Source organism: Nicotiana tomentosiformis, chromosome 1 (genome assembly GCF_000390325.3).
Source record: "Nicotiana tomentosiformis chromosome 1, ASM39032v3, whole genome shotgun sequence".
NCBI lineage: Eukaryota > Viridiplantae > Streptophyta > Magnoliopsida > Solanales > Solanaceae > Nicotiana > Nicotiana tomentosiformis.
In genome coordinates this window covers 109,310,703-109,382,791 of record NC_090812.1, presented here as the reverse complement: position 1 = coordinate 109,382,791, position 72,089 = coordinate 109,310,703, and the positions used below count along the sequence as shown (strand labels likewise).

The 72,089-nt window shown below is 39.5% G+C and overlaps 3 protein-coding genes and 2 long non-coding RNA genes across 7 annotated transcripts; 4 read left to right on the top strand and 1 right to left on the bottom strand.

The window, feature by feature from the left end:
• The first annotated feature begins 24,111 nt into the window (after positions 1 to 24,111).
• Positions 24,112 to 26,028, top strand: LOC104115169 (11S globulin seed storage protein 2-like). Its single transcript, XM_018777313.3, has 3 exons — positions 24,112 to 24,833; positions 24,916 to 25,395; positions 25,483 to 26,028. Exons 1-3 carry the CDS (start codon positions 24,222 to 24,224, stop codon positions 25,861 to 25,863), a joined length of 1,473 nt encoding a protein of 490 aa, XP_018632829.2. The 5' UTR covers positions 24,112 to 24,221; the 3' UTR covers positions 25,864 to 26,028.
• Positions 26,029 to 41,627: 15,599 nt separating this feature from the next.
• On the top strand, positions 41,628 to 43,610 carry LOC104115167 (11S globulin seed storage protein Jug r 4-like). Its single transcript, XM_009625748.4, has 4 exons — positions 41,628 to 41,969; positions 42,067 to 42,326; positions 42,393 to 42,869; positions 43,002 to 43,610. Exons 1-4 carry the CDS (start codon positions 41,681 to 41,683, stop codon positions 43,401 to 43,403), a joined length of 1,428 nt encoding a protein of 475 aa, XP_009624043.1. The 5' UTR covers positions 41,628 to 41,680; the 3' UTR covers positions 43,404 to 43,610.
• A 4,222-nt stretch (positions 43,611 to 47,832) lies between these two features.
• On the top strand, positions 47,833 to 48,935 carry LOC138908544 (uncharacterized mitochondrial protein AtMg00810-like). Its single transcript, XM_070199222.1, has 2 exons — positions 47,833 to 48,073; positions 48,871 to 48,935. The coding sequence occupies exons 1-2, from the start codon at positions 47,833 to 47,835 to the stop codon at positions 48,933 to 48,935; spliced, it is 306 nt and encodes a 101-aa protein (XP_070055323.1).
• A 279-nt stretch (positions 48,936 to 49,214) lies between these two features.
• LOC104115166 (uncharacterized) lies at positions 49,215 to 52,831 on the top strand. Of its 3 annotated transcripts, none has more exons than XR_011412457.1 (4): positions 49,215 to 49,693; positions 50,086 to 50,943; positions 51,056 to 51,151; positions 51,231 to 52,831. It is a non-coding gene; the product is annotated as an uncharacterized lncRNA (long non-coding RNA). The 3 variants fall into 3 exon arrangements; XR_690547.4 differs by having other exon boundaries at positions 49,215 to 49,934; XR_690545.4 differs by having other exon boundaries at positions 49,229 to 50,943.
• A 16,106-nt stretch (positions 52,832 to 68,937) lies between these two features.
• Positions 68,938 to 69,782, bottom strand: LOC138892052 (uncharacterized). The gene is made up of 2 exons (XR_011408193.1): positions 69,683 to 69,782; positions 68,938 to 69,037 (listed from the first exon to the last, which is right to left on the bottom strand). It is a non-coding gene; the product is annotated as an uncharacterized lncRNA (long non-coding RNA).
• Positions 69,783 to 72,089: the final 2,307 nt, after the last annotated feature.

Here is a 72,089-nt window from a genome sequence, read left to right as displayed (position 1 = left end):
GGTACATATTTAGGTAGTTGTTGAACAACATGACTCATGACGTATGTGAGTAATCAATATGAAGGGTTTAAAGGTGAGATTAGGAATAACAAAACCTTGGTGCGATCTTAGTGAGCGGTAAACTAGTGCCAGGTAGCGTAGTTCGGAAGAATATGTCTAGTAAATTTTGGTAGTTGCTCGGAAGAGAATTATGACATCCGAAGTACTCACGATCGGTAGAATATACTTAGGCAAAATTATAGAAGGCATAGCGGGAGGGATTCCAATAATTGAGGAAATCATAACTCTAGACCTCCTTAGTCTTGTCTCAAATTTCATCTTTGTTAGTTGATAATTTTACTGCTTTATAATAGTTGTTAGTTAATTAGTTAAAAATAAATATTATAATCTCTATAATTAGAAAATTATTTGGACTTGTGTTTCTTAGTAATATTGAATAGTTGTAGCTAAGCCTTAGTACTCTGTGGGGTTCGACTCCGGACTTGTAAACCGGATTATATTTGGAACGACCGCTTAGTCCTTTTTATAAGGCATAGTTAGGCGTGATCAGTACTGCCACTTAGTAGTAATTGATTCTAATTGCTAATCACTTCTATCATTTAACTTCCGCTATTATTTTCAGTATTCCATGAAGTTTTGAAACTAAGACATATTTGAAAAGTCAACAGCCTTCTCTTTTTTAAAACAAGAAGAAACCAAAAACCAGAAATGATTTCCAAAAGGCGGGCTTTCCAACCAAACATTGTTGCAATTAAGGATCATTCAAAAGATTTGAATTCTAATATGAGATTTGAAATCAAGTTCCCAAGGTATATCTAAACCCTATTTTTCTCAAGTGGTTCTTACTTTAGCCGTTTAATTTCAAAGTCAAATGTTTTTTCAAAACTTGACCTCATTTATTAGCGAAGTAAGTGTCACGATCCCAATATCCCTCCATAGGATGTGGTGATGACACCTAATTTCTATGACTAGGTAATCCTAACATACATGCGAAATATAAATGAAATAACAAATAAACTCTCAAATACTCAACAACTATTATAAAGAAAATTCCGCAACTCAGCATATACAACTTCCCAAAACCTGGTGATAACAAGTCACAAGTTCTACAAATAAGTACTGATCACCCCTATATAATAATGTGTCTATAAAGGGAAAGAAAATGAAGTACACTCGATAGTGGGGGACTCCGAGGCCTGCAGACACCTGCAGATATACCTTGAAGTCTATGAAGCTGAGCTCGTCTCACTAGTGCTTGGACTGGTAGGAGGTACATTGATCTTACAAAAATATGTGCAGAAGCGTAGCATGAGTACACCACAATAGTACCCAGTAAGTGCCAAGCCTAACCTCGGTAGAGTAGTGACGGTGTCAGGTCAAGGCCCTACTGTCATAAATAAGAAACTGAACGAGTAATTAATAGTGTAATAATAATAACAATGGAAATGAAGCAAGTAAGAAATATACCAAGATTGGCTACACTGAACTAAGGCAAATAATGCATCACAAAAGAAAACAAGGAATGTTATAACAAGGAAACAAAGTAACCAAAACACAAGTGAATTAATAGAAAAGTATCAACAAGAGTCACTTCCGAGGTACCACCTCATAGTCTCAAATCACAAAACAATTCACAAGAGTCTTGCTCAAGTGCCTCTCAAATCACAAAACAAATCACACCTCAAGTGCCCAATTTCACAACTTGCCAAGAAACCAACAACAATAGTATTTTCACAACAAATAGCCCATGGCTTAACCATAATATGCACAAGAGTCTGAACAATAACAACTGAAGGTGAATAACTCAACAAGAATAGTATTTCACAACTTTGCCTCAATGTGAATCACGGACTTCATAACTCAATATCAATTTCAACAACAAGATATCCCAATAATAACAACTTCAAGTAAAGAATTCAACGGTTAAATAATGAATAAGGAATAGAGGAACAATACTTCAACTAAACATGTAAAGACAATTAACAAGTGAGAGATAAGACAAGTAGAGCACGCGAAGATAGACTAATAATGATGAATATAATATGTAAAGGTAACTCAATTAAGGCACGAAAGGAATCTACATAGCTAAAACCGGTCAATTTCTACATTTAGCCTATGTACACACTTGTCACCTTGTGTACACGGCTTTCACACATCACAATTAACACAAACCAATACCAATCCTAAGGGGTAATTCCCCCACACAAAGTTAGGCAAGACACTTACCTCAAAACACGCTAACTCAATCCACTAGTAAGCATTTCCCTCGATTATCCAAATCTGCAAGACTCGAATCTAGCCAAAACAACTTCATACCATAAATATAAACTATAGGAAACTATTACGAACAATAAAGTTACGATCTATAAAAAAGAAACAAAAAGTCAACTAAAAAAGTCAACCCAAGACTGCTCCTCGGAACTCGACCAAAATTAAAAAATCCAAACATCCATTTGATAACGAGTCTAACCATACAAGAATTACTCAAATCTGACCTCAAATCGCCTTTCAAATCCCCAAAATTTAGCCTATGAAGTTTTCACAATTTCCCCCCATATTTCCCACTCAAATCACTAATTCAATGATGAAAATAATAATGGATTCGTGTAATATAACCAAAGCCGAGTTAGAATCTCTTACCCCGATGAATTTCTTGCAAATCTATCAAAACATCACCACAAACCGAGCTCTCTAGGTCCAAATATGAATAATGAAATCAAAGCCTCGAACTTAGCCCTTTTCTGCCCAGTGATTCCGCATCTGCGATCACTCAGTCGCATCTGCGATGCCACACATGCGCAAAAGCATCGCAGGTGCGGTTCCAGCTTAAGCCATGACTTTCTGCTTTTGCTGACCAAACACGCATCTGCGCTTCTCCTTCTACAGATAAAATGCGCTTCTGCAGACGATGTCCGCTTTTGCGATCCCAAGCCTTCCTCGCCATGTTCGCATCTGCGACCAAAATCCTCGCACCTGCGAGTTCGCAGATACAGAAAGAACCTCGCACCTGCGATTCTTGCCTGGACCAAAGCCTCTCGCTTCTACGATCAGCCTCACGTATCTGTGTGTCCGCACCTGCGGCCAAATCCTCCGCAGGTGCGATGACACCAGAACAACAGTGGTTCAGAAAAGTGCACAAGTCCAAAATTGTTTCGGATTCAATCCGAATCACACCCAAAGCCCCCGGGACCCTGTCCGAATATACCAACAAGTTCCAAAACACATAACGGACCTACTCGAGGCCAAAAATCATATCAAACAACATCGATTCTACGAATCACAATCCAATTCAGGTCTATTGAAACTATGAACTTTCGAATTTCAAAACTAATGCCGATTCATACCAAAACAACTCTGATTGACTTCAAATTTTGCACACAAGTAATAAATGATATGACATACTTATTCCAACTTTTGGAATCGGAATCCGACCCTAATATTAATAAAGTCAACTCCCGGTCAAACTTCTCAACTTTCCAAACCTTCAACTTTCTAACTTTTTCCAATTCAAGCCGAAATGACCTACGGGCCTCCAAATCAACATCTGAACACGCTCCAAAGTCCAAAATCACCATATAGAGCCATTGGAACCGCCAAAACTCCATTCCGGAGTTGTCTACACAAAAGTCAAACTACGCTTAACTCTTTCAACTTAAGCCTCAAACTTAGGGACTATGTATGCTATTTCACTCAAAAACTCACCCGAAAACAAAACCAAACACCCCCGGTAAATCACATAACCATAATTCAACATAAAGGAGGAAATAAATAGGGGATCAGAGCTAAAATACTCAAAATGACCGGCCGGGTCGTTACATCCTCCCCCTCTTAAAATAAACGTTCATCCTCGAACGAGTATAGAGACATACCTTAAGTGGTGAAAAGATGAGGATAATGGCTGCGCATATCATGCTCGGTCTCCCAAGTAGCCTCCTTGACTGGTTCACCCCTCCACTGAACCTTCACTGAAGCAATGCTCTTCGACCTCAACTTTCGGACCTGCCTATCCAAAATGGCCACCGACTCCTCAACATAAGACAAATCCTTGTCCAATTGGATTGAGCTGAAGTCTAACGCATGAGACAGATCACCGTGATACTTCCGGAGCATAGAGACATGGAACACTAGATGAACTACAAGTAGACTAGGTGCCAGTGCAAGCTTGTAGGCCACTTCTCCAATCCTCTCAAGAATCTCAAAAGGTCCGATATACCTAGGGCTCAACTTGCCCTTCTTCCCGAACCACATAACACCCTTCATGGGCAAAACCCGGAGCAAGACCCTCTCCCCAACCATTAATGCAACATCGCGAACCTTCCAATCAGCATAAATCTTCTGTCTAGATTGGGATGTACGAAGTCGATCTTGAATCAATTTAACCTTTTTCGAAGCATCCTAAACCCGGTCAGTACCAATAGCCTAGCCTCACTCGGCTCAAACTAACCCACCAGAGACCAACACCGCCTCCTATACAAGGCCTCATACGGAGCCATCTGAATGCTCGACTGGTAGCTCTTGTTGTAGGCAAACTCCACAAGCGGTAAGAACTGATCCCAAGAACCCCCAAACTCCATCACATATGCATGAATCATATCCTTCAATATTTGAATAGTGCGCTCGGACTGCCCGTCCGTTTGAGGGTAGAATGTTGTACTCAACTCAACCCGTGTGCCTAACTCTCACTGTACTGCCTTCTAGAATCGTGATGTAAGCTGCGCATATCGGTCAGAGATGATGGATACCGGCACGCCATGAAGTTAGACAATCTCGCGAATATAGACCTGAGCCAGTTGCTTTGAAGAATAAATAGTCACCACTAGAATGAAATGAGCCGACTTGGTCAACCTATCCACAATCACCCATACGGAATCAAACTTCTTCTGAGTTCGTGGGAGCCCAACAACAAATTCCATGGTAACCCGCTCCCATTTCCACTCGGGAATATTTAGCCTATGAGGCAATCCACTTGGCCGCTGATGCTCATACTTCACCTACTGACAATTTAGGCATCGAGCTATATACTCCACTATATCTTTCTTAATTATCCTCTACCTATAGTGCTGCCTCAAGTCTTGATACATCTTGGCGGCACCTAGATGAATAGAGTACCGCGAACTGTGGGCACCCTGAAGAATCAACTCGCACAAACCATCTACATTGGGTACACATAGCTGGCCCTACATCCATAACACACTGTCATCCCTAATTGTGACCTCCTTGGAATCGCCATGCTGAACCTTGTCATTGAGGATAAGAAAATGGGGGTTGTAATACTGACGCTCTCTGATACGATCATATAGAGAAGACCGAGAAACCACGCAAGACATAGCCCGACTCGGCTCCGAAATATCCAATCTAACAAATTGGTTATCCAAGGCCTGAACATCAAAGGCTAATGGCCTCTCTGCTGCCGGTAGATATGCTAAATTTCACAAGCTCTCTGCCTTACGACTCAAGGCATCGACTACCACGTTGGCCTTCCCGAAATTATATAGAATGGTGATATCATAGTCCATAAGCAACTCTAACCATGTCCGCTGCCTCAAGTTAGGATCCTTTTGTTTGAACAGATGTTGTAGACTCCGGTGATCGGTATAGACCTCACAAGGGATACCGTCCAAATAGTGTCGCCAAATCTTCAAGGCATGAAGAATAGTTGCTAACTCAAGGTCGTGGAAAGGATAATTCTTCTCATATACCTTCAGTTGTCTAGACGCATAGGCAATAAACCTACTGTCTTGCATCAACACCGCGCTGAAGCCAACATGCGACACATCACAATACACAGTGTAAGACCCCGAACCCGTAGGCAACACTAATACTGGGGCTGTAGTCAAAGCAGTCTTAAGCTTGTGAAAGCTCTCCCACACTCCTCGGTCCATGTGAACGGAGTACCTTACTGGGTTAATCTTGTCATATGTGCAACAATAGATGAGAAACCCTCCATGAATCGACGGTAATACCCTGCCAAACCAAGAAAACTTCGAATCTCAGTAGCTGAAGACGGTCTGGGCCAACTCTGCATTGCTTCAATATTCTTTGGATCTAGCTTGAACCTTACTTGACACTACATGCCCCAAAAATACCACTAAATCGAGCCAGAATTCACACTTTGAAAATTTTGCATACAACTTCTTTTCTCTCAAGGTCTGAAGCACAATCATCAGGTGCTGCTCATGATCCTCTCGGCTCTATGAGTACACCAAGATGTCATCAATAAACACAATGACGAATGAGTCAAGATAGGGCTGGAATACACTGTTCATCAAGTGAATGAATGTTGCTGGGGCATTGGTCAGCCCGAATGACATCACAAGAAACTCGTAATGACCACACCGAGTCCTGAAGGTAGTCTTCGGAATATTCGGATCCCGGATCTTCAACTAGTGAAAGCCTGACCACAAATCAATATTTGAGAACACTCTGGCACCCTGTATTTGATCAAATAGGGCATCAATGCGTGGCAATGGATACTTGTTCTTCAGTGTAACCTTGTTCAAGTGTAGATAATTAATACATATGCGCATAGACCCATCCTTCTTCTTTACAAACAAGACAGGAGCACCCCCAAGGTGATACACTATACCAAATGAAGCCCTTATCAAGTAACTCTTACAACTGCTTCTTTAAATCCTTCAACTCCACTGGGGCCATACGATATGGTGGAATTGATATGGGCTGAGTGCCCGACAATAAATCAATACCAAAATCGATATCCCTATCGGGCGAGATGCCTGGAAGATCTGCCGAAAATACAACCGGATAGTCTCTCACTACTATAACTAATTCAACTATAGGAGTATCAACACTGACATCGCTCACAAAGGCTAGATATTCATCATACCCCTTCCCGACCTTCCGCTGTGCCTTAAGGAAAGGTACCACCCTGCTAGGAACATAATCAAAAGTACCCCTCCTCTCCAACCGAGGAAAACCTAACATTGCCAAGGTCACCGTCTTGGTGTGATAATCAATAATAGCATGATAGGGCGACAACCAGTCCATGCCCAAGATAAAATCAAAATCTACCATACTCAGCAACAATAGATCAACTCTTGTCTCAAAACCACCAAGAACAACTAAACACGACTGATACACACGGTCAACAATAATGGAATCTCCCACTGGCGTGGACACATAGACAGGAAAACTCAAGGAATCACGGGATATACCCAAATATGGAGCAAAGTAAGATGATACATAGGAATAAGTGGAGCATGAATTAAATAAGATTGATGCATCTCTATGACAAACCGGAACAATACATGTGATAATTGAGTCGGATGCAACCGCCTCCGTCCTAGTAAGAAGATCATAATATCTAGTCTGGCCTCCCCCTCTAGGGCGACCCCTACCCGCCGACCTCCACCTCTAGCTGGCTGTGCAGGTGGAGTGGACACTGGTGTAGTAGCCACGGCTTGAGAAGCCTGAGGGCCCTGTGGAATACGTGGAGCCTAAGTGGTCGTTGAAGGTGCACCTATCCTGAATCTGGGGAAGTCCCTCACCATATGACAAGTGTCACCACACTCAAAACAAGCTCTCAGAGGACATGGCTACTGAGACTGGCTTGGGCATGGTCAACTGGACTGACCGCTGAAAGCACCCCGTGCAGGAGGTGCACTAGACAGTGGCGGTGCATAATGGGCAACCTCAGACCTGGGAGTAGCCGGAATACCGCTAGAAGTGCTGAATGAACGGGATGGCTCATATAACCTCTACCATGACGAGATACAACTGGGGCACGTGCACCACTATATGTGCCAGAATCTCAATGCCTCTTGGCCTCCCTCTCCTCTCTCTCTCTCTGTCTCAACCCCGCATACCCTCCATACTCCGACACAGTCATAGCACCTTGGCATAGTTGCTCAAACTCCGTGCGCCATGCATCTCGGAAGCTCTGGGGAACAAACTCTCTCAGAAACACTTTGAGAACTGGGTCCATATGAATGAAGTTGCCTCGGTCGGGACCCCGTTTAAATATACCAACTAGTTCCAAAACACATAACAGACATACTCGAGGCCAAAAATCACATCAAACAACATCGATTCTATGAATCGCAACCCAATTCAAGCCTATTGAAACTATGAACTTCCGAATTCCAAAACTAATGCCGATTCATACCAAAACAACTCCGATTGACTTCAAATTTTGCACAGAAGTCATAAATGACATGAAAGACTTATTCCAATTTCTTGAATCAGAATCCAACCCTGATATCAATAAATTAACTCCTGGTCAAACTTCTCAACTTTCCAAACCTTCAACTTTTTAACCTTTGTCAATTCAGGCTGAAATGACTTACGGACCTCCAAATCAACGTACGAACACGCTCCTAAGTCCAAAATCAACATACAGAGCTATTAGAACCGTCAAAACCCCATTCTGGAGTCGTCTACACAAAAGTGAAACTGTGATCACCTCTTTCAACTTAAGCCTCCAACTCAGGGACTATGTGTCCCATTTCACTCCGAAACACACCCAAAACTAAAACCAAACACTTCCGTCAAATCACATAACCATAGTTCAACATAAATGAGGCAAATAATAGGGGATTGGGGCTAAAATAATCAAAATAACCGGCCGAGTCGTTACATCACAACATCCTACAGAGGGAAATTGGGGTTGTGACAATAAGTATTACAAACCTACCTTTTCTAAACACTCTTTAATAGACATCTTTTAAAGACTTTTTCTCTCAAATAAAACCTACACCTTTCTAAAGCATATACATCATGTCTCTTTCAAAATTGATAAGCTTTAAAAAAAAAAATATATAACATAAGGTAAGCCATACACTCTTAAGCACTCACTAAGTAGATATAGACATCTAATTCTCCGAACGTAGTCAAAATCCTATGGAGCTACCTTAGGTAGATTCTAGGGGGTGCCTAACACCTTCCCCTTAGAAGAACAAGAACCATTACCCAAATAAACAGGAAAACCACTAGTTGAATCTTATTTTGAATCATGCAAAATAGGGTGCAACAACCACGATACTTACCTCACTCCTCTGCAACCAAATAAAAAATCAATCACGGCTTTGCCTTTCGAACAATTTTCCAGACCAACAGAATCTAGCCAATTATCGATCAAACAATTCAAAATAAAATTTAGAAACTACCCATGAATGAAAAAGGTTCAATTATTATCAATTTTGAAAAAGTCAACAAAAGTCGCCCCGGGGGGCCCTTGGACGAAATCTAAGATTCGGACCAAAATTTGATTACCCATTCACTCCAGAGTCCGGTTATGTGATTTGTTCCGAACTCCTACCTCAATTTGAGGTCCAAATCCCAATATTACAAATCCCTAAATTCTACCCAAAACCCCTAATTTCTACCATAAAATTCATAGATTTGATGCTAAATATTCATGAAAAGTAAGTGAAATTGATTGAAAACTAGTTAAAGTTACTTACCAATTAATTTGGGAATATAATCCTCTTCACAAATCACCTCTAAAGTGTTTAGGGTTGAAAAATGGTGTAAAATGAGCTAAGTCCCGACTTTCCCCTCTTTTACCCAGTTGCAGACGTCGCATTTGTGAACAATGTCCGCAAATGCGAGACACTGATCTCAAATGCGATTAGTGCATCAAGCCCAAAAAAGTTGCAAATTCGGCATACCATTTGCAAATGAGAAGTTTCCTTTATCGCTAATGCACACAAAAGATTCACAAATGCGAAACTGATTCCCTAGGCACTGTGTCGCAAATGCAACTCTGAGATCGCAACTGCAGTCTCAGCTCAGTTCGCAAAAGCGAACTATTATTTGCAAAAGCGAAGTACCAGCCCCCAACCCATTTTCGCAAATGCGATCATTTGACCGCAAAAGCGAGGCTCGCATATGCGAGCCTGACCTCGCAAATGCGAGATCTGTAGGCTTTCACCAGTAACTCCTGAGCACCAGCAGTTCCAAACCCATCTGCAACACATTCAAAACTCACCCGAACCCTTCGGGCTCCAAACCGAACATGAACACGAGTGTAATAACATCCTACAAACTTGCTCGCTACCTCAAATCATCAAAATAACAAGAATCGATCCTCAAAACTCAAGATTTCAACTTGAAAACTCATTTTTCACAATCTTTCACATAAAGCGTCGAAATGCACTCGAGTCACCCTGGACCCCAACCAAGCGTGCGTACAACTCCAAAAACATCATAAGAACCTACCGAAATCTTCAAGACACCGATCCATGGTTGTTTATCAAGAATGTTGGTTGTGGTCAACTCTAGCCTCATTTAAGTGAAGATTTTATTTTCTTCAAAATCTCACATAAAAACTTTCCGAAAAGCGACACGGACCACGCATGCAAATCAATAAACATCAAATGAAGATTTGAGAGGTCTCAAAACATAAAATTTAAGGCTAGTACTCAAAACGACCTATCGGTTCATCATATTCTCAGCCTCTAAAAGTAATGTCCGTCGAACGCACATAGAAAAGTACTTGGACTGGTAAAAAGGTTGGGGGTATCTATTCCGCATATCGGACTCGGACTCCCACATAGCCTCCTCAATTGTCTGACCTCTCCATTGCACTTTCACAGAAGAAGAAATTTTGGACCTCAACATACAAAACTATCGGTCTAGAATAGCCACTGGCTCTTACTCATAAGCCAAATTTTCATCAAGCTGCACCATGCTGAAGTCCAAAATATGTGATCGGATGTACCCCTGCTAGTCTAGGAGGGAATGCAATATTGTAAGCAACCTCCCAAACTCTCTCCAAGATCTCGAACGGGCCAATAAACCTCGGGCTCAACTTTTCGTTCTTCCAAAACTGCATAACGCCCTTCATAGGCGACATTCGGAGAAGAACCTTCTCACCCACCATGTAAGGCACATCTCGAACCTTTCGATACGCATAACTCTCTTTCCTGGACTGGGCTATATGAAGTTGCTTCAGAATCACCTTGACCTTCTCCATAGCATCACAGACCAAATCAGTGCCCAACAATCTAGCCTATCCGTGCTCAAACTAACCAATCGACGAACGATATCGCCTCCCAAATAAGGCCTCGTACGGAGCCATCTGGATTCTCTACTGATAGTTGTTGTTGTAGGCGAACTCCGCTAGAGGTAAAAAGTAGCCCCACTAACCCTCAAAATCCATAGAGCATGCCCACAACATATCCTCCAGTATCTGAATAGTGCGCTCAGACTGTACGTCCGTCTGAGGATGAAATGCGGTACTCAGCTCATGCTACATGGATCTCCAGAAATGCAATGTCAACTGCGCGCCTCAGTCAGAAATGATGAAAATGGGCGCGCCGTGCATGTGGATAATCTCCCATATGTAAATTTGAGCCAACCGCTCTGAAGAATAGGATGTCATCACTGGAATAAAATGGGGGAACTTAGTCAACCGATCCACAATAACCATAACCCAGACTGCATCATATTTCCTCAATGTCCATCGTAAGCCTATAATAAAATCCATAGTGATGCGCTCCCTCCCACTTCCACTGTAGTATCTCTAATCTTTGAGGCAACCCACCCGATTTCTGATGCTCGTACTTTACCTGTTGACAATTCAAACACCGAGAGACATAATCAACAATATCTTTATTCATCCTCCGCCACTAATAATATTGTTTCAAGTCACGGTACATATTTGTGACACCTGGGCGAATGGAATAGCGCAAACTGTGAGCCTTCTCAAGGATCAAATCTCTCAATCCATCAACATTCGGAACACAAATCCGGCCCTGAAGCCGCATAACAACATCATCACCAATCACAACCTCCTTGGCACCACCCCGCCGCACTGTATCTTTCAACACCAATAAGTGAGGATCATCAAACTAGCAAGCCTTGATATTCTCCAATAGCGATGACTATGGCACAACACAATCAAGAACCCGACTGGGTTCTGAAACATCCATCCTCATGAATCGATTGGCCAAAGCCTGAACATCCATGGCTAGTGGCCTCTTTGCTGCCATTAAATATGCCAAACTGCCCATGCTCTCTACCTTTCCCCTCAATGCATCAGCCACTATATTGACCTACCCTGGATGATATAATATGGTGATATCATAGTATTTTAGCAACTCTAACCATTTTCGCTGCCGCAAATTAAGGTCTTTATGCTTGAACAAGTGCTGGAGACTCTGATGGTTGGTATAGACCTCACATGGAACGCCGAAAAGATAGTGCCTCCAAATCTTCAGTGCACGAACAATGGCTGCCAACTCTGAGTTATGCACAGAGTAATTCTTCTCATTAAAATTCAACTAACAAGACTCATAGGCAATCACCCTATTGTCCTACATCAACACCACGTCAAGCCCAATACGTAATGCATCAAAATACACGGTGTAAGATCCCAAACCTGTAGGCAAAACCAACACTGGGGCTGTAGTCAATGCATTCTTGAGCTTCTGAAAGCTCGACTCAAACTCGTCGGATCATCTGAAAGGAGCACCCTTATATGTCAATCTAGTCAAAGGAGCTGTGATGGATGAAAATCCCTCCACAAAATGGCGATAATAACCCGCCAAACACAAGAAGCTCTGAATATCTATAACTGAAATAGGTCTAGGCTAGTTCTGAATTACCTCAATTTTCTTTGGATTCACCTTAATTCCCTCACTGGACATTACGTGGCCCAAGAATGCCACCGAATCCAGCCAAAACTCGCACTTGGAGAATATAGCATATAGTTTCTTCTCCCTCAAGATATAGAGCACGATCCTCAAGTGCTGCTCATGGTCCTCCCAACTACGAGAATACATCAATATGTCATCCATGAACATGATGAAGAAGGAATCAAGATATGGCCGTAACACGCTGTTCATCAAGTGGATAAAGGTTGTTGAGGCATTGGTTAGCCCAAAAGACATTACAAGAAAATCATAGTGATCATAGCAGGTCCTGAAAGACGTCTTTGGAATATCTGAAGCCCGAATCATCAACTGATGGTACCCAAATTCAAGTCAATCTTCGAGAATACCTTAGCTCCCTGAAGCTGGTCAAATTAATCATCAATACGTGGTAGTAGGTACTTGTTCTTGACTGTAACCTTGTTCAGCTGCCTGTAGTCAATACACATCTTCATAGAGCCATCTTTCTTATTCACAAATAGAACTGGAGCACCCCAAGGCAAAACACTTGGTCTAATGAAACCCTTATAAAGCAGCTCCTAAAAGCGTTTCTTTAAATCCTTCAACTCTACTGGTGCCGTGCGATATGGTGGAACAGGTATAGGCTGAGTGCTCGACACCAAGGCAATACCAAAATCAATGTCCCTATCGGGCGGCATGCCCGGAAGGTCTGCTAGGTACATGTTCGGAAAGTCTTTCACTATGGGAACTGACTCAATGGTAGGAATATCAGCACTAACATCCCTCACAAAGGCTATGTTTGCCAAGCATCCTTTCTCAACCATCCGTTGTACATTCAGATAAGACACCACTCTGCTGGGAACATAACCCAATGAACTGCTCCACTCCAATCTCGGTAATCTCGGCATCACCAACGTCACGATCTTAATGTGGCAATCTAAAATAGCGTGATATGGAAACAACCAATCCATGCCTAAAATCACATCAAAGTCTACCATACTAAGTAACAGAAGGTCTACCCTAGTCTCATAACCCGTGATAGATACCACACACAAGAGATAAACACGATCTATCACAATAGAATCCCCAACAGGCGTAGACACATAAATAAGGGCACTCAAACAATTATGAGGCATGTCCTGATATAAAGAAAATTGGGATGACACATACAAATAAGTGGAACCCAGATCAAATAAAACTGAGGTATCTCTATCGTAAACTAGAACAATAAGTGTGATGACTGCATCTGACGACTCTGCCTCAAGTCTAGTTGGGAATACATAGAAACGGGGCTGAGCCCCACCACTTTGACCTCCACCTCTCAGACGGCCTCTCCATGGCTGGCCTCCACCTCTAATAGCCTGACCTCCACCTCGGTATTCCTAACCCCCGACTCTAGATGGCTGAGCGGGTGGTGGAGAAATCGGTGCTGGAACCATGGCACAAGTACCCTATTGTGGCATGATGTTCTGTGATCTAAGGCAAAACTTTGTGACATGCCTCGAATCTCCACAAGTATAACAAGTCCTCGGCTAATGTGACTGCTAAACTTATTACTAACCTTGTCGACCTGAATAACCACCCTGATAGCTTTGACCGGAGGTGCACTAACCGAAGTTGTAGATGCGCTATACGCTAGCTGCTGAGGATGAGACCCATCAAAACCATGACTGCTCGAAACAGCATGTGATACGTGAAATGCTGACTGAACTGGCCTGATAGGATGGCCTTTACCAAATGAACCCTTGCCTCCAAATGAGGCACCACTAAAACTACCGAGATGACGAGGCCTCTTCTTAGATGCTACCTCCCTACCCTGACCACGAATCCTCTCAATCCATCTAGGGATCTCTACAACTCGAGTGGAAGGAATATCATCCTCAGTCTCTCTAGCTATCTCTAGCCTAATACCATAAGTAAGGCCATCTATAAATCTCTTCACCCTCTCCATCTCACTAGAGATCAAGACAACTGCATGGTGAGATAAATCCACAAATCTAGTGTCGTACTGGGTAACAGTCGTGCTACCCTGCTGGAGGCACTCAAACTGGTTGTGGTAGTTCGCTCTTAGAGTAAAAAGGATGAAATTCTCCAGGAATAGCTGTGAGAACTGATCCCAAGTGAGTGGAGGTGAACCTGATGGTCTTCCTCAAACATACTCCTGCCACCATCTCTTGGCGGATCCATACATCTAAAATACTGCAAAGTCGACTCCATTAGACTCCACTATGTCCATGTTGCGCAATACTTCATGGAAATGGTCCAAGAAATCTTAGGGCTCCTTAGAAGGTGTACCACCAAAGTGAATAGAAAATAGCTTGGTGAACATATCCAACCTCTTCTACCCCGTGAATGACATATCTGGTCCCTTCCTAGGCTGTGTAGAAATGACAGGCTCAACTGCTCCAACTGCTGGAACTTTTGGAGTCTGATATCCTTGAGCCACTTGCTCTGGTGTGTAAGTAGCGGGAGTTTGGGCTCATCTCTCGGCCTGAGAGATGGTTGGTTCCATATGGATCACACCAGCCTGGGTCACACTCTCCATAAGGCCCAACAGGCAAACTAGAGTGTCTTGAAGTATTAGGTTCGCAATAAACCCCTTCGCGACCTGAGCTGGTCCAACTGGCGCAGTCTGAACATGGATCTCCTCCTCCTGCTTGATCTGAGGCTCTGCAATAGGTGCTATTTGCGTGCTCTAGGCTGAGCTCTACCCCTGCCTCTAGCTCTACCTCAGCCTCATCCTCAACCCCAGGTAGTGGAAATTATATGGGGCTCCGACTCCTAATCAGCTGTGGATTTCGTGCGTGTCCTCACCATCTATGAGAGAATAATAATAGAATGATTCAAACTTCATCGATAGAATAAAGTCACATGACAAAGTGAGAAAGAAGTGAAATTTCTTAAAGCCTTATAGCCTCTAGAAGATAAGTACCAACGTGGTACCGATCCTCCAGACTCTACTAAGCTTGCTCATGACTCGTGAGACCTAGGCAACCTAGTGCTTTGATACAAACTTGTCGCAACCCGAAATCCCAATCACGGGGACATGATGGAGCCTAAAACCGAATAAAGAAAAAACATTAAATATCTGATAACTGGTCAATAACATAACATAAAACACCCCAAGATCTGGTGTTGCAAGTACATGAGTGTCTAGATCCAACTAAATACAAGGTTTAAAGTAAATATAACATTGTCCGAAATAAAATGGAAACCATACAGTAGAAATAGAAAAGTGGCTCTAGCACCTGCGAACGGGGTGTAGCCTACCTTGAATCACTGTCTGGTATCCTCCAAGTGCCTATCGGGACTCCGCTGGTATCAACGTAAAAATCTATACAAGAAGTGCAGAAGTATAGTATGAGTATAACCGACCCAATATGCTTAGTAAGTGTCGAACCTAACCCCCACGAGGTAGTGACGAGGCTAAGACAACATACCTACTAAAACGTACGCGACCGACGCTCAACCGAGATAAACCGATCGAGCAAGACTTCTTGATACCGCCTATCCAACCTTGCCCATGAACAATATACAATCAATATCAAGATGTATACATGAGGAGAATGTAGTGTTCCCCATTCTTTTCCCAATTCTCAAAAGAAATTCATTTGTGATTTCCAAAATATTACAAGTTTATAGATATAATGAAAAATATGTTTGCCAAAATACCAACATATCTAGTTCAATTCCCAATACAAAACACCACCCACAACCTGTCTACGGAGCCTCTAAATACAACAGAACAGTAGTATAGAAGTGTCGGCAACAAGGCTCCGACTATACCTCAAAACACAATGTATAACATCAAATGACATCGGGCTCGGAATAGAGTAAGGCTCACCAAAACCCGCTGAAAAGGGAGTAACTGCTAACAAGGACCAAATCTGCCCGCTAATGAACCACCTGCATCCATTGAAGATGCAACGCCCCCAGCAAAAGGGACGTTAGTACATATGGAATAATACTAGTATATAAAGCTAAATGTCCTCTTTCAAAATAGAATGTCAATGTAAGAAAGGGAAACCATGGAAACAACAATCAACAATCAATAATATCCAAATGCCAAGTTAAAACATAATAATTTCCAAAATACGAAGATAATATTAATATCATCCGAGACATCAACCACAATCACAATTTCAATTATAATTTCCAGTACAATCACCACCATGTGTGCGGCATGGCATCCGATCATGACCCGATCGTCTAGGTCGTCTCACCACAATGCCGTGTGAATTGACATCACCCTTTTTTAGCAATCATATCATCCCAAATATGGGGAATAATATCATCACATCAATGTCATCCCAATTAAGGGGAATAATTTTATCATATCAATACAAGAATTTACCTCTCAATCACTCCTACACCGGCACATGTAGTTTCGGGGTTAGGTTGTTACCTACCCTTCCTCGGTGACTAACGATACTCCAAAAAATATTTTTGATTTGCATACAAAGGAAATAACAATACAAATGCATTTACCTCATAATATTTCATACCATATATAGCCTTATTGGTACTTTCAACCATTTACAAACATCATTATTTCCTTGGCTCTCTTGGCCATACATATAATTCTTCTTTCATGGCACAATGGCAGTATTTCATATTTCACACTTTCATTTTTTTACTTTCATGGATCAACATCATAAATATCAACAAATCAAATATTCCAGTATGGTTGGCTCAAGTTCCTTATTCTAATTCTAAGAGAGTAGTTTAGCCAACATACCTCACTTTAAGCTTTTCTTAAATTACTACAATGTTCCGAAAATCCTAGAAATCCCAATATATTTTGAGACATAACAAAATTGAAAAGAAATTAGGAAGATATTCATGGTTTCAGCTCATTCGAGCATTTTATCAAACACTAGGTATGCAAATTTAACTACAAGGTTCTTCTACAAGATTTCCTTCATTCCACAACCCAATCTTTACTTATTTGAGCTCAACAATCTTCCCAAAAACCTTATTGGTACATGCATGTATAAATAATACTCTTACACCCAAGAATCATACTCTCAATCAACCATCTTCTACCAAAATTCGAAATTGAAAACTAGGGTATGGAACCTTACCTCTTAGGTGAAGAACTTGTGAGGTTTCTTGTTGAATTTCAAGGCTTGAGCAAGATTTTGATGAACAATTAGCTCAGGGATTTCTCCTCTCATTCTAGGGCACTTCCTCTATCTAAAAATACCAGATATTCCTTTCAAAAATGGTCCCTTACGTCTATTTATCGAGATAGGATCGGGTTATAAGGATAGAAAAATAGACCCTCCGAAATTCGGACCGGGCTACAGACCAGGCTTTGCGAGCTCTGTAGCACGGTCTAGCGTGCTACAGACCTTGCGCCGCGAGCTCTATAGCACGGTCTAACACGCTACAGACCTTACGCCGCGAGCTCTATATCACGGTCTAGCGCGATACAGACCTGGCCTTGCGAGCTCTATAGAACGGTCTAGTGCGCTACAACCCTAGCCTCCCGAGATATATAGCATGGTCTAGCGTGCTACATACCTGGCTTCATGAGGTCGAAACGATTCAACTCCCCAACACCCTGTTCAACACAAAAGTCTAAAAATACAATAAATTAGCCTACCTTGGCACCACGGAACCATAAATTCCTTAGCAAAATTTTCCGGGGCCTTACAGATATATATATATGAAACAACGGTAATAACAAGTAAAGCATTAACAGTAATAACTGGTAAGGGACATATAGAAGGTACAACAATCGGAACAATAAGCAAAGATCTACCAAGTAAGTCTTTTTCAGAAATAAGTAACGAAACTGGCAAGTTGAATTCACAATCCAAGTATCAAGTAAAAGCAATGAAATTAATGAATTGCACGACATCACCCTTCGTGCTTTTACTCTCATACTCACCATGTATCATGGATGTACGTGCATGGCATCACCCTTCGTGCTCTTACTCTCATCCTCACGTGATAATAATAATAATAATAGAGTAAACAAGTGCACGACATCACTCTTCGTGCTTTAAAATCCTCACATTCCCTCAATCAATGATAACAATATGCAAATATGGCATGACAATACCCTTCGTGCTTTTCACTCTTCCTCATCAAGCAACATTAATAACCGGAGTATCAAGCAAGGTGGGAACCAAATTTCAACTTCAACCATAGTGCTAGAATAAGCAAATTCAACTTTTAATAGCACTGCAACTTTAGAATAAGCAATGAACATGAAAGCGAACAATTTAAGAGTAACAATCTAACTAAGGCGTGGAAGGCATAGTAAATGAAACAACATGATACAATAAGACGATTTCCATCCGCATGCTTTAACCCATGACAACACATATATACTCTCCACCTTGCATATGCACCGTCCCTACACATAATTCACGTAGCAAATAGACCATCAAGTCCTAATTCTCTCAAATAAAAGTTAACCACGATACTTACCTCACTCCGTAACTAAATCAACAATCAATCACGGCTTTGCTTTCGAACAATCTTTCAAACCAGCCGAATCTAGCCAATTATCGATCAAACAATTCAAAATAAACTTTAGAAAGTTACCACGAATGAAAAATATTCATTTTTGATCATTTTTAAAAAAGTGAACAAAAGTCAACCCCGGGCCCGCTTGGTCGAAATTCGGATTCAGACCAAACCCCGATTAACCATTCACTTCGAGTCCGATTATGTAATTTGTTCTGAAATTCGACCTCGATTTGAAGTCTAAATCTCAATTTTATAAAATTCCTAAATTCTACCAAAAACTTCTAATTTCTACCATAAAATTTATAGATTTGATGTAAACAATTCATGAAAAGTAACTAAAATTGCTTGAAAACTAGTTAAAGTTTCTTACTAGTGAATTTGGGAAGAAAAACCTCTTCAAAAATTGCCTTTAGACTGTTTAGGGTTGAAAAATGGTATAATATGAGCTAAGTCCCGAGTTTTTCCTCTTTCACCCAGTTGTAGACGTCGCACTTGTTCGCAAATACAATATCCGCAAATGTGACACACTAATCGCAAATGCAATCAGTGCATCAAGCCCACTGAAGTTGCAAATGCGACATACCATTCGCAAATGCGAAGTTTCCTCCATTGCAAATGCGCACAAAAAGTTCGCAAATGTAAAGCTGACTCCTTAGGCACTATGTCGCAAATGCGACTCTGAGACCGCAAATGTGGTCTCAGTTCAGTTCGCAAAAGCGAACTACTTTTCGCAAATGCGAAGTACCAGCCCCAACCCATTTTCACAATGCGATCATTTGACTGCAAAAGCGAGGCTCGCAAATGCGAGCCCGACCTCGCTGCGAGATCTGCAGGCTTGCACTAGCCGTTCCAAACCCATCCACAACACATTCAAAACTCACTCGTGTCCCTCGAGCTCCAAATCGAACATGCACACGAGTATAATAACATCCTACAAACTTGCTTGCTACCTCAAATCATCAAAATAATATAAAATAACAAGAATCGATTCTCAAAACGCAAGATTTCAACTTGAAAACTTATTTTTCACAATCTTTCACATAATACGCCGAAATCCGCTTGGGTCACCTCGGACCCCAACCAAAGGTGCGTACAAGTCCAAAAATATCATACAAACCTACTAAAATCGTCAAGACACCAATCCGAGGTCGTTTACCAAGAATGTTGACCGTTTTCAATTCTAGCCTCATTTAAGTCAAAAATTTCATTTTCATCAAAATCTCACATAAAAACTTTTCGAAAAGTACGGACCACGAGCGTAAATCAATAAATATCAAATGAAGTTATGAGGGGTCTCGGAACACAAAAATTAAGGCTAATATATTAAAAACCTATCAAGTTGTCACGAAATGTTGTATTTCTTGGTGATATATTGGCTCTTTTTCTTTGCAAGCATTTGAAATATACTATGATGACATGTATAAGATACACTACTAGAAATTCGGTCAAAACCGATCGAAGTCGGTCGGTTTTTTGAAAATATTTTATTTTTTAATTTTCTTTACGAAACCGACCGACTTTGGTCGATTTATTTTGGACTATTTTAGCATCCCGCGAAATTTATTTTTTAAGAAACCGACCGATTTCATATAAAATAAATTAAAATTAATATTCAAAAAATCGACCGAAATCGGTCGGTTATTTCAGTCAGTCATTTTAAAAAACTGACCAATTTCGATCGGTAATTTTATATTTTTAATAAAACCGACCGAAATCGGTATGTTATTTTCGCACGAAAATACAATTAAAGAGCACAAATAAATTAAAAGAAAGTCATAAACCAAAAAGTACCAATAGTCTGTTAGTAGAATAATATCCTGCCATAGTACAAACCCTGGTTCGAATCCCATACGGTGTATTTTTTAATTGCATAATTAAAAATACCGACCGACTTTGGTTGATTTTTTCGGCATATTTTTCTTTTTGGGTCTTTTGTGAAAATTAATTTACCGACCGAAATCGGTCGAAAATTGTGACCGATTTCGGTCGCTATTTTTTACCGACCAACTTAGTTTCGACGGATTAAAATCGGTTGGTATTTTTAGTTTTCCGACCGATTTCGGTTGGTATTTCTGGACGGTTTCAGACAGTTTTCTAGCAGTGATATGTGATCTTTTTGTGTTAGTTTGTCGATATATATGTTGGTAATATGATGGTAGTTCATGCATATGCTCTTAACTGTAACATTGTTCATGGAAGTTGAGATAATAAAAATTATTGTACAGACATAAGAAAAGATCAACAAAAAAAATAGCTAGAGTATTAGAACAGATTAACTATAGATTGATTACTATTAAACGAAGTACTGGATTGGACAGTAGAAGTTTCCAGTTAAGTAACCGCAATGTTCAATATTTAAGACTGTGATCTAATCATAAATTTTACTTAACGTTTATATTATGTAAATAAAAAAAAATTAGTATATTGTCGACACTATGTGTAAAAAATCTAACAAGTTTACTGTGCAAAATAAGCTAATAAGCATACACCTAAAATAAATTTTTGAACACTGAGTGGTGTAAAAATCTAGAATGGTTAAAAATTACCTGTTAACAATATGTATCTTAGAATATTTTTTTATTTTTTTTTCGAATACTTCCACCGTGAACATAAAAGAGCTCTATTAAATAACCTATGAAATTGTGTCTAAATGATGAATTTGGAGAATGAATTAATATTTTTAACCGAAAATAAATCTATACTTCTGTAGGACTGAGGCGTAGTAATTATTAGTGTAATATCAAAAGAAAAAAAAAGATATTGTCGAAACAATCTCAAAATTATATATTTGAATTAATTACTAAATAAGATACTCCTAATTAGTTATTCTATTAGTTAACTTTACAAAAAATTTTATGAAATATTAAGTTGCTAATGTAATCGATTTTGTTTCATATATTTACTTTAATTAACAAAGACATAACAATGAGCTTATGTTTCGTCTGTTTAGCCACTGCACCACAATCACATATTATGTTGTTTGGCTTAAGTTAGTTATGTGTTTGCAAAGTTAGACGTTTGTTTGGAACGAATTTTCAAACTATAGTTTTAGATTGGAATGAGCACAAGTATCTAATTAAATTTTAATGGTTCATCCTCGTAGTTAAGACGATATCCAATTATTTGAACTCGACAAACAAGTCATTTTACGAAAATTCATGTTGGTTAATTCACAAAAACGTGTACTTTGTTCTTCCATGTATAATTATTGATTCAAATTTTTATTTGAAGTTTGATATTATTTTATAAAACTGTATACTTCATGATTCGAAATATACGCAACGCACGTGTCAAGAAATTAGTTCTGAGAAATTTGTTTAATGCCTTCAAAATAGAATGAAATAAACAAGTATGAAGTCTAATGCCTTCAAAATAGAATGAAATAAGCAAGTGTTGTCATAAATGTGGAGCACTGTCCATATTCTTTAACAATGCTCAGTATTTATAGTTTTTTTCTTCTTCTTGAGTGAGGTAATTAATTAGGTTTCTGATCTTATAGTTCAAAATATTTAGGTAACTTTACACCAAATTAGGTCCTTCAGAATTAACAATAGTGCGAAATTAGACATCACAAACTGACGCCTCTAAACTGGCACCTTTAATGATCCTTGCTGTAGTATTTTGAATCCCATTTCGTTAAGTCAAAACAGATAAAGAGAAAGATAAGGAAGTACTGTAGTACAAATAAGCAATTGAAGTCGTATACGTCCACGTCATATTTTTCCCAAGAAGGCAAAATGAAGCATTAAAAACAAATTGCATACTCCCTTGTTTCAATTTAGATGACATACTTTTATTATTAATCCTTTCTAAAAAGAATAATGCATTTCTATAATTTAAAATTAAATTTTTTATTTTACCCATTTTATTCTTATGGTGTATTTGGTATGAAGGAAAATATTTTCCAATTTTCCCATGTTTGGTTGGTTTAAATGTTTTAGAAAATATTTTTCTTATGAACTCATTTTTCTCCGATCGGAGGAAAATGTTTTCCTTGTCAAAAGAAGAGAAAATATTTTCCAAAACTCCTTCTCAACCTTCTCCACCCTATTCCCCAACCCACCCCACACCCACCCATCCACATAACCCCACCCCATACGTATCCACCCCACCCCCTCTCTCCCAAAAGGCTTATTTTTCTTTTCAAATTTTACTTTTTTTTCCGTTACCACCCATCCTACTAACCCCCGCAAAAAAATATTTTTTTTACCTTTTTTTTTGTAATTTTAAATTTTTGTTTTTTCGTTTTTCTGCACCACCCACCCCCGCCAATCCCCCCACCCCACCCCACCCCTCCCCCTCCCCCGCACAAAAAAAATTACTTTTTTTGTAATTTTCAAATTTTTGTTTTTTCGTTTTTCGTTTTTCTACACCTCCCCCTCCCCCCTTCCGGGAAAAAAATATTTTTTTAAATATATTTTCAATTTTAGTTTTTCATCTTTCGCTTTACAGGTTCAAAATTTTACAAGTTCCAAAGTTATGAGTTCGGATGTTTATGTGTTTGAAAGTTTACGGGTTTAGAAATTATAAAGTTTACGAGTTCGAAATTTTGCGGTTTCGAAAGTTTAGTGGTTTAGAAGTTTATGAAATTTGTGGGTTCGGAAGTTTATGATTTCATGTTTATTGTATCTAAATTATTTATAATACTCTTGAGAAGTTATTTTCCTTAATTTGCGTACCAAATACCGGAAAATAAATAAGATTTCTACTTGTTTCCCAAGAAAATCCGTTATACCAAACACATTTTTAATGAGAAGATTTTATAACAACATAAATGTCACGGTCTCACAAAGCTTTTACCCCTTAAGCTTATAAGATCATAAATTTAAAAAATCTCCTTCTTTTCTATTAAACTCCGTACTGAATCAAACTATCTCATCTGATTTGAAACGAAGAGAATAACATTTAATCAAACAAAAAGGAAAAAGAAAAAGAACATAAAACTAACACAGGTCAGTTTGCATGTAGTTTGATTCCTTAGAACAGCGTCCATAGCAAGGTGTCGTTCTTGGGCAGAATGAAGGCACACCTTCACCATGCAAAAGGAAACAGGTTTAATGCCACACGGCCTTCGTACTTGCTCCCCTCCAACACTATAAGAAGGAGGCCTCGGTCTCTCTAAATCTCATCCCATCTTTGTAGTTAACAAATCAATCCTAATTAGCCATGGCGTTCACTACTAGACTCCTCTTAGCTTTACTCCTCTCTGCTTTTCTCTTGTCTGCAACAAATGCAGTTCGAGATTACCAGGGTCAGCAAGCTGGTCAGCAGGGGGAGAGAGGCACTCGTCTGACTGAAGCCCAACAATGCCGTTTAACAAGGCTCACTGCTAGCCAGCCCACTAACCGAATTGAGTCAGAGGGCGGCGTCACTGAGCTGTGGGACGAGAACGAGGAGCAATTCCAGTGTGCTGGAGTTGCTCCCATGAGGAGTGTCATCCGCCGCAATTCTCTTTCCCTGCCTAATTTCCATCCCATGCCTCGCTTGGTTTACATTGAGCGTGGCCAGGGATTGATTGGCATTACTTACCCTGGCTGTGCTGAGACTTTCCAATCTCAGTCTCAGCCCTTCCAGGCTGGCCGAGAGCCAAGGGAAGAGAGGGGCCAAGGCCGCAGAAGTGACCAACACCAGAAGGTCCACCGCATTCGCCAAGGAGATGTCGTGGCACTTCCAGCTGGCGCTGCTCATTGGTGTTATAATGATGGTGAGGAGGAGCTCGTTGCCGTCTCTGTCAATGACCTCAACCACCGGTCCAACCAGCTTGATCAGAACTTGAGAGTAAAATTCATTAGTTTCTACAATTTGATGACTTTTTGTTCATGCAATTTCATAATTGGTTGGCTATGTCTTTGGACTGCAGGCATTCTACTTGGCTGGTGGAGTACCAGAAAGTGGAAGGCAACAAACTCAAGAAGGCCAAAGACTACAGAGCAGGCAGAGGTTCCAGAACATTTTCCGTGCTTTCGACGCAGAATTGATGGCTGAGGCCTTCAACATCCCAGCCGAGATTGTAAGGAGGATGCAAGAAGAGCAGCAGAGCGAACGTGGACTAATTGTGAATGTGAGGGAAGGAATGAGAATGATTAGGCCCGACGAAGAAGAAGGAGAATTTGAAGAAGAGCAAGGGCGACCACGACGAGGACAACAATGGTGGGAGGAAGCAACGGGAAATGGCTTGGAAGAAAACATTTGCACAATGAAAATCCGCACCAATCTTGAACACCGAACACAAGCTGACATCTTCTCAAGGCAAGCCGGCAAAATTAACCATGTCAATCGCCAAAAACTTCCCATCCTTAAATACATGGACATGAGTGCTTCTAAAGGCACCCTCTATCCGGTAATTCTTTGTTTAATTTTCTCAAGTTGATTAAACTGAAAAAACCTCTATTACTATGACTTAATTATACTGAATTGGTGGATGCAGAATGCATTGTTGACCCCACATTGGTCAGTGAACAGCCACTGCGTGGTGTACGTGCAAAGAGGAGAGGCACAAGTGCAAGTAGTAGACCACAGCGGACAACAAGTGATGAACGACAGAGTGAACCAGGGAGAGATGTTTGTGGTTCCTCAGTACTTCGTTTCAACTGTGAGAGCAGGACAGAATGGATTGGAATTTGTAGTATGGAGGACAAGCAGTGAGCCCATGAACAGCCAACTAGCAGGTTACACATCAGTGATTAGAGCCATGCCTATTGAGGTCCTCACCAACGCTTACCAGATTTCTCCGAATGAAGCACAGCGCTTGAAGACGAACAGGGGTGGAGAGAGCTTCCTCCTATCTCCCCAGCGAAGGTCCTTTTAAAATGGCTTACAATGTGTATCATCTAGCCATGTGTGCTAAGTAGTAAATATGGTTTCTCGTTTTTGTTTCTGAGCAAGGAAACTGCAGGTAACTTGTACGAAGAGTTGTGTTTAGTTAAGAGCAAGTAATAAAATCAATAAAGTACCTGCCTTTTTGTTACTGAAATTCTAGACTTCCTTAATCTATCTGAGCTGTGTGCAAAATGTCTGATCAACTTTTACTTAGCCTGAAGTAACCGGTCAACTCACGCGAGATGTGGGAATTCCTTTACAGACTGAACAAGGAGAAAGAGAAATTGATATATGCAGTCAAAAGTTCAGTACGCAAGGCAAACTAGGCATATTTTATGAGTTGTGCCATATAGAAAGATGGTAATTCATTAATTTCTCTGGGATAATATGGTAACTCATTAGTTATGGCCTATGGGGTTAACTTAAATGTAGCATATTTCACAGGCAGAAGCGGGAGAGAAAGAGAAAGCCAATAATGGGGCCTCATTAGCTGTGGCAAATGTTGGGCCACAATACCAACACCGGACCTTTATTCCAGTCTATCAGATGGTAGGATGGATAAGCAAAAATAATTTTAGGATAAGAATTTAGTATACAACATACTAAACAATCAAACCAAATAACCCCTAAGGGCTCGTTTGATATGAGGGATGAAGAATAATTAATCTCGGAATTAAATTTGAGATGAGTTTATCTCATGTTTGGTTGTGATAAAATCGTGATATAACTAATCCCGAGATTGTAGTATTTTTTTATCCCTATGGGAACGTGGAATAACTAATCTCAGAATAATTAATCCCGATATAATTAATCATGAGATAACTTGTTTCCCAACCAAACGACCCCTAAGGGTCCGAGGGATGATTCTTTAAAATCACTCTTAAAAATATTAAATATTAAATATTCCGCTAAATAATAATTAAAAATAACTTCAATCATGAAAACAGTGTTATTATCATTACTGTGGTTGTTTTAGTGATTTTTCCTTAATATTAATGCTAATGTATGAGCGAAGCAGAGGCACAAGGGGTTTATCTCAATTCTCTTTATCGAAAAATTATATTGTTTATATAAGGTCAAAATTACTTTTTATGTATCCTCTAAGCTAACGGGAAACTAAGATAGAATAGGACGATTCTTTTACTAAAGGTTGAGTGTAAGCATGTAAATATTGGGATAGACGCTTGTATGTGCACATAAATATAGATTTTAGCTGAAAAGTTAGTGAAAAAAAATAAAAGAGTGCTGGAGAAAATGTGGGGGAATACAAGTAACTACTATGTGCATATAAGTATAGATTTAGTTAGAAAAAGTTAATGAAGACTGAAGAATACACAATAAAGAGTAGGGGTGTTCATGGTTCGGTTTGGGTCGGTTTTTCCCTAAAAAGAAACCAAACCAAGTAAGTCAGTTTTTCAAATATTGGAACCAAACCAAACCAATTAAGTCGGGTTTTTATCGATTCGATTTTTGTCGGTTTTTTGTCGGTTATTTTCTTAAATATGAGACATACACTACCAAACGCATATTCCGGTGAGTACATTTTCAACGTAACGCTATCAAACCAATTGCTTTTTGAGAAATCTATCATTTACCAATATATATTGATGATAATTGACTCAAATAGTGATGAATAACTTAAGTACTCAATTAAAAATTGATTATTTTTAACACAAAATAAATTCTTGTACTTAATAAAAGAAAACTACCAATCGAACTAGAAGGCAAAGAATTAGATTATTATAATAGCAAAGAACTAGACTACAAATACAAATGACTAATATGTACCATAAAATTTTAGAAACTTTATATAAAAATATACATATATATAGGTGTAATAATAAATTTAAATAGTTACTTTTATAGTCGGTTTGATTTGGTTTTTTCTTTTATTAAAACCAAAACCAAACCAAATTTGATCGGAATTTAAAATTTAAAACCAAAACCAAACCAAACCTAAAAATATCGGTTTTTTTGGTCGGTTTGGTTTGATTTTCAATTTGGTTCGATTTTTCGGATTTTTATGAACACCCCTAATAAAGAGAACTGGAGAGGTGGTGGAATACAACTAAGAACACTTCTGATCCTAATTTTTCTGAAAAAAAATAATTGTGAAACACTCTTGAAAAACTAAGCTGTTTGTTGAAGAAAAATAAATTGTTACTGTTAACCACGGAGAGAACATCGGGGTTAAGTCACAACTCATTTGAAGCGTGTTCACCATAATTATAAAATGATAAGTCTTAAATTGAATGAGGTATTTCCCCTCTCGTGCGTAGCGTGAGAAAACTCAATAGTTTAGTATTATCCTCTACTCTCCTTCGAAACATCGGCGAAGGTAAAATTGCTCATATCCGAGTAGTAGATGGATAAAATTGCTCCAAACGAATAGAAAAGGGGTAAATTTGGCCCAAATAAGACAAAAAGATAATTAAGTTTTTGACAAGTTTCCACGTGGCATCCACTTGAGAAAATTGCTAGAACTTTCTAACGTTAGCGGAGAGGATTACTTTTGGACCTTTAGGTAATAGTAGGAGCTTTAATTTTTTGTTCACGTAATATAAATGTTTGGTCAAAATCGGGCTTGACTTTCGTGTGACTGATCGAGACTAGAACATGGTAGGGTAAGGTTCAAATTCGTGTTATATCGAAACATGGTGCGAAAGTTAGATTGCCGAGCTCGTGACCCAGAGATCGATTAAGATCGAGATCGGCCAAGATCGAGACTGGCCAAGATCGAGACCGAGCAAGATAGAGATTGAACGAGACCAAGAAAAGCTTACCGAGCCAAATAACGGAGAGCCGAAATATCCGCAATCGGGCGAGGATCGCGGCGGAAATCCCAGCACGTATCAAGGAGAGGCCGATTAATTAGCCTATCATGGGATTCCTTACTGTATTTAGAATTGTATCAAAAGTACGACTCCCCTACTATATAAAGGGGGTCTGATCATTTGTAAGGGAGATCACATTTACGCAATACAAAGCAATATACTGCCTCATTTTAGCTTTCAATATCTTGTTACTCTGTTCTTATATCATTTGAACATTCACTTGGTTTGAGGGTGACCGAACTCAAGGGCCAAGTGTATTCGATTCGTTTGGTTTTGATTCATTTCTTTCACAGTCAATTTCAATATATATATATATATATATATATATATATATATATATATATATATATATATATATATTCTCAATTTGTGCCAAGTTATATCACGTATCCTTAAAATTGTGTATAAATTCAATTGTTATCCGTTTTTTGGGTAAACAGTTTGGCGCCCACCGTGGGGCTAAGGATAATAATGATCGCCTGGTACTAACTTTCGTAACACACACTATTTTACACTTGTTCTTATGAGTATTTTTGATTCCAGGCTAAAAAACAAAAATGTCAAACTCTCAATCAGCGCCTCTACATGTTGACAACGAGTCCGGTCACCAAGGTGAAAATAACAACATAGCGCCTGGTAACGAGATACTGCTTGCTGATCTCACAGGAATTTCGATCGCAGATCCGATCGACGCTAATTCACATGTGGCTATCGATGCAAATTTGCCTACCGACCCCGAAAATAGCGTTCGTGGTGGAGCCTGGTCGGTGACTCGGAACGCACAAAACGTTGAAGGAGACGGGATCAACCTACGAACGATCTTTGAAATGTTGCAGGCTCAACAGACGGCGATAGCTCAGTTACAGAACCAAAATCGCGCACCAAGCAAGGCTGAGCCCGATCCTCCCTGGGAAGTCACCCGCAGGGATGAATCAGTCGTAGAAAGGTCAAACGAACGTGAATCGGGGGCTAGCTCCGAAGTTATAAAGATGCTTGAGGAGCTGACGAAACGGATAGAATCAGGGGAGAAGAAGATCGAGGCTCACGACAAAAAGGTAGAAACTTACAATTCCAGGGTAGATCAAATCCTAGGAGCACCTCCGATATTGAAGGGCCTGGATTCCAAGAAGTTCGTACAAAAACCTTTTCCTCCGAGTGAGGCTTCGAAGCCGATCCCTAAAATATTTCGCATGCCCGAGATTCCTAAGTACAACGGAACGACTGACCCAAACGAGCATGTCACCTCTTACACATGTGCAATTAAAGAGAATGATCTAGAGGACGACGAAATCGAATCCGTGTTACTAAAGAAATTTGGGGAGACCCTGTCAAAAGTGGCTATGATATGGTACCACAATTTACCACCTAACTCTATCGAATTTTTTGCTATGCTTGCAGATTCTTTCGTAAATGCACACGCCGGAGCCATCAAGGTTGAAACCAGGAAATTAGACCTTTTTAAGGTAAGACAGAAGGACAACGAAATGCTCAGAGAATTCGTGTCTAGATTCCAAATAGAACGAATGGACCTACCACCGGTCACCGACGATTGGGCAGTTCAAGCTTTCACCCAAGGACTCAATGTTCGAAGCTCGGCGGCTTCGCAGCAGTTGAAGCAGAATTTGATAGAATACCCGGCTGTCACTTGGGCCGATGTACATAATCTGTATCAATCGAAGATCAGGGTCGAAGATGACCAACTCGGGGCTCCTCCCGTTGTCCGCTTATCCTATCAGACCCATCGACAGAATTAAGAGGGATATCGACCGAGAACCAAGGTCGAACAGGGATCGATACCAACCGTATAATAGAGATCGTAGGGGCAACGGAACTGGGCGCAACACTGTACGAGGTGAAAGGAAAAATGATCGAGGCCAGAGCTCTCGAGGGCTCATGAGCAAGAATGGTTTCGACAGGCATACCGGACCTAAAGAAGCACCACGATTGTCAGAATATAACTTCAACGTCGATGCATCCGCCATTGTATCGGCTATCGGACGCATCAAAGATACTAAATGGTCTCGACCTTTACAAATCGATTCAACACAAAGGTATCCCAACAAAATATGAAAATATCATGGCACACATGGCCACAGAACGGAGGATTGTCGACAACCGAGAGAAGAAGTAGCCCGGTTATTCAATGACGGGCATCTTCGAGAATTTCTGAGCAATAAAGCTAAGAATCATTTCAGAAATAGGGATTCCAATAAATAGAATGAATAAGACGATCCCCCACACGTCATTCATATGATCATCGGAGGGGTCGATGTTCCTCAAAGTCCGATGATAAAGCGCACCAAAATACCAATCATAATGGAAAAATAGACTCGAGATTACATACCAGAAGGAACTTTATCTTTCAACAGCGATGACGCAGAAGGAATCATACAGCCCCATAATGATGCATTGGTAATTTCTATACTCATGAATAAAACTCGAGTTAAACGTGTGTTTATTGATCCAGGTAGTTCGGTCAACATCATTCAATCGAGGGTCGTAGAACAACTCGGCCTACAGGACCAAATTGTGCATGCGGCCCGAGTTCTAAACAGATTCAACATGGCTTGTGAAACTACTAAGGGAGAAATAACGTTGCCGGTAAACGTGGCTGGTACCATCCATGAGACCAAGTTTTATGTGATCGAAGGAGACATGAGGTACAATGCCCTATTCGGGAGACCGTGGATCCATAACATGAGGGTTGTGCCCTCGACCCTTCACTATGTATTAAAATTTCTGACACCATAAGGGATAAAGATGGTTTATGGGGAGCAGCCCGCCACAAAGGAGATGTTTGCCGTCGATGAAGTAATTCCAATATCAACACTCTCATCGACAATGGACTCAGGTTCGAAAGTGAAACAGGAAGCCAAATAGCAATCATCGATGCCAGCCTCGACCCAATCGAACAAGCAAAGGATTGACGAAGACGACGATTACGGGGTTCCTCGATCCTTCATAATCCTCGATGATTCTGACGCCACCGAATCGATGGTCGAAGAACTGGAGCAAGTCATACTAATCGAACATCTTCCCAAACAAAAGGTATACCTGGGAACAGGGTTAACTCCCGAGCTCGGGAAAAAACTTATATAATTTCTTATAGCTAACATGGATTATTTTGCTTGGTCCCATCTCGACTTAACAGGGATCCCACTGGAAATCACCACCCATAAATTAAGCTTGGACCTAAAGTTCCATCCGGTGAAGCAGAAAAGAAGACTCCAGTCCGAGATCAAGCATGCCTTCATCAAAGACGAGGTAACCAAGATTCTTAAAATAGGGTCCATCCGGGAAGTAAAATACCCTGAATGGTTAGCAAACATAGTGGTAGTCCCTAAAAAAGGAAACAAACTTATAATGTGTGTAAATTACAAAGATCTAAATAAAGCATGCCCCGTGGATTCTTTTCCTTTTCCTAATATCGATTGCAAGATCGATGCAACAACCGGCCACGAGATCCTTAGTTTTTTCGATGCCTATTCCGGGTACAACCAAATACAAATGAACTCGGATGATCAGGAGAAGACCACGTTCATCACTAAGTATAGAATCTACTGCTATAACGTAATGCTATTTGGATTAAAAAAATGATGGTGCCACGTACCAACTCCTAGTAAACCGGATGCTCGAAGAACAAATAGGAAAATTTATGGAAGTGTACATAGATGATATGTTAGTTAAGTCCCTGCGAGCAGAGGACCATTTGAAGCATTTGTAGGAAACCTTCAGTATATTGAGGAAATACAACATGAAGCTAAACCCGAAAAAATGCGCGTTCGGGGTCGGGTCAGGAAAATTTCTCGGATTCATGGTATCCAACCGAGGAATCGAGATCAACCCCAACAAGATCAAAGCTATCGAGGACATCACGGTAGTAGACAACGTAAAGGCCGTGCAGAGGTTAATCAGGCGCATAGCAGCCCTGGGGCGATTCATCTTGAGATCCTCCGATAAGATCCATCAATTTTTCTTGTTGCTGAAGAAGAAAAATAACTTCACATAGACCCCGGAATGCCAGCAGGCCTTGGAAGAGCTTAAACGTTACTTATCGAGCCCGCCACTGCTTCACACGGCGAGAGCAGACGAACAGCTGTACTTATATCTGGCAGTATCGGAAATAGCGGTAAGTGGAGTCCTGGTCCAGGAAGAACAAGGTACGCAATTTCCAGTTTATTACATTAGCCGGACCTTAGGTGAGGCCGAAACTAGGTATCCCCACCTAGAAAAGTTGGCCCTCATTTTGATAAGCGCCTCTAGGAAACTAAAACCGTACTTCTAATGTCACCCCATATGTGTTGTAACAACTTATCCACTTCGAAATATTATGCATAAGCCCGAGCTTTTGGGGCGGTTGGCTAAATGGACCGTAGAAATCAGTAGGTATGATATCGAATATCGACCCCGAACAGCCATTAAATCTCAAATTTTGGCAGACTTCATGCCGGCCCTAGTACCCGAAGTTAAAAGAGAGCTTTTTGTAAACTCGGTACAACCTCAGGAATCTGGACCCTCTTTACGGATGGGGCTTCAAATGCAAAAGGGTCCGGACTCGGTATCGTACTAAAACTGCCCACAGGCAACATGGTTAGACAATCTATTAGAACTGTGAAGTTGACTAATAACGAGGCCGAATATGAGGCCATGATTGCAGATCTCGAACTAGCAAAAGGCTTGGGAGCAGAGGTGATCGAAGCCAAATGCGACTCCCTCATCGTGGTGAATCAGGTTAACGGAACCTTTGAAGTTAGGGAAGAACGGATGCAAAGATACCTAGATAAGTTACAAGTAACTTTGCACCGATTTAAGGAGTGGACTTTGCAACATGTGCCTCGAGATTAGAATAGTGAGGCCGATGCCCTCGCAAACTTAAGGTCATCGGTCGAAGACAACGAGCTCAATTCAGAGGCCGTCGTGCAACTCACGAGGTCAGTAGTCAAAGAAGGCCACGCCAAAATAAACTCCACAAGCTTGACCTGGGATTGGAGAAATAAATACATAGAATATTTGAAAACCGGAAAGCTTCCCTCAGATCCAAAAGAATCGAGGGCCCTGCGCACGAAGGCAACACGATTCTCCTTATTCGAAGACGAAACCTTGTTCAAAAAAATGTTCGATGGCCCATTAGCGATATGTCTGGGACCAGGAGACACCGAGTATGTTCTGAGGGAAGTTCACGAGGGCACTTGCAGAAATCATTTCGGTGCCGAATCATTAGTTTGAAAGGTAATCAGAGCCGGCTATTATTTTATAGATATGGAAAAAAATACGAAGGAGTTCGTTCGAAAATGTGACAAATGCCAAAAACATGCACCGTTGATTCACCAACCTGGGGAACTACTCCATTCGGTCTTGTTACCATGGCCATTCATGAAGTGGGGAATGTATATCGTTTGGCCCTCTTCCATGGGCACCAGGTAAAGCTCAATTTATTTTGTCTATAACTGACTATTTTTCTAAGTGGGTTGAAGCACAGGCCTTCGAGAAAGTTAAGGAAAAAGAAGTCATCGACTTCATTTGGGATCACATCATATGTCGATTCGGGATGACGTCTGAAATTGTGTGTGATAACGAGAAACAATTCATCGGCAACAAAGTAACCAAATTTTTCGAAGATCATAAGATCAAAAGAATCCTATCAACACCTTATCATCCTAGCAGGAACGGGCAAGCCGAATCGACCAATAAAACCATCATCCAAAATCTTAAGAAGAGGCTAACCGACGCTAAAGGAAAGTGGAAGGAAATTCTGCCCGAAGTTCTTTGGGCATACCGCACAACCTCGAAATCCAGTACCGGGGCTACCCCATTCTTATTAGTCTATGGCACCGAAGCTCTAATATCAGTCGAAATTGGAGAGCCGAGTATTCGGCTCCGATATGCAACAAAGGAATCAAACGACGAGGCCATGAATATAAGCCTAGAACTATTGGATGAAAGGCGTGAAGCTGCCCTCATCCGGTTGGCCACCCAAAAGCAACAGATCGAGAGATATTACAATCTAAGAGCCAATCTTCGATATTTTAACATCGGGGACTTAGTGCTAAGGAAAGTCATCCTCAACACCCGGAATTCGAATGAAGGGAAATTGGGTCCGAATTGGGAAGGACCGTACCAAATTCTCGAGGTTACCAGAAAAGGGTCCTACAAGCTTGGAACGATGAATGGAGAACAACTATCGAGCAATTGGAACATATCTCACCTAAAACGGTATTACTGCTAAGGTACGACTATTTTGCATTTCCTTTTCTATTTCCTTTTTTATTTTTCAGACTAACACTTGCAGGTAGTCAACAAGAAACGACGATGGATTTTTTGGCGAACGGCAAAAAGTTTTTAGGTATGAAAGCACGTGTTGCACTCTTTTTCCCTTAGACCAGTTTTGTCCCAAATGGGTTTTTCGGCGAGGTTTTTAACGAGGAAACTATGAATCTTGCTAACTTAGAATGGAGCCTGATTATGAATCAACACCGAAGATCAATTCAACAATATCAGAGGTCACTTTGCAATCAACCTCGAATACTGGGGGGCTACCCTCCGATATGCATTGTCTTCGAGTATCAACTCTAGCGAGAAAACTACTTCATAAAGGGAGGGTCTCGATAAAAATGATTTATAGTAAGGGCCAAATGGTCAAAACGAACTGTGCCCATATAGATTGCTCGAGCCTTGGCATAAAACATGTACGCATGTATGATTATTTCGATCGAGAATAAAGAGAAGTACTTTCCTTGCAATCATATTATGTTTTAAAAATTTTCCTCTTTACCCCCCTTTAAAGAACTTCGTACTTCCGAAAATAACAAGCCGAAGGGCAATACATAACCAGAATGTGAACGACCATCCCAACTCAAACAGCCCGAGTCATCGGGCCTCGGTGGAAAAAGACCTATTAGGAAACTCCCTAATTTCTAAAAGGCCACGGCCACCCCAATCAGGGACTGCTATCTCGAGCAAGCCCCGATGACTCGAGAAAATAAGCCCAATGGGAAGTTTTTGAACTAAAAAGGCTACGGCCAATTTAACACGGCTCGGAGACGTCCGAGACCCGTAACAAAAACAGGCCTTCGAAAAAGAGAAAATGTTTCACAACCGGTTCTAAAGGCTGCTCTCGGCAAAGTTATAAACTCAAGATATTTTCAGGGCAAAATCTTTGGTAACATCGAACCCCAATAATGCCTCAACCCAGAAAGGTAATAAAGGTAAGATTTGTTCGAACCCTCGAACACAACCTTATTATTTCACGCTAAGGTATTCCGACCTTTGTGAATACAAGTAATAAAGCAAAGATAAAATTTGAGAGCCTAAAGGGAAAGAAAAGCCTTATATATATAATAATAATAATTTTTACAAAGGCCGGATCGGCCTAATAAAAAATTTTACAACGGCCAAAACGGCCTCAAAAAAGGTGCTAAAGAAAGAAAAAATATAAAGGCCTAAGTGGCCTGGTCCTCATCGGGGGTAACATCACCATCCCCGTCTTCGGATTCGGTTAAGCTATCGGAGTATTCCTCAGGAAAGGCCAGCTTCCAGGTCCTGGTTTCCTCTGCTTTGGCGTTCTCGATTTCGGCCATAACATCGAAGCCCTGAGCGTGAACTCCCTTGAGGGCTTCCCTTCGAGCTTGCCATTTTGCATGATCCACCATGCTCTTAGCCTTCGCCTGGATGGCCTCGACATCGACCTTAAATTGGGCCACTTTGGCATCAGCTTTGGTGTTGGCCACGGCCACCTCAGATTTGGCCACTTCGAGTTTGCTAGCCAAGTTTGCCTTATCAGAAACAACCAAGTCCAATCGAGATTAAAGCTCCTTGATTTTCTCGACTTGTACCGAGGCCTTCTCTTTTGTAGCTTGGATCTGGGTCTCGGCCGACTCCAGTTGTGATTGGACAGCTTCCTTTTTTGAGGCTAAAATGTCCATATTCTTCTTGAATTCTTCAACCTCGGCTTGTATTGTATCTACTTGTTTCTGAAGCTCCCCGATCTGTTCGAGCCTCTAACGGACCTGCAGGATCGGATAGTTATTTACTATCTCCAATTCATCTTCACTATCGTGAAGCACTCGGAATACCTGCTCGGCCATCTCTGCATGTTCGTCCCGAACCGTTATTAAATCGACCTGAAGCTTCTCACTGAGAAGCTTGTAGGTGTCACTTTTCTTAGTGAGGTCCCGGACCTCGGCTTCATGATGAGTCAATTCCTCCCGATATCGGAGGAAAGCCTCATGATGCAGCATCGAAGCCTACAAGCATAAGGGAAGATGTTATGGTTATTTAAAACTTTAAAAGTTAGAATATATGAGAAAGAAAAGGCACGCCAATTTACCCGATTTAATGCTTGTCAGGCTTAATTGAATAGACCAATAGCGCCCGACAACGATTCCTTCCTTGATACCGGCAGGTCACTGAGCTCGGTGACATCTTCTAAAGCCGCGGACTCAATCCCATCCAAGAAGCTGTGGATATCAGTCACCCCCTGAGGACTCAACATACCGGCCTCATGGATCATGGCATCCGAAATATGAGGAGACCTGCTGAGGTCGACCTCTCCAAGTTCATCTATTGGGGCACTTTCCCCGCTCTCTCTCTCAACCCCTCTAGCTTGGGGCGGAATGAGCTCGACCCTTTCTGGCTCGGAAGCTTCAACTTGAGCTTTCTCACCGACCTCCTCATGTTGGGATGCTTCAACTTCAGCGCTCGCCGGTTCGAGAACCTCTTGTACGGTGACGCCGGCCCGCACACGGGCCACCAATTTGGAATTATCTTCGTCTTCTTCTTCAAACTCATCCCTTAATCGGCGGATTGAATCCGAAGATATAGCACCGACATCCCCCCTGGGCTTGCGAGACCTCCTCATCGGTCTTTTCTTTTCCGAGCCCGGGGAACTCGGAGCTCCTTTCCTTTTCTTCTCTTTGGCCTGCTTCGGAGCAGGGGGTGGGGAAAGACTTCTTCGTCACCATATGGGGGCTTCATTGCAACATCCTTTCCGAGGCCTACAAAGGAAAAACGATGAGTAAGATCGAGAAAAAGCCCGAACGATCACCGTTCTAAGAAGGAAACTTACCATGATTGCGGGCCTCCCATCGACCCTTAGACAACTCCATCCAAGCATGCTTTAAGTACGACCTCTGTAACACAAGGCCTTCGACCCATTATTTAAGTTTCGGAATTGGGTCCGGCATCTGGGCCACAGCTACGACACCAAAAAATATCAATGGAGAAAGAAATAAGAAGAAAAGCAACGAGATTAAACCTTTAAAGCGAAGTACTACTTACGTTTTATGTTCCATTTTCTCGAAAAATGGCATGTCTTCAGCAGGGATCAAGTCGGAAGTCCTTACTCAAACAAATCGGCTCATCCAACCTCGGTCCCGACCTTCATCTATACTCGAGAACGGAGCCTTACTGGCTCGGCGAGCAAGCATGATCAGCCACCCTCGATAGAGTTGGGGACTGTAGAGGCGCATAAGGTGGTCGAGGGTAAAGGAACATCCCTCGATTTTGCTTACAAAATATCGGAGGAGAATCACTATTCTCCAGAAGGAGGGGTGGATCTGGCCGAGGGTCACATCATACCTCTTGCAAAAGGCAATGATGATGGGGTCTAAGGGACCCAACATAAAGGGGTAAGTATAAGCACTTAGAAACCCCTCCACGTGGGTAGTGATCGATTCCCCGGGCGAAGGAACCACCACATGCTTATCAACCCAGTTGCAGTCCTGTTTAACCCTAGCGAGGAGTTTTTCGGTGATTGTGCATATGTACCTCGAGTCCGGCTCGCATCTGCCAGTTACCAAGGAAGCCTTTTCGACCCTAAAATCAGTAATAATCGGGCACCCTGCCGGAACGAATTCCTCAGGGTAGGGTTCTACCGCAGCCTCACCGCCGGCGGGCCGTGATGAAGAAACAACCTTTTTTTGTGGTACGGTCTTTGAAGTTTTCGCCATTTAAGAACAAGAGAAAAGAGAATTAAGATAGTATGCGGATTGATGAGAATTCAAGAAATTTGGGTGCAAAAGTTGTAAAGCAAATGGATTTTTGAAGAAAAAGCAAGAGTAGGAAGAGCTTTGAACGTAAAAAGTTTGAATGAGAAAAGGCTAGGGTATTTATAGCTTGCTGGTGACGGTTCATAACCGGTAGTGGATGACCAACGACTGACAGGCATTTAATACCTTGATAACTGGACCGACGGGACATTTCGAGTTGTTGCTTACGCCATGATCGGGTGTACCAGTGACGTTCGTCGTTTACGTTATTACCCGTCGAGACGGAGCTCAGAAATTCATATCGGTTCTTGTCATCTTCTCTCCGAGAAATGAGGGGGCTATCTATATACGGTCAAAATCGGGTTTGCCTTTCGTATGACTGATCGAGACTAGAACATGATATGATAAGGTTCAAACTCGTGTTATATCGAACCATGGCGCGAAAGTTATATTGCCGAGCTCGTGACCCAGAGATCGATTAAGATCGAGACCGGCTAAGATCGAGACTGGCCAAGATCGAGACCGGCCAAGATCGAGACCGAGCAAGATAGAGATCGAACGAGACCAAGGAAAGCTTACCGAGCCAAATAACGAAAAGCTGAAATATCCGCAATTGAGCGAGGATCGCGGCAGAAATTCCGGCACGTATCAAGGAGAGGCCGATTAATTAGCCTATCATGGGATTCCTTACTGTATTTAGAATTGTATCAAGAGTAGGACTCCCCTACTATATAAAGGGGGTCTGATCATTTGTAAGGGAGATCACATTTACGCAATACAAAGCAATATACTTCCTCCTTTTAACTTTCAATATCTTGTTACTCTGTTTTATATCATTTGAACCTTCACTTGGTTTGAGGGTGACCGAACTCAAGGGCCAAGACTATTCGATTCGTTTGGTTTGCATTCATTTCTTTCACAATCAATTTCAATATTAATAATATATATATATATATATATATATATATATATATATATATATATATATCATTTTGTGCCAAGTTATATCACGTATCCTTAAAATCGCGTATAACTTCAATTGTTATCCGTTTTTTTGGGTAAACAATAACAAAGACAAATGTAAATATTTTTCGAATAATAGAGGGGCAAATTTGGCACTTTTTCTTTTTTATATTTAAGACTGTTTAAACTGACAATTGGGCAAAAGCTAAGTAAGATTGCACCGGAAATATTTGACTCCAAAAACTGATTTGTTGTTGCTTTTCTCCTTATCTGCTCTTTATCCGTTTAAGGTAGGTAGGTTATTCGAAATTGAAAGAAGAAAAGATGGAAAAGACGGTCTTTTTCTAAAGAGCTTGTCCAGTTCCTTTGCCGCAGGCCTTAGTTTAGTCGAGAACTTTTCATAATGAGAATCTTCAATAAAGATCCTTCTTTATATTAAGGAAGAAATTGGATCCAGGCTGTCTTAACAAGAATTAAATCTCACCCATCTTGCAAGCCCACACTATTTTTTAGCACGATTTTTACTGTTTTCTAATAATATATTATTCGGTTAACGATAGAGGTGGGCATAGTTTGAGCAAACTCGAAATTCAAATCAAAATCCGAATTTTTTAAATTTTTGGTTTAGATTACGGATTGAGTTTCAGATTTAATTTTTTTAATTTTTTTTGAATTTCGGATTGGATATTGGATTGGGTACTTCAGATTTTTGGATATCCGAAAATCCAATTTTTTTATACTTTATATTTAGCGCATTATCCATATGTCGATAGTAATAAGTCAAATACCCTATCCATTAGACATTATCTCATAAATTCAATTTTAATTACTAAGTTACTGTCAGAATACTTTCTATTTGGACATAGTTTTACTATTGCTACTTCTTATCGGCCTTATTGATGCCTTTGTTGTATTTTCTTGATAATGATTTTATTACTTGAATACTTTATTTGGATGATTGCAGTGAGAATGAAGAACATTAATTTTACGTAATTTAACATGAATACTTTATTTAGATATTCGTTTTTGTAAGAAGAAGAAACATCTAAACAAATAGAGTCAAAACCGAGAATCCAAAATATCCAAACCGATTAATGCAAAACTGAACTTAAAAAATCCTATCCAATCCGAGCTTTTTTGGTTTGGATTTGGATTGTCATTTATTTAATCCAAAAATCGAATATCCAAACAGAAATTTTTATATTCAATCCGAAACCGAACGCCCGCCCCCTAGTTATCGAGGGTCAAGTTGTAACCGCTTTTAAAATCTGATTATTTTGAAAAGTATTTTTGAAAATGTACTTTCGTAGAGAATAGTTTGCATTTAATTAATGAAGGTAGGGGTTAAACTATTTAAAAATAAAAATACACTTTTAGAGCATCCATGATTCCATGTATACTGATCCCTTCATTGTTAATCATCATGTAACAATCCTTAATCATTAATTCATGCATAAACAATCTCAATATTATAATCCTCACATAATTAACACGTGAACAAACGATAGTGTTTAACCTTCATGTAATGATTGTTTAAATTTTCTTTAACCATCAGATTAACTTGGCCTGTAACAATAAATAATTGATACAAAAATTTAATATGTAACTGAAAATTAAAATAAATAATTTGCCATAAAAGATTAGATTATAATGACAATACAACAGGGGTGAAGATCAAGTTACCTCGTTAATAATGTAGTAGTAGACTCATTGATGTTTATGGACTTCACATTCACTGGATAAAACGATTCAGAGTAAAACAAATCACTCTAAAACAAAACTCCTATTTGTTTTGTTCTCAGAAGGAAGAAGCCACCTAAACTCCGAATGCATGAGGCAGACTTATTAGGTGTAAAGCAGCATGCTTTGATAGCCATGCAAAGCGCAAAATGGCAGAGCTCTTCTCTTACATTCTGCTATGTGTCAATCCCTTACGTACCTCTCCCTCCTATAAATACTATCAATTTCCACTCGCCACTTCCCATCAGCAATACTTTAAGATCTTCTCTACTCAATATTAATCATGGCTTCTAACTGGCTCTCTTTCTCCTTGAGTTTCCTTCTGGTATTGCACGGTACCTTTGCTCAGCAAAGATACCAACAGCAGCAAGGCGAGTGCCAACTCAATAGACTTAGCCCTCAGGAACCCACCGTCCGCATTCAAGCCGAAGCTGGAGTCACTGAGTTATGGGACCCAAATAACCAGCAGTTCCAATGTGCTGGCGTCTCCCTAATTCGCCACGTCATCCAGTCTAGGGGAATGCTGTTGCCTTCTTATGTTAACACTCCCCTACTTGCCTATGTTGAACGGGGTACATATATTAGTAATTTTTTGATTTCTCATAATTGGTAATTGTATTTAATTTGCATTGATTGATTAACATTTTTGTGTGGGTAATTAATGTTCAGGTCGGGGATTTTATGGCATCATGCAATCTGGATGCCCAGAAACATTCCAGTCATCCCAGCAAATGCAGCAAGGTGAAAGGGGTGCAGGTTCAAGATTCCAAGATCGCCACCAGAGAATTGGACAGTTTAGGCAGGGTGACATTATTGCCTTCCCTGCTGGAGCTGCTCACTGGGTTTATAACGAAGGAAATGAGGAGCTTGTTCTTGTTGTTCTTGAAGATAGCAGTAACAATGCCAACCAGCTTGGTCGCACTTCAAGGGTACGTAATAGAACCATAGTACCATAGTATTGGTTAATTATTAAATCTGATTTTCATTATTTACAGAGGTTCTTCATAGCTGGAAACCCACAACAAGGACAGCAACAACAGCAACAGGGACAGTACGGTGGCCGCAGCTTGCGCAGGGAACAATTCCAATCTGGAAATGTTTTCAATGGCTTTGACGTACAGGTCTTGGCCGAGGCATTTGGCGTTGACCAGGAGACAGCCAGGAGACTTCAGGGACAGGAAGACCAGAGAGGCCACATTGTTAACATTCAGCAAGGACTCAGAGTTGTGAGGCCACCATTCTCACAAGAACAAGAGGAGCGTGAAGAGCGACAAGAGCAGGGACAATACGGTCCTCGCATGAACGGAATTGAGGAAACCATCTGCTCCGCTAAAGTCAGGCAGAACATTGACAACCCCTCACGTGCTGATATCTACAACCCACATGCCGGACGCTTCACCACTGTTAACAGTCTCACTCTGCCAATCCTCAGCTTCCTCCGACTTAGCGCTGCCAGGGGAGTTCTTTACAGAGTAAGCCACCAATTGCTAATTGGGTTAAAAAATCACTTGGGTTGATAATTGGGGGCCCTGCCCTATGAGACAATTTACATCATTATTTATAACTAGTTTATGTAGACTGATTACTATCATTTAATGGGGCAGGATTCAATCATGGCACCACACTGGGTCACCAATGCACACAAGGTGATCTACATAACAAAGGGAGAATCAAGGATTCAGATAGTGGATCACAGAGGACAAGCAGTGCTAGATGACAGAGTCCGACAGGGGCAGGTTGTTGTGGTGCCACAGAACTACGCTGTGGTGAAACACGCTGAGACCGAAGGTTGTGAGTGGGTAGAATTCAACACCAATGACAATGCCATGATCAACACTCTGAGCGGCCGCACTTCTGCTATCAGGGGACTGCCTGTGGATGTGATCGCCAACTCATACCAGATTTCAAGGGATGAGGCAAGGAGGCTAAAGTTCAACAGGGAGGAAACTCTCATTTTCCGCTCTTCAGGAAGAGCTCGCTCATCCGAGAGAGTTGCTGCTGCTTAATTAAAACGAAACGTGTAATAGTTTTGCTTTTTACTCCTATGTAAGCTAAAAAAAGCATCCTTAATAAAACGAGGACCTTATGGGGTCATCTTTCTTCTATGATGTAATGGCAACTGTTATGTATGTAACTATGATGTAAAAGCGGCAAGTTCTTGTACTTTTGGGAAATAAAAGGAGAACTATGTAGCTTTTGCCTTTTTGAGCTAATCATGTGCGTTAATTTGGATCGGACTGCCTTTTTCTGGGTTCTTTTTTTTGGGTCAACATAATAATGCAACTTTGATTAGGTAATCAATGTTTCGTAAGTATTCTTACTAGCAAGTAAATTTGACTATCTTCAAAATTTAATATGAGAAAATATTTGAAAAAGTAATTATCTAACTGTACTACTCAAAAACACTAAAGTATCTTTTTCCTATAAGTATAGTCAAATACCCCAACTTTCTAAAATATGCACTATTGTTTTTTGCCTAAACAAAGCTATAATGCGCTCCTGGATTCATTTGCCAAAGTACATATGCGGTGATTGTCTTCAGCGAATGTTCTGCAATATTTATGCCTTTTCTTGTTTACTCTTTTTCATGGGAAATTTCACATCTTATAGATGAAGCAATATGCAGATGGCTTTTAGGACAAATGTTTTCACCCTATTTTCTTTTTAAACCTAGGATAAAACAATTAAATTTATATACAATCGATTCAAACCAGAGCTTTAGTTGAATAAATCACAGCTAACCTAGAGCTTTAGTTGAATAAATAACGGCTAAGCTAAGTAAGCAATAAGCAATAAAAAAGAAAGAATAATCTTATTGAGATTTGAGATTATTTATTGTGGACCCATAAATGAATTAAAGAAAAGGATGAAAAAGTGGCCGAAAGTAGGTGGACGTTGAAGCCAAGTTGGGCGGCTTGTTGAATAAACCAATATGATTGGTTGGTTTGCTGGCAAATTTGCCTATAAATAGAGATTTTCCCTCTCTGTTTAATACACCAAAACAAAGAAAAGCTAAGCAGAAAGCAAAGCAGTGAGAGTAATCACAGATTGTTGTCTGTGAGATAAATAGTGAGTGACAATAATATTGTAGTGAGATGTTTTAAATAAAGAGTGTTATTTCTTTCAAAATTGTAGTAGTCTCTTGACACTACTAAGTTATAATATTATAGTGGTAATATTGCTCCGCTCGGATATTATATTTACCTCGTTAAAAGAGTTGGTATCGTCGTTATTCTCTTGTGTTATTATTATTTTCCGTGGATATTATTTTTGGGCGGGATTAGTATTTTTTTCAATAACGTGGTATCAGAGCCATGGCGAATAATGGTCCGCTATCTTTTCAATACCCCCGTCTCACAAAAGATAATTATGAGAAATTGTGTCTACGTATGAAAGTTATTCTTGGCTCTCAGGATGTATGGGAAATCGTAGACAAAGGGTATTGAAAACCCGATAATGAGGAAGTTCTGCCTCAAAAAGAAAAAGAGGTCTTGGCAAAGACGAGGAAGAAGGATCAACAAGCTTTCACGCTCATCCACCAATGTTTGAATGATGCCATGTTTGAGAAGGTGACAGATGCTACCACCTCAAAGTAAGCTTGGGGATTTTACAAAATTCTCTTCAAGGAGTTGACAAGGTGAGGAATGTAAAACTTCAAACTCTAAGGGCTGATTTTGAAGTTTTAAAAATGAAAGAATCCAAATGCATTTTGGATTATTGTACAAAAGTGAAGGCTGTTGTAAATCAACTAAGAAGATACGGGGAGGACATAGAAGATGTCTGTGTGCTATTGAGGAGTCTAAATATTTAGACTCTATGATGGTAGAGCAATTGGAGAGCTCTTTACAGGCCCACGAAGAAAAGATCAAAAGGAGACAATAAGTGCCATTGGAGCAATTTCTTATAACTCAGGCATCCTTCAAGGATTATGGAGGTGAAAACAGCTATCGAGGGAATGGACGGGGACGAGGCCGTGGCGGTCATGTAAGAGGAAGAAGTAACGGTAACAACTTCAATAATGAAGTTAAAATCCACCAGACATTCAGAGGTCGTGGTCGTGGACATAGAGGAGGAGGAGGACGTGGCTACTACTAGAAAATAATGAACAAAGGTATGACAAATCAAAAATTGAGTGTTATAATTGTCATAAATTTGGCCATTACTCTTGGGAATGTCGTTGCAATGTTGAAGAAAAAGTTAACCTTGTTGACGACAAGAAAGAAAAATATGAGTCAACGTTGTTGATGACACTCAAGGAAGAAGACAAGGATGATTGCAGCTCGTGGTATTTGGACAATTGATCAAGCAATCATATGTGTGGATGCAAAGAGAAATTTGTGGAGATTAATAACACGGTGAGAGGTAATGTGTCCTTTGGAGATGCCTCAAAGATTCAAATCAAAGGGATAAGTACGATTCTGATCTTCTGTAAAGATGGTAGTCACAAGCTAATTCAACATGTTTATTATGTGCCAAAATTAAAAAGTAATATTTTGAGTTTGGGCCAACTTCTTGAAAAGGAATATGACATCCACATGAAAAATATACATCTTTGGCTTAGAGATTCAGGTGAAATTCTAATTGCTAAAGTGCATATAGCAAAGAATAGATTATTTTCTCTTAATTTTAAAACAATTGATGCAAAATGTTTGAAGGATAATGTGCAAGATGAATCATGGTGTTGACACATGCGATTTGGGCACTTGAATTTTAAAGCACTCAAATCAATGGGAGAAAATAACATAGTGCATGGGATACCATCAATCAACCATCCCAATCAATTGTGCGAAGCTTGTCTTCTTGAAAAACATGCAAAGAGGAGTTTTCCAAAGGAGGCTATATCAAGATCAACTAAACTGCTTCAGCTTGTTCACACTGATGTGTGTGGACCAATCAATTCACCTTCCTTTGGTAAAAATAAATACTTTCTACTTTTCATTGATGACTTTAGTAGAAAGACTTGAGTTTATTTCTTGAACCAAAAATTTGAAGCTTTTGCTGCTTTTAAAAATTTTAAAGTACTTGTGGAGAAAGAAAGTGGCTATAAAATAAAAACTTTAAGGTCCGATAGAGGAGGAAAATTCACTTCAAAATAATTTAATGACTTCTGTCAGTCTCATGGAATTTGTCGTCCTCTAACGGTACCTTATTCACCCCCAACAAAATGGAGTTGCAGAGAGAGAACGATTCTTAATATAGCTAGATGTATGTTAAAAGTTAAAAATATGCCCAAGAAATTTTTGGCAGAAGCTATATCTTGTGAAGTTTATTTGAACAACAGGTCTCCAACAAAGAATGTTAGAGATCAAACCCCTCAAGAAGCATTGAGTGGAAGAAAGCCAAGTGTCAAGCACTTGAGAATCTTTGCGAGCATAGCGTATGCTCATGTGCCACATCGAGGGAGAGCGAAGCTTGATGATCAAAGTGTCAAGAATATGTTTGTTGGCTATGATACAAGTTCAAAAGGTTACAAGCTATACAACCCAAGTAGCGGCAAGATGGTGTTGAGTCGTGATGTTGAATTTGATGAAGAATTGGCATGGAATTGGGAAGCTCAGGAAGAAACTTCATATGATTTTCTTCCATACTTTGGCGATGAAGAAGAACCAGAGACCATGGAACTTGTGCAGGATACAACTCCACCTCCTTATCCAACCAATGTTGCATCTCCTTCTTCTCAACAAAGTTCAAATGAGCAACCTCAAAGAACAAGGAGCATTCAAGAGCTCTATGATGGCACGAAAGAAGTTACTAATTTTGATTTTTTATATTGTCTCTTTGCTGACAGTGAACCAATGAACTTTGATGAAGCTGTTACAGATAAAAGGTATAGACAAGCCATGGAGGAGGAGATCGAGTCAATAGAGAAGAACAACACTTGGGAGTTAACAACTCTTCCCAAGGGTCATCGTGCAATTGGAGTAAAGTGGGTATACAAGACAAAGAAGAATGCTGATGGAGATGTGGAGAGATACAAAGCATGACTTGTGGCTAATGGCTACAAGCAAAGGAAAGGCATTGACTATGAAGAAGTCTATGCACCTGTTGCCCACATGGAGACGATTCGTTTGCTGATCTCTTTGAGGGCGCAAATGAAGTGGAAGATCCATCAACTAGACGTCAAGTCAGCCTTCTTGAATGGCTATCTTGAAGAAGAAGTCTATGTTGAACAACCATTGGGCTTCGTGGTCAAAAACAATGAAGATAAAGTGTTGTGGTTGAAGAAAGCTTTATATGATTGAAGCAAGCCCCACTAGCATGGAATAGTTGCATCGACAAGTATTTTCAAGACAATGGGTTTACTCGTTGTCTCCATGAATATACTTTTTACCTTAAAGTTCATACTAATGAAGATATCTTGCTTGTTTGTGTTTATGTTGATGATGTATTTTCACGGGTAATAATCCAATTTTGTTTGAAACTTTTAAGAAAGATATGTCCCGTGAGTTCGAGATGACAGACGTAGGGCTCATGTTATACTACCTGGACCTAGAAGTGAAGCAGATGGAGGATGAAATTTTCATCTCTCAAGAAAGCTATACGAAGGAGATCTTGAAGAAGTTCAACATGCTCGATTACAACCCCGTGAACACACCGATAGAGAATGGGACAAAATTGTCCAAGTTTGATGAAGGAGAAAATGTTGATCCCACATTTTTCAAAAGTCTTGCAGGAAGTTTGAGGTACTTGACTTGTACCAGGCCAGATATACTCTTTGCAGTTGGAGTAGTAAGCCGCTTCATGGAAGCTCCTACCTCCACCCATTTGAAAGTCACTAGAAGAATTCTTCGTTACCTAAAAGGTACGATTGATTTTGGGTTATTTTATTCTTCTTCTAGTGATTTCGACCTTATGGGATTTTGTGATAGTGATTATGCGGGAGATATTGATGATAGAAAAAATACAACTGATTTTGTATTTTTCTTGGGTGATACTGTTATTTTTTGGAGTTCAAAAAAATAATCCATTATTACTCTCTCGACTTGTGAAGCTGAATATATAGCAGCAACATTTTGTACATGTCATGCTATTTGGTTGAGAAAATTGTTGAAGGAGCTCAATTTATCACAAATTGAAACTACAGAGATTTGTATTGATAACAAATCCGCACATGCACTCGTGAAGAATCCGGTGTATCATGATCGAAGCAAGCATATAGACACAAGGTATCACTTCATCAGAGAATGCATTGTCAAGAAGGAAGTCGAGCTCAAATATGTGAAGTCTCATTATCAAGTTGCGGATATATTTACAAAGCCTCTCAAGTTCGAAGATTTTCAGAGGTTGAGATCAAGACTTGGAATGACTAAGAAAATTCAAAATTAAGGGGGAGATTTGTGGGACCCATAAATGAAATAAAGAAAAGGATAAAAAAGTGGCAGAAAGCAGGTGGGCGGCTGAAGCCAAGTTGGGCGGCTTGTTGAATGAGCCAATATGATTGGTTGGTTTGTTGGAAAATTTTCCTATAAATAGAGATGCTTCCCTCTCCGTTTAATACACCAAAACAAAGAGAAGCTAAGCAGAAAGCTAAGCAGTGAGAGTAATCCACAGATTGTTGTCTGTGAGATAAATAGTGAGTGGTAGTAATATTGTAGTGAGGTGTTTTAAATAAAGAGTGTTATTTCTTTAAAAATTATAGTAGTCTCTTGACACTGCTAAGTTGTAATATTATAATGGTAATATTGCTCCGCTCGAGTATTATATTTACCTCGTTAAAAGAGTTGGTGTCGTTGTTACTCTTTTATGTTATTATTATTTTTCGTGGATATTATTTCTGGGCGGGATTATTATTTTTTTCCAACATTTATGAGCCACAATATTGCAAACTAAAGATTGACTGCCCGGCTTAACAAGAGCAAAATACAGTAGCTAATAAGAGTGAGTAAGTAGAACAGAATCAGAATGAATATACAAGTGAGAGAACCACATGTAGTTATAGCCTAAGCCTAACGTTCACATCTCTAGTTCCACTCTTACACGTTGCTCTGGGTGGTTCTTAGTGGCTGATATACTCGCCGGTTATGGGATAAACGTCAGGCATAGTGAATATGAGTGGATCATGAATAATTTGGAGGCAGTTGAAGACCAAGCAAAACTTCAAACTATAGCTTTATCAATGGATCCCTACAGTCATCTTTGGAGTGCTTTTATCGAGCACTGCTCTTATCTCCCCAGAAAGGAGCTGCCAGATCAAAGATAATTCTCGTGATGGCAAACATCCTATGTTCGTTCATCCCCGCGGCAAAACTTATCCCAAGCAACATGGTGTCTCCATGTGAACTATCCACGTGTCAAGGTCAGATTTTACTAATACAGATAGTCCTTTCATTTTTCAAATAATTCTCGAGAATTATCGAAGAGTAGTATGATCTTTGGCGCGTTCCAAAAGAACTTTTTAGGCAGAATTTACCACGCAACTGTCATCATTTTAAATCTGAAAGGATGTCCAATCACATTCATTTAAATCTTCGGATATGTGGCGGTCTTCAACGGGTTTTGACACCACAGAAATTATCAAGGTCATGATGACCTTGCCTGTAAGACTCGATCCTTTCCTCTCTTCTTACTACTTGAACATCTTATTTGAAATTTTTCCTGCAACTTCACTGTTGTTTCTAAGAAACCTTCAACTTTTTCATTTCTCATTTTTTTCTTCTCTTTTTATCACCATTTCTAATGGCTTTCAAGGTACTTAGTCTGAGCTCATGAAGTGACATTAATCGTCAAGAGCACAACCATTGCTTCTCTACCGGCGATCACTGCAGGTGTGAAGGAGATGATGGTGAAAGAGTCGTTCACACTTACTAGGAAAGGCAGGGCAACCAAATCTACCACGATGGTAAAAGAGGGGTCACCAGCTCCGTCGACGAAGGTAGATTTGTTCAGGCTGCCAGGCCCACAACGGAATTGGTTCCAGTCCCTGCCAAGAAAGGGAAAGGCCGACATAACCTCTGACAAAGGAAAGAAAAAGCACAACGAGCTAAAACTTGTAGAGGTTCTCCCGTAGACAATCAATTTCATTAGTCCATGTGTTCCTTGGAGCAGTGCTCCAAAAAAAGCTTTACTGGAAAAACACCTTCAGCCAATCCTGAAAGACTGTGCCTGGGAACGTAAGGTTCAGATTTTCCTGCCTGAAGAAAATGAGAACATAATCACACATCGAGAGGGTTCCTCATTTGTATTTACTTACCTGTTCACCCTCGGTTTTAAGCTGGCTATCGATCCGATGGTGAAGCATTCTTTTTCAAGGCATACAATATTTGCCTAGGTCAACTTGGACCAGATGTGTAGTGATCAGTGGCATGCTTGAAGTTCCTTGATAAAAAGGCACGAGAAAACTTTACTCTCAAGCATCTCATGTAAATTTACTGCCCCAAGCTTTATAAGGGGTCGATGATAATGTTGGTGAATCGGGGTACCTACACCCTTATTGCCAATGTAGAGGAAAATTTCGACTGTATATGATATGAGAGGTTCGTTAGAGTACCAACCCAAATATTTCAAGCAAAAATGACCTCCCCTTTCTGGAGAAGTGGAATTTCAAATGTAAGTTCTTTCCTTTTTTCTTATTTTTATTTTACCTTTTAGATTAGAATCTTCTAACCTTTATGATGGGCAACCGCTATGGATTCTGCCACTGGTTCACTTTCGGCTCTAGAGGAGTGGGTCGAAATTTTTTTGAAGTCGATGAAGATACAAGTGAGAACGTGGAAAGTGATCTCTTCCATCAAAAGATGAGAGTTTAAAAATTATGGTATGGATTTTTCAACCCCAGAGTACTCTAACTTCTCTTTCTCGTTGAGATTTATGATACTCCCCTTCTGTTGGTGCAGGCGCCGGATCTAGGAGATCATCATCAACTTGGATCGAGGTCATTGATCTTGTCCAACAGTCATCCTTGCCGAAGAGAAAATCCAGCAAAGAAGGGCGTTCTACTCCTAAACCAAATAAGCAGACGAAGAGCTTTAAAAGGGGACTCAAGAGAAAGAGGGGGGAGACAATCCTCGGGTCTTGTCTTCAGTAACTCTTTCCCGGCTCGGGGATGATCCCATGCAGATGAACTTATCCTTCCTCTTGCTACTCCTACCATTCTCATCAAGAATAATGACAAGCCAAAATCACCCCCAAAGCGGAGACCCGACAAAGAAAAAAAGATGTCGGATGGAAAACTACGACACTCCTGTTCGAGGGATTAGGTGAGTCAAGTGAGGTCCTTCTAGAGGGGCCTAAACTTAGTTCCGTCGGGTCTGAGGTAGATTCATACTTTAGTTCTTGTCCTAAGATATCCCTATGCTCCGAACCCAAAGATTTTACTATTCCAAAGAGGCAAGTGCTGGTAGAAATACCTTTGTATGTGAACATTTTTTGTAGGCCCAAGAAGATTATTCCATAGTTCAAAGGTTTTATTGGGTCTTTGGAATAAGAATTCATGGTTAGGGATTCGATAAAAGCCCTAGAAAATTATGTAATATAATCTGGTTTGAAAGTGAAGTTCCAAACATCTCTTTTTTTGCCGATTCATGTTATTTTCTCATTTTTCCAATGGCCTATTTTTAGCTCAACCTGACAGCAGTAGAACTGTATGCAAGAATTGCAAAAAGTGATGCTATCTGGCGTGAGCAAGAAAAAGAGATCTAGAGGTTGACAAAAACCCTAGCCAAGAGGGATTCAAAGAAGGAAGCTATGTCCGTAGAGATCAAATAAGCTTTCAAAAATATCCGCTAACTAGAGCGGGAGAATGAGGCTCAAGAGTTAGAGTTTTCATAGAAATTCAGAGAGCTGGATCAGAAAGTGTAGGATCTTGAAGTCATTATCTAGAAGTTTGAGGACCAATATATTAGTCTGGTTGAAGAACGGAGCAAGGCTATCTCCAAGAGGAAGGCCCTGGAGAATTGGTGCTGGGGCTGTCCAAGGAGGTAAACGAGCTAAAAGGGGCTCTAAAAATATTTGATATGGAGAGGAACAAATTCTAATCCCAGCGAGTCGATGTTTCCTAGAAGTTGAAGACGACTAGAGATGAGGCAGAAGAGGATAAAAAGTATGCCTACTCGTTGGCTCATCAAAAAGTCCTCTATAAGATTCGTTCTAAGTCCTTGGATGAGGAGATTTTCAAGGTGGATGACATTATTGAGAGGACGAGGCCCACGAGTTCCTCTGCTTCTGATGACTCCGAAGGGTCCGATAATGAAGACGAAAAAGAAAATAAAGACGCGACCTTATTCAACTCGTTGAGTCCCCTGGAACGAGGGTAATGAAGCAAATCCTTCACCTCTAGTTCTCTCAGTTGCACCTTCTTCATCTCTTTCTTCTCTTCCTCTCAAGCACCTTTTCCGAGATCAAGAGACCTATGAAGGTCTTTTTTGTAATGTATTTTCATTTTATATGTATTATGGGCATTTTGAGCTTTTGGTAATAAATGACCTGTTTAATTGTACTTATTATTGTTTGTTTTTGTATATTAAAAGTTATAATTATTGCAGTCTTATAGGTTGATATAACCTAGGTAGTTTTTGGGATGAACTTATCAAATATTTACGAAATTGGTTAAAGTTTCATTTTAGGGCTTTTTGCCATTTTCACCGCCTATGAAAAAGACGTCTCCTCTTTATTTTGGGGCATAAGTTATTTGAAAAACATAAGCAAGTCTCCGCCTTTCAAGATTTTTTATACGAGTGTAAGGACTTGAAATATGACCCAAGAACTGGTGCATGAGAGATTTTCTCTTTATAATTTTACAGATATTTAATGTGAACGGGGTCCCTAGACCTAGGCATTTCTTGAGAGAAGCTGTCTTCGGGATAGAGAATCTTAGTTTGGTCCATCCATTTCTAGGGAGATCACTGGTCATAGGTGCCAAATGTGGTCTTCGAACAGTCTCTAGTCACACGACTGCGCATGATCTTCCGAAAAAAGAGCTTAGCTTTGTAAAGCTATTTTCATCATGATTTAGCCATCAATCTAGCATGTTACTTAGATACTGATACCATAGTACCCTCATTTTTCGAGTGGTTCAGAGGAAGTACCCGGGAAGTGGAAAACTCTTAAGATGATAAATCTTGATAAATATCTTATCAGGAAAGATTGCTCATTTATATCCTCATGATAATGTGATTTTATATGTGATTGACGAGATGTGCACAATCTGTTATCAATGCTTACAGCACGTGGCTAAATATCACAGGCTCTGTTGTCAGTGGAAGTTTCCTATGTAATAATGTTACTTTTAGTGATTGATGTGAGCCTGACCCTTTAGAGTTTTTGGCTTTGATTTTTGCCTATATATACACATAATCAGTACCATCTTTTTATTTTGCTTTCCCCATTTCTTTCTTCCTTACTTGTTGTGTTAGCTTTCTTGCCAAATGCTTTGGATTCACAAGATATTCCTTACTTGTTGTGTGAGCTTTCTTGCCAAGTTCTATGAATTCACAAGACATTTATCATGTCGCTGCTGCCGCCTTACTTCCTCAGGCAATGTAGCCTTTTGGTGGGGCGGTTGAAATATTATTCAGGGCAAGAGGAAGAAGTTAGCAACAACTTCTTCTAGTAAACGGGCAAAGACAAAGGTTAAACCAACCGTTTTAGATGTCTTGTTAAAGCAGGGTAATACTAGCACAGACAGAGGCATGTGGAGTAGCACGACGTTCCTTGTAAAGGCCCAAGCTTCTCTTGTGCGACCAGACTTGTAACGACCAAACATCCCACCAATATCGTGATGACACCTAACCCAACCCGCTAGGTAAGCCAAATAGTATAATCTACAATTATAATGAGATAAATAAAAATTGCAAAAGAATACAGTAAAACTACCCCAAGGACTGGTGGTACAAGTCACGAGCCACTATAATTTAGATTTACAAAGTTGGTAAAGGAATTGAATACAATATCTGTTTGAAGGTTACATAAACAGAAATGAGGTCCTAGTCTACCATGAGCAAATGGTAGCTCGAATCAGGAACACTGGTACGTCTTCTATGCAAAGCTCCGTCTTCCATAACTACTCAACTCCAGAATCTGCACGCAAGGTACAAAAGTTTAGTATGAGTACAACCGACCCCATGTACTTAGTAATTATCTTGATTAACCTCAGAGAAGTAGTGACGAGGTTTTTAAGTGGAAAGATACTCACTAGTCAAATAACTTGTACAATATATCAAAGACTGGCAACAAGAAGTATAGCAGAAAACAATAACTATAATCTCATCAGAATAAGTGATAACATTTTAATACAAGTAAAGGTCAGCTTCAACAACAAGTCATTAAATGGAATAGCACACATATGGCACCTCGTACCTACATTATCAATCACCCTCGCATGTCAAGGACCTCGTGCCACAACATATGTCACACCCGCACGCCAAGGACCTCGTGCCACAATATAAATTACACTTGCACGGTAAAGACCACGTGCCACATTATAATCCGATTCTGTATTTCAAGAAAGAGATAACCCAGCTAGTTGTATTGATAGATGAACCCTTCCACTCCAATTTAGGCAACTCTAGCATTGCCAAGGTAACAATCTTGGCATAGCAATCTAGAACAACATGGTATAGAGACAACCAGTCTATTCCTAGGATGACTTCAAAGTCGGTTATGTCGATCAACAGAAGATCCACTATTGTCTCATAACCACAAAAAATCACAATACCAGACCAGTAAACCTGATCCACAACAACATAATCACTTATTGGCGTGGACACATATATAGGAGCACCTAAGGACTCACGAGAGATCCAAATAATGAGAAAATAGAGAAGTAATATATGAATATGTAAACCCTGGATCAAATAATACCGAAGCATCCCTACTATAGACAGAAATAATACATGTGATCATGGTGTCTGAGGCTATTGCATCTAGTTTGGCTGGAAAGGCATAGAACCTAGATGGAGCGCTACCTAGCTAGCCTCGACCTCTAGCGCGACCCCTACCCACCCGCCCTCCACCTCCGATCGGCCGAACAGCTGGTGAAGTTGCTGGTGTGCTGATCATGGGGTGATCGCCCTGTTGTACTTCGTTGCTCCGAAGTTTGGGGAAAAACCTCCTTATATGACCAAGAACCCCACACTTATAGCAACCTCTCGGTGCGGAAGATGACTAACCCTAGGTCTCACCCTGGGGAACTAAATACCCACTGGAAGAACCCTGAATAGCTGGTGGATGGTAGGAGCTCTCTGGAATGGTGCTGAAATAGGGCCATAATGGAGCACCCCCAGAAGGCGGTGCTGCTGAATATGTGGGCCTGCTAGACTGGCTCCTTACAAACAGACCTCTGCCCCTAGATGGAGCACCATTGATTCCTCCAGAATATCGAGGCCTCTTGTCCCTCGGTGCATGCTCTCGTCTCTACTGACAAATACCCTCGATCCTCCGAGCTATCTCCATAACCTCCTCGTAAGGGATCCCCATCTTAATCTCTTGGGCCATAGTAACCTGGATACAATAGTGCAAGCCCACAATAAACCTCCGCACTCTATCTGCATTGGTGGGGAATATTATAAGCGCATGACGAGACAACTAAGAGAATCTCACCTCATAATCGGTCATAAACATCTAACCTTGTTGGAGCAGCTCCAACTGACCCCGTAGCTCTTCCCTCTGAGAGGGTGGAATATATATTTCTAGGAAGAGATGTGTGAACTTGTCCTAAGTCAATGGAGACAAACCTGCAGTCTTCTACAAAGATAGGACTACCACTATCTACGGGCCCTGCCCTCCAACTGAAATGTGGTGAATTCCACCATGTTGGACTCCAATTCTCTCATGTTGTCAGCCTATCGCTGCAATGATCAATAAAGTCCTATGGATCCTCATGTCACTCACTACCAAAGGCAGGATGATTAGCCTGGTCCATGTATCCAACAACTTCTATTGCTTGACGTCGTGACTAGTCTAGGCTCTCCATTACGCTACCAATAACTCAACGGAATATGAGAAAGCAACTCCATGTAGGTAAATCTATCTTGGCAACCAAATCATCAAGTAATAACGGAGGCATAGATTAGCATGTTAGGAATAACACAACAAATCATGTAAAAATTCATGACACACATAAAGAAGTCATAAGTACAAACAAGAATGCCCCTATTGCACCACCACACAAACATAATCAATGAAATCTCCCCCAGGCTATCACATAACATCCCCACTGTTGCACCTTATTTTGCACTAGTCAAAATAAGATTCAACTTGTGGTTTCTCTGTTGTTGATTAAAGAGGGTTGCCACCTAATATTTAAAGGTATACTAGGGTACCTATTTAATTACTAAAGCCATATTCTTTATTGGTCTGCTAACCGTTGAGATTTTGGGTAAGAATTTTTATTCTTCTAAGGGGAAGGTGTTAGGAACCCCTTAAAATCTATCTGAGGTAGCTCCATAGGACTTAGACTAGGTTAAAGGGTTAGTTATTTGTATTATGCTTAAACTAGTATTAAAGAGGCGGCATACTATGTATCCATTTGCGAAGACTTAATACTTGAGACGAGGGTGTGTGGTTTTAGAAGACATAGGTTTAGAAAAGCTTTTGAAGATGATGTTATATATACATATGATTGAAACATAATGTTTGTATTTGTAAAAATATGAGATGGGATTAACTTGTAAACATTTTTAATGATTATGGCTATTTATGTAACTATAGTGAAAATATTGTGAAGGAATAGGTTAATATATATACCTTGGTTTTCAAATTCATTTCTTTGAAGAAAATTGCTAGAAGTTCCTTTAAACTGGGCGACAATATTTGTTCAATTTTGTGGATAAGCGCAGCTTAAAAGACCGATTTTAGATTCCACTGCAGGTTTTTGAAAAGAGAGGATTATTGCCTTTGCTAAAGCTGTTTTCTTCCCAAAAGACTTCATAAAATCGTTAGTAAAGATTAGCATAATCAATGTATAATTAACAAATTAAGGCTATCTATTACTAAGATATTTCTTTTAATCCTACATCCTTTAAGACTTGCCTAGATTGTCTACTTGATTCAACGAGGTAAAGTAAAGCATTCAATCAAATATAATAATTGTTGTATACATGTGAGAGATAAGGACAACAAAATGCAGCAAAGACAGTGAAGCAGTAAAGCAGTAAAGCAGTAAAGAGAAAGGATGGACTCTGGTTTTGGGCCTAAAAGAGGCAGGCCCAGCAGATAGCAGAAACAAACAACAACTGACTTCACACTTTCCAAAATGCAATAACGCGAGGGTTGGGCCTGAGTTCCTTGAGAAATCAGCAGGCCCAACAATTGTACATGTTCAAAAGGAAACGAGAAAGTAATTAGAAAACAATACTTTATACATGGGTCCATACATGAAATATGCGAGCAAATGGCTTAAATAAAATATAGCAATTTAACAATACCTAAATATTATGAAGGGTCATACTCATGTGGTGGTTATGTATAGTAAAATGATTTCCAATGAAAATTTTCCGTTGTCATTAAACACTAAACCCAAAGAGAGTAATGAATATCAATGAATTAAAAGCTAAAGGTAGAGTTCCACTCAAGGTCAAAGCCCCCTTTAAATCCCCTGACACTTTAAAATTCCCAAGAGTCTCAAGGCCCAAGGCAATTCTTGTGCCAGGGAGAGTAGCCCAACCAAGAGTTAACCTCTACTCCCAAATACCCCTAACCACTAATGATTCATTCTTCCCCATAAGTTTAAGTGCCAATGAGGCACTTTCAATGTAAACCAATTACCATAACATAGAAGTATATACCCTTCTTAATAGAGCCAAACAAAATACCATCATAACCATGTTTCTAAACCAAGTAGATGACTAAGACATTAACAGGTCAAAGGGCTGAGTTTCAGACACACATAAAAGCATGGACATTATCATGTTACTATCAAAGAACCAAGCACCTGAAATCAGGTATCTTGAGGGTATAAAAAGCATACAATTCATGCCTTCAACAGTTAATGACTGCAAGTGTATTGTCCTTTACAACCCCTTAATTAAACCAAAAGCACTGATTATTTAAACTCAAGTATGGTTTTATCATATACAACTTAATGGGACTACTGGAAGTTCTAATAGAATCAGCCAAGGTTTTAGACAAATAATCATAGTCAGAACTTCTATAGATTACTGTTAAAGATACCAAAGTACACCCAGAGTTTCAATCAAGACTACTGGTTTATAAATCTAGATAGAACTCCCAAGAGTTCTTAATAGAAACTCATGTCACCAGTCTTTCTTATCTTTAAGATCAATGACATGACTACTCCTTTCTAAGAATGTTAAACACTCACTAAGAATAAGCAGACTGTTATATTTAAGAAGGAACAACAAGAGGTTTACCTTAGATTTCTCAAACTAGATTTAATTTATTTAAAAAAAAATAAAGAACTTGATATAGTTTTAAAGTAGTGCAGACATACATGAAATCATGAAAGACAAAACAGAAGCATTGAGGAATCAGAATGAGTACAAGATCACAAGAAGGAACATACATAAAGGCACTTAGCAGAGGTTATAGACTAAGCCTTGACTTATATTAGATGTTGAATTGCTAGCTTCATTTAGGAACCTCTTAAAGAACATTAATAGGACTGCTTGTGTTGGCTAACATGCTAGTACTATCCTAAGGCATAAGACATGACTGCATTCTTTTGAAAAGGGCCTTAGGTTTCACATTCATGCTATCCTTCTTTGAAGGCCAAACATATTACAATATATAGGCAAAACAAATAGCCTCAAAGTTTTCATTAGTTCTAGTAGTAGATTACAGTAGACCAAACAAACTCAATAGGTTTTAATGATGCTGTATACACAAACATGGATGTAGAGGACAAACAAATATGGGCACAAAATTCTCATTCAAGTTATACATAGGATGTTCTAGCCAAGGCTTTTACCAAATAAGATTGAATTTTATTCATTATAAAGTCAGGTCAATAATAGCATTAGAGAAGTTCAAATCAAGAGAGACCTTATGCTAAGAATATTTAGCTTAACTGTATAGATTAAAGGGTGGTAGTATAAACATGATGAGATTCATTTCAACTTACTGACACAGTAATTGATACTCAGTCACAGTAGATATAATTTGTATCCTAACTCATAAAAGTTCACTTAGTCATAACATAGCATATACAAAAATAGTCACTGAGGTTCATCAAAGTCGGCTTGGTTACCTTAATGAGGTTGTTTCATATGCTAAGGCTTATGAATGTGATTAATAGTTGAGTATAAGCACAAGACTATTACAGTAATGACTCAAAGGCTATTTTAGATTACCAAACATTTATGTAAAGAAGGAAAGCATCTTAAACATTTAAACTTAACATACTTTAACTGAGTTGTAAAGGATTAAACCCTGAGCATTCATATCCCTCTTTGTTAAAATAACAACTTCAAGTATAGAATAACAGACTACATTGAACATGATTAGTATAATAGGCATGGATATCACAACATAACATTTATGAAAAATCTGAAATCAGAACAAATATGTGAAGCTATCGAGACACATTAAAAGAACTTGATCGTATAGTCTGTTTGATTCAGAGTAGCAATCCTCAAGTTCACATAATGACTTAATCAAATTGACTCGAGACATATAAAATCATAAAAGTCAACCATAAGTTAGTAATAAATTATTAAAAGCAGGAACAAATAATTAAGAGCTAATGACAAACATTATAAATGAAAGCAGTCAATAGAAAGACAACAATAGGATCATGATTTTAAATAAAATAGTCAAAAAGAAGGAGTGAAGGAATATAACCCCCTTATGTGCAACATACCAAACAAGAGTTCAACTTAGCTATGTAAGGACTAAAGCTTCAAGCTTCAAGCAGTGAGAACTCGAAAACAAAAGAAAACAGAAGTTAATCAAAGAGTGAGTGAGAGAGAGAGCCTAAGCTTTTGAAGTCCGAATAGTTTTGATACTCATATTAGGGTTTTTAGTTCTTGTTAGGTTTGTTAGGTGAGAGCACTAAAGACTCTATTTATAGTGGCATTAAATGCCCTAGGTTACAGATTCAAACTTAAGATAGCGGAAGATGACGGAGAGTGGACGATGTGAGCAAACTCGAGTGAAATCAGAGATGTCATAGGTGAGAACAAAAATTGCTTTTAAATTAGGGAGGTTGAGTAGCTTTACTTCAGGTATTATGATTCGTACATGTGGTCAGAATTGAATTTCGGGAAGTTCGGAGCTGATTTGGAAAGAAAATTCTAATTTCGGAAGCTTTAAGTTGGAAGAATTTACTAAGGTATGACTTTTGAGTAAACGACCTCGGAATCGGGATTTGAAGGTTCCAATAGGTTCGTATGATGATTTCAAACTTGGGCGTGTGTTCGGGTTGAGTATCGGGTGGCTTGGGAGTATTTCGGCGCTTATTATGGAAAGCTAATATTTTAAAAGTTTAAGAACTTCTAAAGTTTGATTTGAAGTGGACTTTGGTGTTATCGATGTCCGTTTGAGGTTATAAGACTTGGAATAGGTTCGTATCATGATTTGTGACTTGCACGCAAAGTTTGGCGTCATTCCAGAATGTTTTGTTATGGTTCGGATGCGTTCGTCAAAGTTTGAAAGTTTGAAAGTTTAAAGAAGGATTTCAATCGCCGATTCGTAGTTTCGATGTTGTTTGGCATGATTTGAGGCCTCGACTAAGTTCATAATATATTTTGAGATGTGTTGGTATATTTGGTTAAGGTTCCGGGGGGTCTCGGGTGGATTTCGGATGGTTAACGGATTAGATTTTGGACTTAAGGAAGCTGGAAAATTCTAGTTACTGGTGCAACTGCTTCTGCGGAAGCTTCATCGCAGAAGCGAGGCAGTGAATCGCAGAAGCGACTCGAAGTGAACTGGGCAGAAGTCGTAGGTGCGAAGAAATTCCCGTACCTGCATGATCGCAGATGCGACCACTGGAGCGCAAGAGCGGACAAAGGCAGTTGGGCATGGCTACACAGAAGCGATCGTTTTGTCGCAGAAGCGACATCGCAGATGCGAAATGCCTTCCACATGTGCGATGGGATTCTGTCCAGGGACTTCTGCAGAAGCTAGTTGTCTCGCAAAAGCAAGACCGCTGGTGCGCAAACTATATCCGCATATGCGAAGCAGCGCTGGGCAGATTGTTTTAAGATGGGATTTTTGCTCATTTCTCTCTTGGTATGGGCAACTGTTGGAGAGCTTCAAGGGGATATTTTCATCATCTATTTCAAGGTAAGTAATTCCCGCATATTGTAAGTTAATTACATGGATTATATATGGATTTAACATGGAAATTTATAGAAAATGGTGGGATTTTGAAGAAAATCTAGAATTTGGTATGTTTAGATTTTGACCACGAAATTTGGATATTGAATTGGGAATAAATTATATATTTGAGTTCGTATTATCATGGGTAATATTTATCTTCGAAAGTTTTTGGAATCCGGGTATGTAGGCTCGAGGGTTGACTTTATCGACTTTTCTAGCAGAGTTGGGAATTTGTTTGAATTGATTTATTATGGGTATTGGAGTATATTTTGATTGGATTTCTCATTGTTCGACTAGTTTTGGGAGAATGTCCATTGGTTCGAGGTGTTAGAGAGACGTTGGAGCCGGTTATGGAACTTCGAAGCAAGGTAAGTCTCCTATCTAACCCTGTGAGGGGAAGCTACCCCTAGGTGATGTATTTGTTATGTGCTACTTATTGCGGGGGCTATGTACGCACGAGGTGACGAGAGTCCGTACGTAGCTAGATTCATGTTATGTTTGGGTAGACTTAGGTTCATGCCATGTTATAATTGTACTATTGGAGTTATCCTTGCTCGTTTAATTCCTTTATTTTACGTTACGACTTGATACTAGACTTGCGTAGAGTGTTAGACTTGCTATTATAGAGATTTGATGCGCTACTTGATTTAGCCGTGGAATAATTGTGCTTCCCTTACGAATTTCTCCCGCGTTGTGTGTTTTCATCAAAAAGCTTCATTAAAGTCCATAACTCACACGTTATTCGTGAATGGGGTCAAGGACCCATTAAAGTTTCTTATTCTAATGGGATCGAGCCATTCTCCTCGGCAGTATAATAGATGCATCTATGGTTCATTCCATTCGACCCTCGCCAGTGTGCACATTATGATGGGATCGGGTCGTTCGTCTTGGCAGGATTATGTATCACACTCTCATGAGAATGGGTCGTTCACCTCGGCAATATAATAGATGTATCTATGGTTTATGTCATTCAACCCTAGACAGTGCACACATTATGATGGGATCGGGCCATACGCCTCGACATTTCTATAAAATACTCTTATAGAATCGTGCGTAATGTTTGACAAGAAGCCAATGCATCTGTGAGTTTTCCTGATTTGAACTGTGACGACCTGTCTGGTGAGGTCCCTTTTATACATATACTCCGGTTGAGGAGGTAACTGCTAACGGAGAGCTTGAGTTTATTGTTGAGAGGAGGATTGTACCACGTATTTATACTTGTTTATTTCGTTTATTTACTCTGCCTCACATCTGTTTACTTCCTATTGTATTTGATTTATTGGACCACTAGTAAGTGTCGATGTCGACCCCTCATCACTACTTCTCCAGGGTTAGGCTAGATACTTACTGGGTACGCGTTGATTTATGTACTCATGCTACACTTAATGCACTTATTGTGCAAGTATATATATGTCTCCGGTGGTCCTCTGAGTACAGAGGCGCGGCTATTGCGGAGACTTTATGGTGAGTTGCATTCCATGTTACGATCCGCAGCATACAGAGTCTCCATCAGAGTTATTTATATTCTCCTGTCTAACTTGTATTCCAGACGGATGTTGTATTTTTATTGTACTCCTAGCAGATGCTCATGCACTTGTGACACCGGGTTTTGGGGATTCCTACTGGTTTTTCATTGTTGTAGTTCACATAAATATTATCATTTTACCCTGTAAATTTTATTTTATACTATTCAATTAATGGGAGTTATGATTTCGAAATAATAAAATGAGTAATTAAGTTGATCAATCACCATTGGCTTGCCTGACGGCGACGTTAGACGCCATCACGACCTATAGTAGATTTTGGGTCGTGACAGTTAACTCTTTCAACTTCAAGCTTCTCAAGTGAGAGTCATCCTTCTAAATAAATCCCGAACTACTTGAAAATCAAAGCCGACGATACACGCAAGTCATAATCAATCCCGAACTACTTGTATCGTCGGCTTTGATTTTCAAGTAGTTCTGGATTGATTTAGAAGGATGACTCTCACTTGAGAAGCTTGAAGTGGAAAGAGTTAACTGTCACGACCAAAAATCTACTATAGGTCGTGATGGCGTCTAACGTTGCCGTCAGGAAAGCCAACGGTGATTGATCAACTTAATTACTCATTTTATTATTTCCGAAATCATAACTCCCATTAATTGAATAGTATAAAATAGAATTTACATGGTAAAATGATAATATTTACGTGAACTACAACAATGAACAACCAGTAGGAACCCCCAAAACCCGGTGTCACAAGTGCAGAAGCATCTACTAAGGAGTACAATAAAAATACAACATCCGCCTAGAATACAAGTTAGACAGGAGAATATAAATAACTCTGATGGAGACTCTGTATGATGCGGATCGTAATATGGAATGCAGCTCACCGTAAAGTCCCCGCAATAGCCGCGCCTCTACACTCAGAGGACCACAGAGACATATATATATATATATATATATATATATATATATATATATATATATATATATATATATATATATACACACATGCACAATTAGTGCATAAGTATTGTATGAGTATGTAAATCAACGCATACCCAGTAAGTATCTAGCCTAACCTCGAAAAAATAATGACGAGGGGTCGACATCGACACGTACTAGTGGTCTAATAAAACAAGTATAGTAAAAGTAGATAGGTATGAAGCATGGCAAGTAAAATAGTGATAACAAATATATGTACATAACATGATCCTCATCCAAAGAGTAAACACAAAATCCTCGAATACTGAATACTACCACGAATGGAATGTATGCCAGGTCAATAACCTCTAAGATATCACGTCTCAATTCAGATAGATTCATAGATACGCTGACTCCTCATCGAATATCAAGCACGCTCTTACCGAGGAGAACGACCCGATCCCATAAGAGTGATGGTATGATATCATGTCATGGCGTACGGTCTGATCCCATAAGAATAGTGTACTCTGCCGAGGCGAACGGCCCGATCCCATAAGAATATGTCCCACTCACGAATATACGTGTGAGTTATGAATTTCAAGTAAACTTTCGGATGAATACGCACAACGCGGGAGAAATCCATAAACTACAGTATGATTTCCATGACTAATCAAGTGACTCGACAAGTATTTTAAAATAGCAAGTCGGATACCTTACTCAAGTCTCGTCTCAGGCTAAAGTATAAATTAAAGCATTTAAACAAGCAAAAATAACCATCAAATAGTACAACTAAAACATGGTGTGAGTCTACGTCTACCTTAACAAAACCAGGAAAATCTAGCATACGCACGGATACTCGTCACCTCATATGTGCGTAGCTCCCATAACATGTAGCACATAACAAATATAGCACCTATGGGTGAATTCCCTTCACAAGGTTAGACAAGAGACTTACCTCGCTCCGAAATTCGATAACCGGCTCCAATGCCTCTCTAACATCTCCAACCAATGTCAAACGATCTGAAACTAGTCAAAGAACGTGCAAACAATCAAAATATACTCAACGACTCATAATTTAACAATTAGAAACAATTCCCAACTCTACACGAAAGGTCAACAAGGTCAACCCCTGGGCCCACGCACCCGAATTCCGAAAATTCTCGAAGATAAATATTACCCATAATACCATAAACTCAAATATATAATTTATTCTCAATTCCAATGTCTGATTTTGTGGTCAAAACTCAAAAAAACCATTTCTAGGTTTTCTTCCAAAATCTCACAATTTTTACCAATTTTCATGTTAAAATCCATATATAATCCATATATTAAGCTCACAATGAGTAGGAATCACTTACTTTGTGATGGATGATGAAAAAGCCCCTTTAAAATCGCCCCAAAATCGGCTCCAATGAGAGAAATGATATAAAAATGAGCCAAGTCTCGATTAGCATTCTTATACACTGTTTAGGCATCTTTCTCCGCGATCGCGGAAGCCAAATCTGCCATTGCCCAAATTCCTCTATCGCGATCGTGGACATCAAATCGCGATGGCAGAGCATCACCCCTTCAAACCTATGCGTTCACATAGGGCCAACAGTGTTTGCGTGGCCAAAAGTCTCCCAACTATGAGCCCTTCTTCGCTTTCACGGTCTCCCCTCAGCGTTCGCAAATGGCAATCTGCCCTGCTCATACTCTTCGCGTTTGCGACTCCTCCATCACGTTCGCGTAAATCAAAATACCCTTGCCCTCCGTTCCTTCTCGGCGGTCTCAACTCCCTTGTCGCAATCACGAAGCACAAAATGGCAGCCCACCAATTCCTTCATCGCGATCGCGAACATCCACTCATAATCATGAAGCACAACACCAGCACCAGCAACCAACACCAGCAAAAAATCCCAACTTAGTCTGAAACCACCCCGAATCACACCTGAGGCCCCTGAAACCCCGTCCAATCATACCAACTAGTCCTAATACCTTATTTAAACTTATTAATATGCCTCGAAACGCAACGGATAACATCAAAACCACGAATCGTCGATCAAAATCTTTCTTTTAACTTTAAAACCTTCAAACTTCACCGAACGCGTTCGAATCAGGCCTAGACATTTCGGATCATGACTAAACATCACACACAAGTTCCAATCAATAAAACGAACCTATGCAATGTCCCAAAATACCACCCGGGGTCCGATAACACCGAATTCCACTCCAAGTCAAACTTAGAAATTTTCAAAACCTTTAAAATGTAAATTTCCGATAATAAGCGCTGAATCGCTCCCGAACTATCCTATATTCAACTGAATATACGCCCAAGCTTGAAATCGCCCTACACACCTATAGAAACCTTAAAATCTCGATTTCGAGGCCATTTACTCAAAAGCCAAATCATGGTCAACTCTTTCAACTTAAAGCTTCCGAATAGAGAATTATTCTTCCAAATTAACTCCGAACTTCTCGAAAATGAAACCGACTACACGTGCAATTCATAATACATATAGTGAAGCTACTCATCTCAGACCGCCAAACGACATACTAGAGCTCAAAACAACTGGTCGGGTCATTACATTCTCCCACTTAAATATATGTTCGTCCTCGAACGTGCCAAGAACCGTTCCAAAGTTGCCAAAATTACTTAATAACTTCTCGTGCACCTATCTGTGCCATCACAATCCATATGAGCACATTAGCTCAACCCAGACGGAAGATCCTTCCTGCTACTTTAGCCTACAGCCTTAGAACTAAATTCCAACATCCGGAATTTCCTATAGGGTCTGATTCTAGCATATATACACCGTATCAATCTCCATAAGTTGTACCAAGCATACATATACACCCAAGTCATAACCACATGATGTACCACATCGCTCAAGTTCCCATAGTAGTGTCATCCAACCACAATAGCTGTAAGTTTTCCGAATCTGGTATCGCTAATACACCTCCTAACACATGAAGGCCCTATTCCAACCCTTGCAGTACTGTAACGAAGAAAGAGGCATACAGAATCAGTTCAGAATGTAAGTTTTCATTCGACTTGAACCATTGTTGCATTCTGAACTGATTAGCTACATTTCCCCTCCAAACATACATTATACAAATCTGATTGCACTGATTTCAGGTCCAACAACCTCGTCTCACTCAGTACAAGCTACTTGTCCGATAAGCCACATCAGATACCATCTAAAATCTCAAATGACACAATCCATGCGCCCAACAAGCCAAAACTCAAATATGGCCAGTAAGGAAAGGAAACTCAGGTACAGAACTACCCAGCATGCATTACAGATATAACACCCAAACAAATTGCTATGAACCTATCCTTTAGAGGAGGAGTAAAACACACAAAATAGTATAAGGAATCATACACAACATCTCATCGTTTCAGCGTGCAACCAGATCTAAATATCATACCCGTTGCGGCGTGTCACCCGATCCACACAAATCATCAGTATGGGAACACCCATCGAGCCAAAATTCTCATACTCACTAGACATACCTATATCAACCACAATCATGCCAAGTTCATAAACATAACCTTAGGTAAACGGATAGCATCATGCGCTACAAAGGCACAAGCACGACTAAGGTGCAATAAAGAAATCAGCATCTCGAGATTTATCTCGCTCATATAACACCACAACCTTCACAGGACTACGACATGCATGTGAATAATCAAGTCGCCTCATAACCCACATGGAATAAAAGAGTAATACATGGAATAGATGATGATAGGAATAACATCCAACTCTCCCGAAGACTCATCCATAGACAAATGTCGTGTTGAATATGCATATCCGATCTAGTGTAGAATATACCTTCACATTAGGCCCGTCAATGGACCCCTAAACCGATTCCGATCATCTTGAAATAGGTCAATAGCCTTCCAAAGATCCACAATAACCCTATCCAAAGATCCACATACGATCACTACAAGAAAAGTGCCATTTACATGGGGATTGTTTAGGGACTTTAATAAAAAATTCGCAGGTAAAATATATACCTAGGGATTTTCATGCAAACATGAATCCGCAGGAATAAAGGTCGTAGGTAACTATTACCTACAAATTTTAAAGCCCCCAGGTACGTTACCTGGGGATAAATTGGCCGCAGGTACATTACCTGAGAATGTTAAATCCCTATATAAATTACTTGCGGACTTTTCCACAATAAATACCAAAATATCGTAAGTAAAATTTGGTAAAGAATTGTGAAAGAAAGGAGTTTTCCTGGGGATTGTCATGAGCAAATATTCGCATGTAATTCGGCAGCAAAACCCCCAAGTAAATTTGCAGAAAATATTCAATAAAAATTCCGTGGGAAAGGCGAATTTCGTGGGAATTTGATGTGATAATTTCGCAGGAAAATTCCTAACAAAGTCCCCATGTAAATTCCCATGTACTGTATATTTGCAGGTAAATTTCTAACAAAAGATTGTTCCGCTTCAAGGCACTTCCCCATGAAAATCCACAAGTAACTTGTACATTTTTAAAAGCAAATTTATTGGTATTTAGTCCCAAATTATATTCCACACAATTCAATGTACATATGATATTAATCCTTTTTTTCAAACAAATAACTCTGCACAAATCTGAAGTAATATATAACCAAAATATGATCCATAAATTAATAAATAATAATGCATAATTCCTAAATAAATAAAAAATAAAAAGTCTAAAGTGTAAATCTTAAATAGTACTACCAAATATCTCAATCCTAATCAAACTCATCTACAGAGTTGTTGTTATCATCATTGTCACTCTGAATCTTGATTGTCTTCCGAAGATGAAAATGAAAAGTCTAAATTGTAAATCTTAAATAGTACTACCAAGTATCTCAATCCTAATCATACTCATTTACAGAGCCAATACCTGCAACTCTTCCTTTTTTTCTTTCCACCAACTGATAGCACCCAAATATCCATTTCACCTAATTGAGATAGCTCGCTAGCTGAATTAGTTTCTCCATCAACAGATGCACTTTGGGAAGCTAATAATTCTTCTTTCTTTTTTTCAAACTTATTCTGCACAAAAGCATTGAAACAAATATTAGTGATTTTGCATTAAAACAAATATTAATAATTTTGACAATTGCTAGCACTTAAGCACATCTTTCCCTGGCATTTTAATTGGACTGGAGAATACTAAAGAAAATGGAGCAAAGACTCCACACAAGTAATCAGATGTTTACCTGAATTAAACCAAAAAGGGTACTTAAGAATAGAGTTTAATATAATTAATTTTTCGGGATTAACTAATATAGGCTGACGAGTATAAAAATATATCTACACTAACAAGTCATTTAAAAGGCAATTACATGCCTAAGTTTATGGTTCAATTAGAAGCTTTAATTTGATAAAGCTAGTAGGTCCAATTTAGAAATATTAATATTACTCTTGCTTATTATCACTACAATAAAATAATGGCTACTTGGCCACTTTCTTTTTCTTATTTTCTTTTCTATCTTTTATGTTTTTCATAATGGTCTAATCTAAAGATATGCCTAGGCCTTGATAAGGCATATTAATTACATAGAACAAGTTTGTGCATAAGTTTGTTGGACTATTAAATTCTCTGATGTTCTTGAAACAACCAATTATATATCAACTTAATAGAGTAATGACAGTTAAATAATTTCAATACATATATGTTGTAGAAGGAAGACTTACATAAGCAGCTTCAGCTTTCTCATTTACCCAACTTTTATCTTTCTCCTTTCGATGAGTGCGAAAATAAAATTCTGAAAATGAAGGATCTTTTCCAGTAGCTTCCTTCTATAATTAAAGGAAGATGTGTATGCTATCAATATTTATATGATCTATGTACTAGAAAAAATAAATTAAAAAGGAACTATATATTACCAGTCTCTTCCAAATCACGCGATAAAGTATACAATTACATGTATGAACCGAGGCACCTACATTTGCATCGCGATTCTTTTTTTTTTGTTCCGACTTTAACTTAAATTGAGGGGACTCCCAATGCTCCTTCATCTCCTTGAATACTGCATCACCCATCCAATTTGGCTTCATCACAAACAAGTCCTTTCTAATATCTTGGAAAAGTTGGGTCATTCTTGAAGATGCCCTTTTCTCAAAATTGCGTAGTAGAGCATCATTATAATGAGAGAGCCATCTAAATTTAGTATTTTATAACACAACACATATAAGCATAAAATCTGAATCAGTCCTATAAACTTACACACCAACATTTGAACATGAATCGTATTATAAACATCCTTACCTTGAATTCTTCAAACCACATATCCCGAGTAGGTTGTGGGAATTTCTTCCAAGAAGGTTTAGCCAGCTCAAATTTACTACGAATGCAACTAGCAATGCCTTCAATAACTGGCTTATGAGGATCAAACCTACATAAACCCTCAATGGTAGACAAATAATCAAAATATCCGAAAATATACCTTCTAAATTAGTCTTAGCAAGTAGGGTACTAAAGTAGGAACAACCAATATAATAACTTAAAGTAAAGGAAACTTTTACCAAGACTCAAGCTATTCAATTAACTCCAACAAAATAAAGTGAGTGAATAATTCAAGTTTATAACGCTCAACCAAATATTAAGGAAATATAAATTCTCAAAGCAAGTCAAGCCATTATATGTCATTGGGTCTCTACAATTCACAATTCTTAAGGAGAAAATCTGGGCAGCAGCTCTTCCCTATATTGCAGCAGATTTTTGAGGTAGTAAATCACAGAACTGGACATCTTGGTCTTATAATAATTGTAGATATATCTCTTATCTCTTTACAGCCTTTTGAATCACCCCAATCCGATTTTTAGAGAAAAAGTTATGACCAAAACAGTAACTGCTGTCCAATTCAAAAACGGGATTAAATTTCTGATTTTAAATGACTAAAATTCACCATGCAAAAGATATACTAATTCATTTAGAGTTGCGTTTGAAATAAATAAATAAATAAATAAATAAATAATTTCTCACTAAAAGAATTATTTTAATAAGATAAAACTATAATTAATAAAACAATACTTATAGTAATTTTACTATCATCGAGGCCAAAAACAATATGTGAAAAAACATCATCACCTCAATGATAGTAAGATTACTATAAGTATTATCGTCAAGCAAACTGAGTATAAAGGTGATATATTAGTTTATATAAGCAATATATTGCTTATATCACCTTTATATTAGTTTATAAACCAATAAACCAATATATCACTGTTATAGTTAGTTTACTCGACGATAATCATTTTGTTCTTTATATATTGCTTATATAAACCAATATATCACCTTTATAGTCAATTTACTCGACGATAATGATTATAACAGCGAGTCCCTCTACTCTTTGATAATCATTAATTATAATATTTTTTAAATAAAACGCTCTGGAGAGGAGCGTTAGTAGACATGGAGTAGGCGAAGTGTATCGTTCGTAATGCAAAGAAAGATACCATAAAAGTCAATTATGTGATGATAATATACTTCTACAATGTATTTTACGTGGCTCAATAACACGTGAAATTTCCTAAATAATACCGCAGGTATATATATACCCATGTAAATCCCCAAGAATAAGTCCCCATCTAAAATCGCAACAACTTTATTTCTATGTAATTCTGCAGGTAGTAATATCCCCAAGTAAATCCCCAAGAATAAATCCCCAATTAAAATCGCAGCAACTATATCCCCAGTTAATTCCACAGGTACGTATTTCCCCAGGTAAATCCCCAAGAATAGATCCCCAGAAAATCTGGAACAATAATATCCCCAAGTAATTCCCCAAGTAAATAATATCCCCATGTAAAACCCCATGTGATTATCCCTAGCAAAACTCGCAGGTAGACTACCTAGAGATATTCATGCAGATTATCAAAGGAAAAGTTTTTATTATTTTTTCGTTCTCGTTCCTGCGGATTTACCTGTGAATATGGTATATACGGATTGAATTCCCAACTAATTTTCCAAGTGTTATTTTCGCGCTAGATGGTGCTAAATATACCTGCAGAATTTCCTGGGAATTCTGTTTTCGCAAGTACAATATTCTTATATTTAGGAATTTTAGATTTTTCCATGAAAATCTGCAAGTATTACGTG

Bases quoted from the DNA above. Each gene is read 5' to 3' on its own strand.
- LOC104115169 (XM_018777313.3), top strand. From the start codon at position 24,222: ATGGCGTTCACTACTAGACTCCTCTTAGCTTTACTCCTCTCTGCTTTT. The intron at 24,834-24,915 runs GTAAAATTCATT...TTTGGACTGCAG, and splicing joins AGCTTGATCAGAACTTGAGA to GCATTCTACTTGGCTGGTGG. The intron at 25,396-25,482 runs GTAATTCTTTGT...TGGTGGATGCAG, and splicing joins CTAAAGGCACCCTCTATCCG to AATGCATTGTTGACCCCACA.
- LOC104115167 (XM_009625748.4), top strand. From the start codon at position 41,681: ATGGCTTCTAACTGGCTCTCTTTCTCCTTGAGTTTCCTTCTGGTATTG. The intron at 41,970-42,066 runs GTACATATATTA...ATTAATGTTCAG, and splicing joins ACTTGCCTATGTTGAACGGG to GTCGGGGATTTTATGGCATC. The intron at 42,327-42,392 runs GTACGTAATAGA...CATTATTTACAG, and splicing joins AGCTTGGTCGCACTTCAAGG to AGGTTCTTCATAGCTGGAAA.
- LOC138908544 (XM_070199222.1), top strand. From the start codon at position 47,833: ATGTCCCGTGAGTTCGAGATGACAGACGTAGGGCTCATGTTATACTAC. The intron at 48,074-48,870 runs GTTTGAGGTACT...TCCTATAAATAG, and splicing joins TTTCAAAAGTCTTGCAGGAA to AGATGCTTCCCTCTCCGTTT.